The sequence below is a fragment of the Ranitomeya imitator genome, chromosome 4 (assembly GCF_032444005.1).
Source record: "Ranitomeya imitator isolate aRanImi1 chromosome 4, aRanImi1.pri, whole genome shotgun sequence".
NCBI classification, from domain to species: Eukaryota; Metazoa; Chordata; class Amphibia; order Anura; family Dendrobatidae; genus Ranitomeya; species Ranitomeya imitator.
Genome location: NC_091285.1, coordinates 705,499,945 through 705,572,033, shown reverse-complemented (window position 1 = coordinate 705,572,033; position 72,089 = coordinate 705,499,945). Strand labels below are relative to the sequence as shown.

The 72,089-nt window shown below is 45.6% G+C and overlaps 1 protein-coding gene across 1 annotated transcript; it reads right to left on the bottom strand.

Moving 5' to 3' along the window:
- Positions 1-20,811: 20,811 nt before the first annotated feature.
- LOC138674824 (olfactory receptor 5B21-like) lies at positions 20,812-44,172 on the bottom strand. Its single transcript, XM_069762640.1, has 2 exons — positions 43,992-44,172; positions 20,812-21,758 (listed from the first exon to the last, which is right to left on the bottom strand). Exons 1-2 carry the CDS (start codon positions 44,170-44,172, stop codon positions 20,812-20,814), a joined length of 1,128 nt encoding a protein of 375 aa, XP_069618741.1.
- Between the last annotated feature and the right edge of the window lie 27,917 nt (positions 44,173-72,089).

Here is a 72,089-nt window from a genome sequence, read left to right as displayed (position 1 = left end):
GCATTTTTGAAAAACACTGGTAATAATAATTGAATCCTTTATTTCAGTTCTGACATGTACCGTATATACTCGAGTATAAGCCGAGATTTTCAGCCCAAATTTTTGGGCTGAAAGTGCCCCTCTCGGCTTATACTCGAGTCAAGGTGGGTGGCAGGGTCGGCGGGTGAGGGGGAGAGGGCGCTGAGGTATACTTACCTGCTTCCAGCGATCCTGGCGCTCCCCCTGCCGTCCCACGGTCTTCGGTGCTGCAGCTCTTCCCCTGTTCAGCGGTCACGTGGGACCGCTCATTAGAGAAATGAATAGGCGGCTCCACCTCCCATAGGGGTGGAGCCGCCTATTCATTTCTCTAATCAGCGGTGTCGGTGACCGCTGATAGAGGAAGAGGCTGCGGCACCGAAGACCGTGGGACAGGCAGAGGGAGCCGGACGTCGGGACCAGGTAAATATGTCATATTTACCTGTCCCCATTCCACACGCCGGGCGCCGCTCCATCTTCCCGGCGTCTCTGCGCTCTGACTGTGCAGGTCAGAGGGCGCGATGACGCATATAGTGTGAGCGGCGCCCTCTGCCTGATCAGTCAGAGCAGAGAGACACCGGGACTGGACGCCGGCACGAGACGCCGGGAGCTGCAATCAAGAGAGGTGAGTATGGCTTTTTTTTTTTTTATTGCAGCAGCGGCACAGATTTATGTGGAGCATCTATATGGAAATATGAACGGTGCAGAGCACTGTATGGGGCAGTATCAACGGTGCAGAGCACTATATGGGGCACAGATATGGGACAGTATGAACGGTGCAGAGCACTATATGGCACAGATATGGGGCAGTATGAACGGTGCAGAGCACTATAAGGCACAGATATGGGGCAGTATGAAGGGTGCAGAGCACTATATCTGGCACAGATATGGGGCAGTATGAACGGTGCAGAGCACTATATGGGTCACAGATATGGGGCAATATGAACGGTGCACAGCACTATATGGGGCACAGATATGGGGCAGTATGAACGGTGCAGAGCACTATATGGGGCACAGATATGGGACAGTATGTTAGGTCTCGAGTTCCCGCTTCTGCACAGGGGGAATCTCGAGCCATCTCCGCTGCGGTCTCCCATTCTTATCCAGCCGCAGTGGAGCCTGCTCAGCAGGGACGTCGGTCCCAGCGTCTTGCTCAGTCTCACTCTGTACAGAGAGTTACTGCTGCTTCTTCAGCTTCTGCCATTAAAGCCAGTGCTGGTCAGCAGCGAGCGGACTTCTCTGGGACTAAGTCCTTGTCTGCACACACTGAGCATGCCCAGGGCAAGATCTCCCGTTGGAGATCGAGGGTCATGTGCTCAGGCTCTGCAGCACATTCCATTGGTCCTCTTGGCAGGTCTTGGAAGGGCAAAGTTTCTGTAGCCACTTCCTGTGCTGCAACTATATAAACTGCGCATGACCGCACGGCCATGCGCTAGTGTACATTTGCATATGTGTGTTTGTTGTGAGTGCAAGTCGTCCTTGGATACCCCTTCCCTATTGAATGTCTGTTCGCGGAAGGTGTATGTTTGCTATCTAGCGCCCGACTTATCCTACAGCACGAATCACACAGTACAGCGTCCAGTTGCTGTGACCGCCAGTACGGCGCCGTGCGCTTCCTCTGTGCTTTCCTTACCCAAGCCTGGGTGGTTAGTGGCGTTCGTCAGTGCGGCACCGCATGCACTCTTGTGCCCTAATATTGCTATTTAGCTTCCTTACACACCCAGTTGCGGTGTTGTGCCAGCAAGGGTCTAATCGGACTTCAATCCTAGTTGGGGTTGAGTTCGCTGACTACTTGCTCGCACTCTATGTGCGGTACCGCGGTCCTGTGACGCAACAGGATCGCTTCCTTCACGCTGGGTGAAGTTTAACCCACGTGTGTATACTTATGAGTACCGCCATATAGTCCGTCATTACTTGGCAGCAGGTTCCATCTCTGCACGGTGGACCCCGGGCTGCGAACGCACCATACTCTATCTGTATCATTATTTGGTGCGATCCGCTAGCCCTAACACAGTATGAACGGTGCAGAGCACTATATGGGGCACAGATATGGGACAGTATGAACGGTGCTGAGCACTATATGGCACAGATATGGGGCAATATGAATGGTGCAGAGCACTATATGGGGCACAGATATGGGGCAATATGAACGGTGCAGAGCATATATGGGGCACAGATATGGGGCAGTATGAACGGTGCAGAGCACTATATCTGGCACAGATATGGGACAGTATGAACGGTGCAGAGCACTATATGGCACAGATATGGGGCAATATGAATGGTGCAGAGCACTATATGGGGCACAGATATGGGGCAATATGAACGGTGCAGAGCATATATGGGGCACAGATATGGGGCAATATGAACGGTGCAGAGCACTATATGGCACAGATATGGGGCAATATGAACGGTGCAAAGCACTATATGGCACAGATATGGGACAGTATGAACGGTGCAGAGCACTATATGGGTCACAGATATGGGGCAGTATGAACAGTGCCGAGCACTATATGGGGCACAGATATGGGACAGTTTGAACGGTGCACAGCACTATATGGGGCACAGATATGGGACAGTATGAACAGTGCCGAGCACTATATGGGGCACAGATATGGGACAGTTTGAACGGTGCACAGCACTATATGGGTCACAGATATGGGGCAGTATGAACGGTGCCGAGCACTATATGGCAGAGCTATGGGGAAATAATGATCTATTTTTATTTTTGAAATTCACCAGTAAATGCTGCATTTCCACCCTAGGCTTATACTCGAGTCAATAGGTTTTCCCAGTTTTTTGTGGCAAAATTAGGGGGGTCGGCTTATGCTCGGGTCGGCTTATACTCGCGTATATACGGTAAGTATTCCACCAGATTATCCCTAAATTGTTCTAGAAATTCCATATTTATATTATTACAATTGATTTATTTTATGAATTCATTAAACTGTTCATCAGTACCAGAAAATACTACCAAAACATAATCGATAAATCTACTCCAATACTATACATTTGATATTGAAAGATTTTTAATGTTATAAATGTGTTCCTTGTCCTAAGCTGCAAATTTCCAAAAACATTTTTTCTAAATTTTAGGGACTCTATAGCGACGGGGTCTGTTCTGCAGGATTGGCGCATAGCAAATGTGGTGCCAATATTCAAAAAGGGCTCTAAAAGTGAACCTGGAAATTATAGGCCAGTAAGTCTAACCTCTATTGTTGGTAAAATATTTGAAGGGTTTCTGAGGGATGTTATTCTGGATTATCTCAATGAGAATAACTGTTTAACTCCATATCAGCATGGGTTTATGAGAAATCGCTCCTGTCAAACCAATCTAATCAGTTTTTATGAAGAGGTAAGCTATAGGCTGGACCACGGTGAGTCATTGGACGTGGTATATCTCGATTTTTCCAAAGCGTTTGATACCGTGCCGCACAAGAGGTTGGTACACAAAATGAGAATGCTTGGTCTGGGGGAAAATGTGTGTAAATGGGTTAGTAACTGGCTTAGTGATAGAAAGCAGAGGGTGGTTATAAATGGTATAGTCTCTAACTGGGTCGCTGTGACCAGTGGGGTACCGCAGGGGTCAGTATTGGGACCTGTTCTCTTCAACATATTCATTAATGATCTGGTAGAAGGTTTACACAGTAAAATATCGATATTTAATAATAATAATAATTTTTATTTATATAGCGCCAACATATTCCGCAGCGCTTTACAAATTATAGAGGGGACTTGTACAGACAATAGACATTACAGCATAACAGAAATACAGTTCAAACAGATACCAGGAGGAATGAGGGCCCTGCTGCTCGCAAGCTTACAAACTATGAGGAAAAGGGGAGACACGAGAGGTGGATGGTAACAATTGCTTTAGTTATTCGGACCAGCTATAGTGTAAGGCTCAGGTGTTCATGTAAAGCTGCATGAACCAGTTACCTGCCTAAGTATGTAGCAGTACTGACACAGAGGGATAATACTGCATAAAGTGTATGAGAACATGATGCGAGGAACCTGATTGTTTTTTTTTTTAATTATAAATAGGCCACACAGGGATACTTAGATTAATGCGTTGAGGCGGTAGGCCAGTCTGAACAAATGAGTTTTTAGGGCACGCTTAAAGCTGTGGGGATTGGAGATTAATCGTATTAACCTAGGTAGTGCATTCCAAAGAATCGGCGCAGCACGTGTAAAGTCTTGGAGACGGGAGTGGGAGGTTCTGATTATTGAGGATGCTAATCTGAGGTCATTAGCGGAGTGGAGGGCACGGGTAGGGTGGTAGACTGATACCAGGGAGGAGATGTAGGGTGGTGCTGAGCCATGGAGCGCTTTGTGGATGAGGGTAATAGTTTTGTACTGGATTCTGGAGTGGATGGGTAGCCAGTGTAATGACTGGCACAAGGTAGAGGCATCGGTGTAACGGTTGGTGAGGAATATGATCCTGGCAGCAGCATTCAGGACAGATTGGAGCGGGGAGAGTTTGGTAAGAGGGAGGCCGATTAGTAGAGAGTTACAATAGTCCAGACGAGAATGAATAAGTGAAACAGTAAGAGTTTTTGCAGAGTCGAAAGTAAGAAAAGGGCGAATTCTAGAAATGTTTTTGAGATGCAGGTAAGAAGAGCGAGCCAGTGATCGGATGTGGGGGGTGAATGAAAGGTCAGAATCAAGGATGACCCCAAGGCAGCGGGCATGTTGCTTTGGAGTAATGCTGGAGCCGCACACAGAGATGGCAATGTCAGGCAAAGGTAGGTTAGTAGAGGGAGAGAACACGAGGAGTTCAGTTTTTGACAGGTTAAGTTTCAGATAGAGGGAGGACATGATGTTAGAGACAGCGGTAAGACAATCACTGGTGTTTTCTAAATAGGTCGGTGTGATATCAGGAGAAGAAGTGTATAATTGGGTGTCGTCAGCATAGAGATGGTACTGGAAACCAAATCTACTGATTGTTTGTCCAATAGGGGCAGTATACAACGAAAAGAGGAGGGGGCCTAGGACTGATCCTTGAGGAACCCCAACAGTAAGGGGAAGGTGAGAGGAGGAGGAACCAGCAAAACATACAGTGAAGGATCGGTCAGAGAGATAGGAGGAGAACCAGGAGAGAACGGTGTCCTTGAGGCCGATGGAGCGGAGCATAGTGAGGAGGAGCTGATGATCCACAGTATCGAATGCTGCGGAGAGATCCAAGAGAATTAGCATGGAGTAGTGACCATTAGATTTAGCTGTTAGTAGGTTATTAGAGACTTTAGTGAGGGCAGTTTCAGTAGAGTGTAAAGAGCGGAAGCCAGATTGAAGAGGGTCGAGAAGAGAGTTATCTGAGAGATAGCGGGTAAGACGGGAGTGGACCAGGCGTTCGAGGAGTTTAGAGATGAAGGGAAGATTAGAGACAGGTCTATAATTAGCGGCACAGTTTTGATCGAGGGATGGTTTTTTAAGTAATGGATGTATGATGGCATGCATAAATGAGGAGGGAAAAATACCGGAAGTGAGGGAAAGGTTGAATATTTTTGTTAGGTGAGAGGTGACAGCCGGGGAAAGGGACTGGAGGAGATGTGACGGAATGGGGTCACTGGTGCAAGTGGTCGGGCGAGAAGATGCAAGTAGCCTGCTTACTTCTTCTTCTGTAACTGCTTCAAAGTCAGAGAGTGAACTAGATGCAGTGGGGGAGGGAGGACAGTGCATGGTATGAAGAGATTGGGAGACGATTTCCTGTCGAATGTGGTCAATTTTTTCTTTGAAGTAATTGGCCAGATCGTCAGCACGGAGATCCGTGGTTGGGGCCTGCTCTCTTGGGTTGAGTAGGGACTGGAACGTGTCAAAGAGACGTTTAGGGTTATTGGACAGGGAGGTGATGAGGGTGTTGAAGTAGGTTTGTTTGAAGAGGTGAAGGGCAGAATTGTATGTCTTTAGCATGAACTTATAATGGATGAAATCTTCGGGTAGATTAGATTTTCTCCACAGACGTTCTGCGCACCTGGAGCACCGCTGCAGGAAACGTGTTTGCAGCGTGTGCCACGGTTGTTGCCGTCTGTGCCGAGTTTTTTTATGTATAGGAGGAGCAGCTTCATCCAGAGCAATTTGCAGGGTTTCTTTGTAATGCTTCAGAGCAGAATCAGGACATGAGATGGAGAAGATTGGGGCCAATGAGGACTGCAAGTTCTTCATAAGTTTCTGGGTGTTAATGGCCTGTATGTTTCTATAAGTGTGGAAAGTGGGGGTGACCTGAGCGGGATTGCAGTTCTTGATAGAGAATGAAAGAAGGTTGTGGTCAGAGAGCGGGAGGGGGTAGTTTGTGAAATCATCCACTGAGCAAAGCCGGGAGAAGACCAAGTCGAGGGAGTTTCCATCTTCATGCGTTGGAGAGTTAGTATGCTGCCAGAGGCCGAAAGAGGAGGTTAGAGATAAAAGGTGAGAAGCAGATGGGGAGAGGGGAGAAGCAATGGGGATGTTGAAATCACCCATGATGAGGGTGGGGGTGTCACAGGAGAGAAAGTGTGGAAGCCAGGTGGCAAAGTGATCCAGGAACTGATGAGAGGGGCCAGGAGGACGATACACCACCGCCACTCGCATGGAGAAGGGGACGTAGAGTCTGACCACATGGACCTCAAAGGAAGGGAAGACAAGTGAGGGTACTTGGGGGATAACTTGGAAAGTACATTTGGGTGAAAGGAGCAGATCAACGCCTCCACCTGCTCTGTTGTCTGATCTTGGGGTATGAGAAAAGTGTAGTCCACCATATGAAAGAGCAACAGCAGCGGTGGTGTCTGACTGCTGGATCCAGGTTTCAGTAAGAGCCAGGAGATTAAGAGAATTAGAAAGGAAGAAGTCATGAATGAAGGAGAGTTTATTACACACAGAGCGAGAATTCCAAAGGGCACAATTCAAAGAGACAGAAGGCATGCAGGGAATATTAATAAGGTTAGAGGGGTTTCTGGGTGTAGCAATTGGGAGGTTTGACTGGCTATAACATGGGGGGCCGGGGTTTGGAGATATGTCTCCAGCGACTAGGAGAAGGAGGATCGAAAGAGAGAGCAGATGGTTAAGTGATTTGTTAGAGCGTCTCTTGTGTTGGATGTTGGGACTGAATGGATCTGTGCTGTTAAGCAACGTGAATAGAGCATGAGTGCTATACATAGGAGAGGGAAGGACAGAGGGGCCGATATGGATGGAGTGTAAAGAGTTAATGCGAGGGCGGTGAATGTGAGTGAATGCAGCAGCCAGGATATAGATTATGCAAATAAATATGGTATTTGTGCTGTTTCAAGTGAATATGGATTAGATTTAGATTGTCTTACCTGTCTCCTGCCCTGTCTAACTGCCATGTTATAACTGCCGAGTACGTAGAGAAAAAAAAGTACTTTGAATAAAAAAAACACGAATAATAGTGCACGAATGCATCCCCAAGCTAAGTCTACATTTATAGAAGGCTAGCCCTTAGATCTCTTTTTTTTTTTTTTTTGGGGTTAAAGCTCGTTAGTAGAGTTGAGCGACCTTGACCTTTTTAGAGTCGAGCCGGGTTTTGCGAAACCCGACTATGTCCAAAGTCGGGTCGAGTGAAATCGGCCGATTATGACGTAAAGTCGGGATCGACCGAAACACGAAACCCAATGCAAGTCAATGGGGCAGCATAGTCGGCAGTGAGTGGGGGCCAGGAAAACACCTAGAGTGGCCATTTTAATGTCAAAACCATCCATTCTTCTTAATGAAGCTTGTCAAGCGTAATTTACCTTATAATAATTGGAAGGCATTTGAAATTGGGGGTCATTTGGCTAAAGTTGTGGGGGGTAGGGCTGGTTCAAGTAATTAGTGGGCCCAGGAAATCTGGACCACGTCACGGCAGTGGAGCAGGGAGAGGTAAGTATTTCAACTTTGCAAGTGCTGTGAACCTGAGCAAGCAGGGGGGGCCCACTCGTTGGCATTGGCACTGGCACAGGGCCCCTCAAAGTACAGCGGTGTGTTTGCACGGCGGGGGCGCCTCCCACCGGCAGCAACACTTTTGCGTACTATGAGAGGCCCTGTGCCAGTGACGTCGCCAACTAGTATTCCTCCCCCCACCTGATGAAGGAACCTGCACTTTCATCTGCACCTTCCTCTTTGTCCCCGTGTAAGGTGGTATGGTATGCGGGAAGAGCAACCTGACTTTCAGCAGGGTCACAATGTTGTTGTGTAGCGTGCACGGGGAATGTTGCGTTATGGGTCAATGTACCAGCAGACTCATCTATCACTGGCTGGGCAATGGGCACGATGAAGTGGAAACACAGATATAGGCCCAAAGAAGAAAGTGGGCTAAATGCAGTTCAAAATTGGTAACACAGGAATAACCAGGGGGCATTGCAGTGGAGGACAACTGGAATGAGAGGCTGACACAGAGAGTAGGGCCAAATCAGTAAGTAGTCGAAATGCAGTTCAAAATTGGCAACCGTAGTAAACAGGCGGCACAGCTTTGTTCAGTGGAGGAGAACAGCAAGGAGTGGCAGACACCGATAGTAGGCCCCAAACCAACTAGTACGCCAAATGCAGTTGTTCCATTTAACCACAATTTAATGAGAGCCTGAAGATAGAAGCTCAGGAAAGGCAACCTGGGGAACACCTTGGAGTGTAACACACCATCTCTCTCCACCCCATACCCATTTTGTATGGCCTAATGCAGTGTACTTTTCTACAACTACTAAACGAGAGTCGGAAGACCGAAGCAATGGCAAGGAAACCTGGGGAACACCTTAGAGTGTAACACACCCTCTCTCTACACCCCATACCCAATTTGAAGGCCTAATGCAGTGTAGTTTCCAAGAACTACTAAACGAGAGCCGGAAGATCGAAGCTCAGGAAAGGCAACCTGGGGAACACCTTGGAGTGTAACACACCCTCTCGCTACACCCCATACCCAATTTGAAGGCCTAATGCAGCGTAGTTTCCAACAACTACTAAACGAGAGCCGGAAGATCGAAGCTCAGGAAAGGCAACCTGGGGAACACCTTGGAGTGTAACACACCCTCTCTCTACGCCCCGTACCCAATTTGTAGGCCTAATGCAGCGTAGTTTCCGACAACTACTAAACGAGAGCCGGAATATCGAAGCTCAGGAAAGGCAACCTGGGGAACACCTTGGAGTGTAACACACCCTCTCTCTACACCCCATACCCAATTTGAAGGCCTAATGCAGTGTAGTTTCCAAGAACTACTAAACGAGAGCCGGAAGATCGAAGCTCAGGAAAGGCAACCTGGGGAACACCTTGGAGTGTAACACACCCTCTCGCTACACCCCATACCCAATTTGAAGGCCTAATGCAGCGTAGTTTCCAACAACTACTAAACGAGAGGCGGAAGATCGAAGCTCAGGAAAGGCAACCTGGGGAACACCTTGGAGTGGAACACACCATCTCTCTACACCCCATACCCAATTTGAAGGCCTAATGCAGAGTAGTTTCCAAGAACTACTAAACGAGAGCCGGAAGATCGAAGCTCAGGAAAGGCAACCTGGGGAACACCTTGGAGTGTAACACAACGTCTCTCTACACGACGGAAGGGCTGATTCTTAGGAAGGAAGGCTGTTGGAAATAAGCATTGCGCGTCCGAGGGTGATTATATTCTTATTAGGTATATGCTCACCCTCGGACGCGCCCTGCTTCTTTATTTGGAATGAATGTTTATTTGCAATGTGGTGTTGACTTTCTCTATTATTTTGGTAATTAATGATTTTATTATTTTCATTATTTTGCATCTTCTCGGCAATAATATAAAGAAGACGCGACAGGACAACACTCGGTGGATGCCATATGTGTGTTTTCAATTTAAAAAAACTTTCAGTTAACTACTTGCAGGAGAAAGTAATTGTAGCTGGTGGCCATTTTTAGTACTGTACCAGATTAGAGTTGTGTGTTTGTTTTTAATGTTAAAATGTCTGCATTTGATATCTCACCAGTATTTTCTTTTTTATAAGCAAAATACTTATTTTTATATTTTCTGATGTTGGTTCCAGGGGTACACGGCCAGCAGTGCCCTGGTCAGTGTAGTAGTAGTTGAAAGAATGGACCGCAGACAGGCATCGAAGGCCTAAAATAATAACACATGGCTGTAGGCAATTTTAAATTGGTTCCAGGGGTACACGGACAGCAGTGGTGTGGTCAGTGGAGGCCTAGTGGAAGGAGTGACCGCAGACAGGCATCGAAGGCCTAAAATAATAACACATGGCTGTAGGCAATTTTAAATTGGTTCCAGGGGTACACGGGCAGCAGTGACCTGGTCAGTGTAGTAGTAGTTGAAAGAATGGACCGCAGACAGGCATCGAAGGCCTAAAATAAAAAAATTGGGCTGGCTGTAGGCAATTTTAAATTGGTTCCAGGGGTACACGGGCAGCAGTGGTGTGGTCAGTGGAGGCCTAGTGGAAGGAGTGACCGCAGACAGGCATCGAAGGCCTAAAATAATAACACATGGCTGTAGGCAATTTTAAATTGGTTCCAGGGGTACACGGGCAGCAGTGACCTGGTCAGTGTAGTAGTAGTTGAAAAAATGGACCGCAGACAGGCATCGAATGCCTAAAATAATAACACATGGCTGTAGGCAATTTTAAATTGGTTACAGGGGTACACGGACAGCAGTGACCTGGTCAGTGTAGTAGTAGTTGAAAGAATGGACCGCAGACAGGCATCGAAGGCCTAAAATAAAAAAATTGGGCTGGCTGTAGGCAATTTTAAATTGGTTCCAGGGGTACACGGACAGCAGTGGTGTGGTCAGTGGAGGCCTAGTGGAAGGAGTGACCGCAGACAGGCATCGAAGGCCTAAAATAATAACACATGGCTGTAGGCAATTTTAAATTGGTTCCAGGGGTACACGGACAGCAGTGGTCTGGTCAGTGGAAGTCTAGTGGAAGGAGTGACCGCAGACAGGCTTCCAAGGCCTAACATAACAAACTTGGGCTGGCTGTAGGCACTTTTAAATTGGTTCCAGGGGTACACGGGCAGCAGTGGTCTGGTCAGTGGAAGTCTAGTGGAAGGAGTGACCGCAGACAGGCTTCCAAGGCCTAACATAACAAACTTGGGCTGGCTGTAGGCACTTTTAAATTGGTTCCAGGGGTACACGGGCAGCAGTGGTCTGGTCAGTGGAAGTCTAGTGGAAGGAGTGACCGCAGACAGGCTTCCAAGGCCTAACATAACAAACTTGGGCTGGCTGTAGGCACTTTTAAATTGGTTCCAGGGGTACACGGGCAGCAGTGGTCTGGTCAGTGGAAGTCTAGTGGAAGGAGTGACCGCAGACAGGCTTCCAAGGCCTAACATAACAAACTTGGGCTGGCTGTAGGCACTTTTAAATTGGTTCCAGGGGTACACGGGCAGCAGTGGTCTGGTCAGTGGAAGTCTAGTGGAAGGAGTGACCGCAGACAGGCTTCCAAGGCCTAACATAACAAACTTGGGCTGGCTGTAGGCACTTTTAAATTGGTTCCAGGGGTACACGGGCAGCAGTGGTCTGGTCAGTGGAAGTCTAGTGGAAGGAGTGACCGCAGACAGGCTTCGAAGGCCTAACATAACAAAATTGGGCTGGCTGTAGGCACTTTAAATTGGTTCCAGGGGTACATGGGCAGCAGTGTATGGTCAGTGGAAGTCTAGTGGAAGGAGTGACGGCAGACAGTCTTCGAAGGCCTAACATAACAAAATTGGGCTGACTGTAGGCACTTTTAAATTGGTTCCAGGGTAACACGGCCAGCAGTGGCCTGGTCAGTGTAGTAGTTGTAGAAAGAAGGGACCGCAGACAGGCTTCGAAGGCCTAACATAACAAAAATGTCAAAACAATGGTATTGTCAGTGCCAGGCATTGAAGGATGTCAGCGGCTAGACTACACATTGGTGAAGCTGTGAGAGATAATTTTGCTAGTGGTAGAGCACTGTTTGAGCTGGGGGGGGGGACTGTCTTGTGGCCGGCGGTACAGGCACAGGGCCCCTCATATTACAACGGTGTGTCTGACGTTGGGTGCGCACCACCACCGCCAGAGACACTTTATTGTACTATGAGGGACCCAGTGGCAGTGCCGTCGACCAAAAGCGGCCACACCCACCTCTTCAGACAAACAGCACTCTCAAGGGTCCAAGCGCAAAGTGGCGATAGCACGGCCCCGTGTGGGGAGTTTGGCCATTTCGTGAGGTGGAAACATGTCGTATGCTGGACAATCAGGTGAAGAAAATTACGAGATTGGAAAAGTCATTCAGAATAGTCCACAGGCAAGACCTTTTCATAGGAAAGCTAGGTGTCAGCCGGGCAGGGTGGGGCAAAAGATTTTGAAATCCAGTTGTGGTTCATTTTAATGAAGGTTAGATCATCTACATTTTGGGTAGCCAGACGAGTCCTTTTTTCTGTTAGTATTGAACCTGCAGCACTGAATACTCTTTCTGATAGGACACTAGCTGCCGGGCAAGCAAGCTCCTGCAATGCATATTCTGCCAATTCTGGCCAGGTGTCTAATTTGGATGCCCAGTAATCAAATGGGAATGACGGTTGAGGGAGAACGTCGATAAGGGATGAAAAATAGTTTGTAACCATACTGGACAAATGTTGTCTCCTGTCACTTTGAATTGATGCTGCAGTACCTGTCCTGTCTGCGGTCATAGAAAAATCACTCCACAACCTGGTCAGAAAACCCCTCTGTCCAACGCCACTTCTGATTTCTGCCCCTCTAACACCTCTGGTCTGCTGGCCCCTGGAGCTCGTGTGAGAACGATCACGGGCGCTGTGTGCAGGGAATGCCAGAAGCAAACGGTCAACAAGAGTTGATTGTTTTGTTGCTAATATTAGTTCCAAGTTCTCATGGGGCATAATATTTTGCAATTTGCCTTTATAGCGAGGATCAAGGAGGCAGGCCAACCAGTAATCGTCATCGTTCATCATTTTTGTAATGCGTGTGTCCCTTTTGAGGATACGCAAGGCATAATCCGCCATGTGGGCCAAAGTTCCCGTTGTCAAATCTGCGGTTGTGCTTGGTTGAGGGGCAGTTGCAGGCAAATCTACGTCACTTGTGTCCCTCAAAAAACCAGAACCCGGCCTTGCCACGCCACCAATTTCCCGTGCCCCCGGGAAAGCTTCCTCATTAAAAATATACTCATCCCCATCATCCTCCTCATCCTCCACCTCCTCTTCGCCCGGTACCTCGTCATGTACACTGCCCTGACCAGACAATCGCTGACTGTCATCAAGGCTTTCCTCTTCCTCTGGTGCAGACGCCTGATCCTTTATGTGCGTCAAACTTTGCATCAGCAGACGCATTAGGGGGATGCTCATGCTTATTATGGCGTTGTCTGCACTAACCAGCCGTGTGCATTCCTCAAAACACTGAAGGACTTGACACATGTCTTGAATCTTCGACCACTGCACACCTGACAACTCCATGTCTGCCATCCTACTGCCTGCCCGTGTATGTGTATCCTCCCACAAAAACATAACAGCCCGCCTCTGTTCGCACAGTCTCTGAAGCATGTGCAGTGTTGAGTTCCACCTTGTTGCAACGTCTATGATTAGGCGATGCTGGGGAAGGTTCAAAGAACGCTGATAGGTCTGCATACGGCTGGAGTGTACAGGCGAACGGCGGATATGTGCGCAAAGTCCACGCACTTTGAGGAGCAGGTCGGATAACCCCGGATAACTTTTCAGGAAGCACTGCACCACCAGGTTTAAGGTGTGAGCCAGGCAAGGAATGTGTTTCAGTTGGGAAAGGGAGATGGCAGCCATGAAATTCCTTCCGTTATCACTCACTACCTTGCCTGCCTCAAGATCTACAGTGCCCAGCCACGACTGCGTTTCTTGCTGCAAGAACTCGGACAGAACTTCCGCGGTGTGTCTATTGTCGCCCAAACACTTCATAGCCAATACAGCCTGCTGACGTATGCCAGTAGCTGCCCCATAATGGGAGACCTGGTGTGCAACAGTGGCAGGTGCGGATGGAGTGTTTGTGCGACTGCGGTCTGTGGACGAGCTCTTGCTTCTTCAGGAGGACGAGGAGGAGGAGGAGGAGGGGGTGCGAACGGCTACAGACAACTGTTTACTAGACCGTGGGCTAGGCAGAACTGTCCCAAACTTGCTGTCCCCTGTGGACCCTGAATCCACCACATTTACCCAGTGTGCCGTGATGGACACGTAACGTCCCTGGCCATGCCTACTGGTCCATGCATCTGTTGTCAGGTGCACCTTTGTGCTCACAGATTGCCTGAGTGCATGGACGATGCGCTCTTTAACATGCTGGTGGAGGGCTGGGATGGCTTTTCTGGAAAAAAAGTGTCGACTGGGTAGCTCGTAGCGTGGTACAGCGTAGTCCATCAGGTCTTTGAAAGCTTCGCTTTCAACTAACCGGTAGGGCATCATCTCTAACGAGATTAGTCTAGCTATGTGGGCGTTCAAACCCTGTGTACGCGGATGCGAGGCTAAGTATTTCCTTTTTCTAACCATAGTCTCATGTAGGGTGAGCTGGACTGGAGAGCTGGAGATCGTGGAACTAGCGGGGGTGCCGGTGGACATGGCAGACTGAGAGACGGTGGGAGATGGTATTGTTGCCGCCGGTGCCCTAGATGCAGTGTTTCCTACTACGAAACTGGTGATTCCCTGACCCTGACTGCTTTGGCCTGGCAAAGATACCTGCACAGATACAGCAGGTGGTGCGCTAAATGGTGGTCCTACACTGCCGGAAGGGATGTTGCGTTGATGACTAGCTTCATTGGCCGAGGGTGCAACAACCTTAAGGGACGTTTGGTAGTTAGTCCAAGCTTTCAAATGCATGGTGGTTAAATGTCTATGCATGCAACTAGTATTGAGACTTTTCAGATTCTGACCTCTGCTTAAGGAAGTAGAACATTTTTGACAGATGACTTTGCGCTGATCAATTGGATGTTGTTTAAAAAAATGCCAGACTGCACTCTTTCTAGCATCGGATACCTTTTCAGGCATTGCAGACTGAGCTTTAACCGGATGGCCACGCTGTCCTCCACCAGGTTTTGGCTTTGCCACGCGTTTTGGGCAAGATACGGGCCCGGCAGATGGAACCTGTGGCGATGTTGATGCCTGCTGCGGCCCCTCCTCCTCCTCTGCTTCAGAACTGCTGCCGCCTGCACCCTGTTCCCCCAATGGCTGCCAATCGGGGTCAAGAACTGGGTCATCTAATAACTCTTCTTGTACCTCCTGCGCAACTTCGTCTGTGTCACCGTGTCGTTCGGTGGTATAGCGTTCGTGATGGGGCAACATAGTCTCATCAGGGTCTGATTCTTGATCAGCACCCTGCGAGGGCAATGTTGTGGTCTGAGTCAAAGGACCAGCATAGTAGTCTGGCTGTGGCTGTGCGTCAGTGCACTCCATGTCAGATTCAATTTGTAATGGGCATGGACTGTTAACTGCTTCACTTTCTAAGCCAGGGACGGTATGTGTAAAGAGCTCCATGGAGTAACCCGTTGTGTCGCCTGCTGCATTCTTCTCTGTTGTTGTTTTTGCTGAAGAGGACAAGGAAGTGACTTGTCCCTGACCGTGAACATCCACTAACGACGCGCTGCTTTTACTTTTACCAGTTTCACGAGATGAGGCAAAAGAGCTAGAGGCTGAGTCAGCAAGATAAGCCAAAACTTGCTCTTGCTGCTCCGGCTTTAAAAGCGGTTTTCCTAATCCCAGAAAAGGGAGCGTTCGAGGCCTTGTGTAGCCGGACGACGAACCTGGCTCCACAGCTCCAGACTTAGGTGCAATATTTTTTCCCCCACGACCACCTGATGCTCCACCACTACCACTACCCTCATTACCAGCTGACAATGAACGCCCCCGGCCACGACCTCTTCCACTAGACTTCCTCATTGTTTTAAAAACGTAACCAAACTAACGTTATTTGTTGCAGTCACACAACTTACACGGTGAGCTATAACTTCTGTATGATTTAGCTACCCCTTTACAGGTTGGTGAGACCACAGCGAAAATCAGGCCCAATGTTACACACTCTTTTTTTGGTGGCTGCAAATTAGAGAGATGCCCCACACGCAGGACTGTCACTGAAGCACAAATGTTAATATTAATGTCACACTATTATTTTTTTTTTATTTTTATTTTTTTCAGGAACACTTTAGAAACCCCCCAAAAAAAAAAAAATAGATTTTTGCAGGGAGAATTTAGAAAACAAATGTAACAAACTATATGCTTTCTATGGGCCACTGAGTGAGAGATGACGCACACAGGAATCAGGAGTGGCACACAAGCCCAGAGGCCAATATTTTTCTACCAATGATTGATGGAGTTATTTTCTCTGGTAGATTTTGGAACCCAAATCAAGGAAAAAAAATGTAGGCTTTCTATGGACCACAATTGGAGAGAGAGAGAGAGAGAGATGGCACACCCAGGAGTCAAGACTGGCACACAAGCAGAAAGGCCAATATTAATCTCCCACTGTTTTTTTTGGTTGTTTTTTTTTTTTTTTTTTTCAGGGAGACTTTAGAAAAAAAAATAATAAAAAAAATATGATTTTATCAGGAAGAATTTAGAAACCAAATAAAATAAAATGATTTTTTCAGGGAGAATTTAGAAAACAAATAAAACCAAAAATAGGCGTTCTATGGCCCACTGACTGAGAGATGACGCACCCAGGAGTCAAGACTGGCACACAAGCAGAAAGGCCAATATTAATCTCCCACTGTTTTTTTTGGTTGTTTTTTTTTTTTTTTTTTTCAGGGAGACTTTAGAAAAAAAAATAATAAAAAAAATATGATTTTATCAGGAAGAATTTAGAAACCAAATAAAATAAAATGATTTTTTCAGGGAGAATTTAGAAAACAAATAAAACCAAAAATAGGCGTTCTATGGCCCACTGACTGAGAGATGACGCACCCAGGAGTCAAGACTGGCACACAAGCAGAAAGGCCAATATTAATCTCCCACTGTTTTTTTTGGTTGTTTTTTTTTTTTTTTTTTCAGGGAGACTTTAGAAAAAAAAATAATAAAAAAAATATGATTTTATCAGGAAGAATTTAGAAACCAAATAAAATAAAATGATTTTTTCAGGGAGAATTTATAAAACAAATAAAACCAAAAATAGGCGTTCTATGGCCCACTGACTGAGAGATGACGCACCCAGGAGTCAAGACTGGCACACAAGCAGAAAGGCCAATATTAATCTCCCACTGTTTTTTTTGGTTGTTTTTTTTTTTTTTTTTTTCAGGGAGACTTTAGAAAAAAAAATAATAAAAAAAATATGATTTTATCAGGAAGAATTTAGAAACCAAATAAAATAAAATGATTTTTTCAGGGAGAATTTAGAAAACAAATAAAACCAAAAATAGGCGTTCTATGGCCCACTGACTGAGAGATGACGCACCCAGGAGTCAAGACTGGCACACAAGCAGAAAGGCCAATATTAATCTCCCACTGTTTTTTTTGGTTGTTTTTTTTTTTTTTTTTTCAGGGAGACTTTAGAAAAAAAAATAATAAAAAAAATATGATTTTATCAGGAAGAATTTAGAAACCAAATAAAATAAAATGATTTTTTCAGGGAGAATTTAGAAAACAAATAAAACCAAAAATATGCGTTCTATGGCCCACTGACTGAGAGAGAGAGAGAGATGGAACGCTTAGTACTGGCACACAAGCCCAAAGGGCAATATTAATCTCCCTTTTTTTTTCCAGGGAGAATTTCTGAAACCCAAAAAAAAAATAAAATAGGCTTTCTATGGCCCACTATTTGTGAGAGAGATGGGACGCTCAGGACTGGCACAGATGGCACGCTCAGGACTGGCACAGAAGCCCAGAGGCCAATATTAATCTCCCTTTTTTTCTGGGAGAATTTATAAAACCAAAAAAATATTTAAATAGGCTTTCTATGGCCCACTATTTGTGAGAGAGATGGCACGCTCAGGACTGGCACAGATGGCACGCTCACAACTGGCACAGAAGCCCAGAGGCCAATATTAATCTCCCTTTTTTTCTGGGAGAATTTATAAAACCAAAAAAATATTTAAATAGGCTTTCTATGGCCCACTATTTGTGAGAGAGATGGCACGCTCAGGACTGGCACAGATGGCACGCTCACAACTGGCACACAAGCCCAGAGGCCAATATTAATCTCCCTTTTTTCAGGGAAAATTTATAAAACCAAAAAAAAAATTAAATAGGCTTTCTATGGCCCACTATTTGTGAGAGAGATGGCACGCTCAGGACTGGCACAGATGGCACGCTCACAACTGGCACACAAGCCCAGAGGCCAATATTAATCTCCCTTTTTTCAGGGAAAATTTATAAAACCAAAAAAAAAATTAAATAGGCTTTCTATGGCCCACTATTTGTGAGAGAGATGGGACGCTCAGGACTGGCACAGATGGCACGCTCAGGACTGGCACAGAAGCCCAGAGGCCAATATTAATCTCCCTTTTTTTCAGGGAGAATTTATAAAACCCAAAAAAAAATAAAATAGGCTTTCTATGGCCCACTATTTGTGAGAGAGATGGCACACTCAGGACTGGCACACAAGCCCAAAGGCCAATATTAATCTCCCACTGTATTTTTATCAGGGAGAATTTATACACCCCACAAAAAAAAATACAGAAAAATGAAAAGGCTTTCTATGGCCCACTATGTGAGAGAGATGGCACACACAGGGATGGCACTCTAGCAGAAATGCCAAATTGCCAATCTTAATCTCCCACCAAAAAAAAAAAAAAAAAAAAAACAGGGAATGTCCTACAATTACTATCTCCCTGCCTGCAGTAATCTCAGCCAGGTATGGCAGGCAGCTACTATCTCCCTGCCTGCAGTAATCTCAGCCAGGTATGGCAGGCAGCAATAAGGAGTGGACTGATGCACAAATGAAATAAAAAGTGTGGACAAACAAAAAAGATAGCTGTGCAGAAAGGAAGGAACAAGAGGATTTGTGCTTTGAAAAAAGCAGTTGGTTTGCACAGCGGCGTACACACAGCAATGCAGCTATCAGGGAGCCTTCTAGGGCAGCCCAATGAGCTACAGCGCTGAGGGGAAAAAAAAAAAAAAAAAAAATTCCACTGTCCCTGCACACCGAGGGTGGTGTTGGACAGTGCAAATCGCTGCAGCACAAGCGGTTTTGTGGTTAATGGACCCTGCCTAACGCTATCCCTGCTTCTGACAAAGCGGCAGCAACCTCTCCCTAAGCTCAGATCAGCAGCAGTAAGATGGCGGTCGGCGGGAACGCCTCTTTATAGCCCCTGTGACGTCGCAGACAGCAAGCCAATCACTGCAATGCCCTTCTCTAAGATGGTGGGGACCAGGACCTATGTCATCACGCTGCCCACACTCTGCGTTTACCTTCATTGGCTGAGAAATGGCGCTTTTCGCGTCATTGAAACGCGACTTTGGCGCGAAAGTCGCGTACCGCATGGCCGACCCCGCACAGGGGTCGGATCGGGTTTCATGAAACCCCGACTTAGCCAAAAGTCGGCGACTTTTGAAAATGTTCGACCCGTTTCGCTCAACCCTACTCGTTAGCAATCAATCTAACTGAGTTGAGACAACAGGACACAATAAATGTAGTGATCAGATAAACAAATGTCCAGGTCTACATGGATCATAAACCACTTTGAAACAGTTATGTGATCTCTCTGAGTAAGGACATGCAAAAGTGAGTTAAATATCTATAAACACAAACAAAGGCATAATAGGATGACTAACATATATAGATACATGCAGGATTCAATGCCGAAGATCGAATGACTCAGATACCATCCAAGCTGCTTGCTGTCAGGGACTGGAGCAATAGACATGCAGGATATTTCAGCTCAGAGAATGAATGATATGTTGCAGATGATACAAAACTATGTAAAGCAGTTAATACAAGAGAAGATAGTATTCTGCTACAGATGGATCTGGATAAGTTGGAAACTTGGGCTGAAAGGTGGCAGATGAGGTTTAACAATGATAAATGTAAGGTTATACACATGGGAAGAGGGAATCAATATCACCATTACACACTGAACGGGAAACCACTGGGTAAATCTGACAGGGAGAAGGACTTGGGGATCCTAGTTAATGATAAACTTACCTGGAGCAGCCAGTGCCAGGCAGCAGCTGCCAAGGCAAACAGGATCATGGGGTGCATTAAAAGAGGTCTGGATACACATGATGAGAGCATTATACTGCCTCTGTACAAATCTCTAGTTAGACCGCACATGGAGTACTGTGTCCAGTTTTGGGCACCGGTGCTCAGGAAGGATATAATGGAACTAGAGAGAGTACAAAGGAGGGCAACAAAATTAATAAAGGGGATGGGAGAACTACAATACCCAGATAGATTAGCGAAATTAGGATTATTTAGTCTAGAAAAAAGACGACTGAGGGGCGATCTAATAACCATGTATAAGTATATAAGGGGACAATACAAATATCTCGCTGAGGATCTGTTTATACCAAGGAAGGTGACGGGCACAAGGGGGCATTCTTTGCGTCTGGAGGAGAGAAGGTTTTTCCACCAACACAGAAGAGGATTCTTTACTGTTAGGGCAGTGAGAATCTGGAATTGCTTGCCTGAGGAGGTGGTGATGGCGAACTCAGTCGAGGGGTTCAAGAGAGGCCTGGATGTCTTCCTGGAGCAGAACAATATTGTATCATACAATTATTAGGTTCTGTAGAAGGACGTAGATCTGGGGATTTATTATGATGGAATATAGGCTGAACTGGATGGACAAATGTCTTTTTCCGGCCTCACTAATTATGTTACTATGTTACTATGTAAAGTTGGAGCCATTGTCGTGCCGATCGCACTTCTTGTGCTCTGGGTTTCACAGTGATCACTTCTAAACAGACTTCAAACTTCCTTACACATTGATACGAGTTAATTTTCTTTTTTAAGAACATTTTATACACTTTGCTAACAGCTTCTGAACTGATGATATGATGGTCCTTTTCACATCTTGGTTCCTGAGACTATATATAAAGGGGTTCAGCATTGGTATCACTGCTGTGTAAAAAATAGAAGCAACCTTGTCTTGTATGGATAAGACACTGGAAGGAGAATGCAGGTAGGTGAAAAATATGGTTCCAAAGTACATCACAACACATATGAGATGTGATGAACAAGTGCTGAAGGCTTTCTTCTTGCCCTCTGCTGATGGTATACGTAAAATTGAGCGAATGACTAAGTAGTATGACAGAAAAATAGTCATCAATATACCCATTCCCAAAGCACTGACTATAATGAAAGTGACTATGTCACAGGTAGATGTTTCTGAGTAAGACAACCTGAGGATTAGAGGAGCATCACAGTAGAAGTGGTCAATTTGGTAGGACCCATAGAACTGAAGACTGAAAACACAGCTGGTTTGTATGCAGGACTGTAAGAAGCCAAAAGAGATGGAAAGTAAAACAAGACATAGACATTTCATCCTAGTCATTATGGAGACATAATGGAGAGGGTGGCAGATGGCAACATAGCGGTCATAGGACAAAGTGGAGAGAAGAAAGGCTTCTATGGTGGCCAAACCGGCTAAGAAGAAGAACTGGAGAGCACAACCTTCAAAAGAGATGGTCTTCTTCAAAGATATAAGGTCTGAAAGCATCTTAGGGGTTATGGTTGATGAATAGAAGATGTCCACCAATGAAAGGTAACTGAGAAAGTAGTACATCGGATTCTGGAGGTTAGAGGCGTTGTAAAAAATAGCCACAAGGGCAAGGTTTGAGAATATAGTGACAAGGTAGATGAAAACAAATAATATAAAGAGGACAGTTTTTAGTTTGTCATCATCAGTCAGTCCAGACAATACAAACACGGCCACTTGTGTTCTATTAGAGACATCTGTGGTGACATTAAAATTAAAGAGGGTAATACATAACTAGAGGCAAGAACCTAATCATAAGGCACAACCATACTACAACTTGAACATTTTTCTTGAAATTCAAAATAAGATTTTCAGGTTTGCAATCTTGCCTTGCACAGGCATGTACTATGGAGGACATAGAATGAACTTCAATCCAATATTGCGGCCAGCATGCAGCCAGCGGGTAAGGAAAGGGTGAATCAAACACCCAAAAACTCCGCCCATATGACCGAAAACCGGTCCCGCCAAATTCAGGTGACAGGTTCCCTTTACTAAGTGGGATTTATTGCCTTATAAATGGGGATGAGACCATCAGTTGTGTTGTGCAGAAGTCTGGTGGATACACAGCTGATAGTCCTACTGAATAGACTGTTAGAATTTGTATTATGCAAAGAAAAAAGCAGCTAAGTAAAGAAAAACGAGTGGCTATCATTACTTTAAGAAATTAAAGTCAGTCAGTGCGAAAAATTGGGAAAACTTTGAAAGTGTCCCCAAGTGCAGTGGCAAAAACCATCAAGCGCTACAAAGAAACTGGCTCACATGAGGACCGCTGCAGGAAAGGAAGACGAAGAGTCACCTCTGCTTCTGAGGATAAGTTTATCTGAGTCCCAGCCTCAGAAATCGCAGGTTAACAGCAGCTCAAATTAGAGACCAGGTCAATGTCACACAGATTTCTAGCAGCAGACACATCTCTACAACAACTGTTTAGAGGAGAATTTGTGCAGCAGGCCTTCATGGTAAAATAGCTGATAGGAAACCACTGCTAAGGACAGGCAACAAGCAGAAGAGACTTGTTTGGGCTAAAGAACACAAGGAATGGACATTAGACCAGTGGAAATCTGTGCTTTGGTCTGATGAGTCCAAATTTGAGATCTTTTGTTCCAACCACCGTGTCTTTGCGCGATGCAGAAAAGGTGAACAGATGGACTCTACATGCCTGGTTGCCACCGTGAAGCATGTCGGAGGAGGTGTGATGGTGTGGGGGTGCTTTGCTGGTGACACTGTTGGGAATTTATTCAAAATTGAAGGCATACTGAACCAGCATGGCTACCACAGCATCTTGCAGCGGCATGCTATTCCATCTGGTTTGCGTTTAGTTGGACCATCATTTATTTTTCAATAGGACATTGACCCCAAACACACCTCCAGGCTGTGTAAGGGCTATTTGACCAAGAAGGAGAGTGATGGGGTGCTACGCCAGATGACCTGGCCTCCACAGTCACCAGACCTGAACCCAATCGAGATGGTTTGGGGTGAGCTGGACCGCAGAGTGAAGGCAAAAGGGCCAACAAGTGCTAAGCATCTCTGGGAACTCCTTCAAGAGTGTTGGAAGACCATTCCCGGTGACTACCTCTTGAAGCTCATCAAGAGAATGCCAAGAGTGTGCAAAGCAGTCATCAAAGAAAAAAATGTGGCTACTTTGAAGAACCTAGAATACAAGACATAATTTCAGTTGTTTCACACTTTTTGTTAAGTATATATTTCCACATGTGTTAATTCACAGTTTTGATGCCTTCAGTGTGAATGTACAATTTTTATAGTCAGGGAAATACAGAAAAATCTTTAAATGAGAAGGTGTGTCCAAACTTTGGTCTGTACTGTATGCTATCAATATATACTGTATGCAGGCAAAATCTTTGTCTGGAGAGGACAGATTCCCTGTAAGATAGCCACTACAGATGAGTTTACCTTGAATTTTTCAAATAATTTGGATTCTCTGGAATCTGTTTTTTTTTTTGCAATCTGCCTTGCCCAGGAGGTCAGGAATTAACAAATATATACTTACCTTGCTACTGACTTGTCCTGCCATTGAAAATGACCACCATTCAATCCTCTACACTGTCCAGTCTCTTTCTTTCTCCTTTGGGCAATGTTCTCTTCTGCCTATTTATTCTGCTGTGGGACTTTTAGTGCCTAATTGACATTTGACGTTAGAAAGCCACGACGTGCTTTGCCTGAGGACCAGTGATTGCCTGAAGTGGCATACATCATGAAGTCAGGCACCAGACGATAGAAGAGGCTGGATGAAATAGAGGCCCAGAAAATACCCTGCTGTGACAGGACAGGTGAGCAAAGAGGAGGGTATTATTTTATTTTGTTTACACTTTATGGTTATTATTCTTTGGGATTTGGGAATGTAGTCTAGCTTGACAGTGAGTGGTGGTCTTCATCAGAGGTTTCACCGTAGTCTTGGTGAGAAGCCTTTCAATGTAAACCCAACTAAAAAGCCATCCTCAACTTGTAGGACAAAAAAAATCTTTACTATCCTCAGAAGACAAGGTTTCTTTACCATGAGAGTTATTAATCAGTGATCAACTGATCGACTTAGCTGGAAACAGAAAAAAACTAACCAACACATGCCTACTAGTGTGAATAGGTGCCAGATAACTTAACAATTCAAGAAAATATAAAGGGCTCTGAATTGTTTAGAATGGCACATCTGGAAAATTGGAACTGCATTACTGCCATAGAACATTGGTTAAATTTTGAAAAATTGGAAATGCAAAATTTGCTATAGGAAAATCTACAGTAAAAAGAAACTACTTAGCACATAGTTTGGCCAATGTATATGAGCCCAACTGCAACATCAATAAGTACCTGGGACTTTTCAAGACAGATGTAATAAAACATGACATTCACAACCTTACCTTTATAATCATGAGTGTTTTTCATTTAATCTTTCTTATTATACTCTCTAATTTATCTCCTGAATTATATCGTAAACTACAGACTTGAACACGTTCAATGTACGATCAAATGTTCTTTCATTACAGCCAAGTTTAATTCATTTTTTTAAATGAGTTTTTCAGGACGCAAAAAATCAGAGTCAATAAAAATCAATTTCATGATCAATTGACATTTTTTTTTTTCTGAGGCTTTCGAAAATAAATAGTCTTGGAATTTAGAGACAATATTAGAAAGATCTAGGGAATGACTGAGAAAAAGGAGACCCCGTGCGTGCTCTGTTATCTGTATGGTCTGACTTAAATATACAAAGATATAAATCCTGAGCCCTTTATATTATCTTATCTACCCCAGGAGGATGATTCTGTGCAGAGGTCCCAGTGCTGATTATTGTGGCCCAAACACAGCCCTGTGTGCTTTATTATAAATAATGGAAATATTAAATTAATTTATTAACATTACCTGAAAAGACTTCTCTCAATGGATCTTTGTGTTAGTTAAGGTCAAAGAATAATTCCATGCAGAGCCCAAATATTGGGTTCTTGACAAAGATTTCAAAGACTTTAAGCACAAACTTTCATTAACTACAGGTAATAAAAACAGTTTATCAATAAAATAAATGTCTAGTAGATAAAATGTCTTGCTAAAAACACCCCAAAAAGTATCAAAATAAATTATACTCATCCAGGAGTATCTTTTACTGGTCCTGTTCTGCTATTTACTACAACTTCACCGGTTTGTGCTTGATACCTGTAGTTCTGGCCTCAATGCTCAAGAAATGGTCACAAATGTTCCCCTAACCAATCACTTGTTAGACAATTATTGACTAAGTGGTAGGGATGAGCGAGCACTAAAGTACTTGGAAACTCATCTCACACTTTTACTCCACTTTAAGGACTGACAACAAAACATTCAAAAGTTAAAAAAAAACTGTTTTACTATATAATGACTTGTATTTATGACTAAATTTAAAAACTATTGAAAAAGTAATCATTTAAATAAACCAAAATTTACATTTTTATTAAAAAAATTGGAAATGTCGGTGTAATTTATGAAGGAAGGAAAAAGTGCCAAAAAGCATGGACTCAGAGACACAGACACAGCCCGTATTATATATACACATTCTGTTCAAATTCCTATGTAATGGTCCTCCTTGACTCATTAAAGCTATGCACTAAGTGCACAGCATTCCAAAAATTAGAAGCAGGGTCATCCATACACTCTTAATTAATGACCTACCTAAGAGGAGATGCTTTGATGTGGCTCGACCCCCTCTGGGAAACAGGGGACCCTGTTATGAACAGGTAATTCAGAACCACAATGGACCTTGAAGTTCAGAGCACACAAGGTGACCTGACATTTACCAAAAACATAGGACAAGCTCTGAGACGTGGAACCTCTGCTGACCGCAATCCCTAATCCTAACACACCACACTAGAGGTAGCCGTGGATTGCGCCTAACGCTCCCTATGCAACTCGGCACAGCCTGAGAAACTAACTAGCCCTGAAGATAGAAAAATAAGCCTACCTTGCCTCAGAGAAATTCCCCAAAGGAAAAGGCAGCCCCCCACATATAATGACTGAGAGTTAAGATGAAATACAAACACAGAGATGAAATTGATTTAGCAAAGTGTGGCCCGACTTACTGAATAGACCGAGGCTAAGAAAGATAGCTTTGCGGTCAACACAAAAACCTACAAACAACCACGCAGAGGGGCAAAAAGACCCTCCGCACCGACTAACGGTACGGAGGTGCTCCCTCTGCGTCTCAGAGCTTCCAGCAAGCAAGAAAAACCAATATAGCAAGCTGGACAGAAAATATAGCAAACAAAAATAACACAAGCAGAACTTAGCTTATGCAGGATAGAGAGGCCACAGGAACGATCCAGGAGGAAGCAAAAGCAATACTAGAACATTGACTGGAGGCCAGGATCAAAGCACCAGGTGGAGTTAAATAGAGCAGCACCTAACGACTTAACCTCATCACCTGAGGAAGGAAACTCAGAAGCCGCAGTACCACTCTCATCCACCAAAGGAAGCTTATAGACAGAACCAGCCGCAGTACCACTCATGACCACAGGAGGGAGCTTGGCCACAGAATTCACAACAGTACCCCCCCCTTGAGGAGGGGTCACCGAACCCTCACCAGAGCCCCCAGGCTGACCAGGATGAGCCACATGAAAGGCACGAACCAGATCGGCAGCATGGACATCAGAGGAAAAGACCCAGGAATTATCTTCCTGACCATAACCTTTCCACTTAACCAGATACTGGAGTTTCCGTCTCGAAACACGAGAATCCAAAATCTTCTCCACAATATACTCCAATCCCCCTTCAACCAAAATAGGAGCAGGAGGATCAATAGATGGAACCACAGGTGCCACGTATCTCCGCAACAATGACCTATGGAACACGTTATGGATGGAAAAAGAAGCCGGAAGAGTCAAACGAAAAGACACAGGATTAAGAACCTCAGAAATCCTATATGGACCAATGAAACGAGGCTTATATTTAGGAGAGGAAACCTTCATAGGAATATAACGAGATGACAACCAAACCAAATCCCCAACACGAAGTCGGGGACCCACACAGCGCCTGCGGTTAGCGAAACGTTTAGCCTTCTCCTGGAACAAAGTCAGATTGTCCACTACATGAGTCCAAATCTGCTGCAACCTATCCACCACAGTATCCACACAAGGACAGTCCGAAGACTCAACCTGCCCTGAAGAGAAATGAGGGTGGAACCCAGAATTGCAGAAAAACGACGAAACCAAAGTAGCCAAGTGTTAAGACTGGCGGAACGCACCAAGAGAGATGATATAGATGCGTTCGCAGTCCGGGGTCCACCGTGCAGGTGAAACCTGCTGCTAGGAAATGACAGACAATATGGCGGTATTCAAAAGTATACACGCGTGGGTTAAACCTCACCCAGCGTGAAGAAAGCGATCCTGTTGCGTCACAGGACCGCGGTACTGCACATAGAGCGCGAGCAAGTGGTCAGCGAACTAAACCCCAACAGGGATTGTAGTCCGATTAGACCCTTGCTGGCACTACACCACTACTGGGTGTGAAAGGAATTATATAATTAAGGCACCAAAGTGCGAACTGTGCCGTGCTGGCAGGCACCACTAAGCACCCAGACGTGGGTCAGGAAGCGCACACTGGCGCGTGGCACCGCACTGGCGGTCACAGCAGTAGACGCTGACACGTGTGTGACACGTTGAGTGATAAGTCGGGCGCTAGATAGCAGCCATACTCCATACGCGAACAATCATACAATAGGGTAGGGGTATTTAAAGAACGACTTGCACTCACAACAAACACACGTATTAAATTGAACACTAGCGCATGGCCGTGCGGTCATGCGCAGTTTATATAGTTGCAGGACATGAAGCGGCCACAGAAACTTTGCCCTTCCAAGACCTGCCAAGAGGACCAATAGAATGCGCTGCAGAGTCTGAGCACATGACCCTCGATCTCCAACGGGAGATCTTGCCCTGGGCATGCTCAGTGTGCGCAGACAAGGACTTAGTCCCAGAGAAGTCCACTCGCTGCTGACCAGTATAGGCTTTACAGGCAGAAGCTGGAGAAGCAGCAGTAACTCTTCTCACAGAGTCAGACTGAGCGAGACGCTGGGATCGACGTCCCTGCTGAGCAGGCTCCACTGCGGCTGGAGGAGAATGGGAGACCGCAGCGGAGACGGATCGAGATTCCCCCTGTGCAGCAGAGGAAACTCGACTCCTAACATTATCCCTCCTCCTAGGGCCCCCCCCTCCTTGGGCCTCGCTACGTTCGAAGGCAGCAATGAGCTGTGGGGCCCGAATGTTTTCAGCAGGCTCCCATGACCTGTTCTCTGGACCATAACCCTTCCAATCCACCAGATAGAACTTTTTGCCGCGTACCACCTTGCACCCCAAAATAGCGTTCACCTCGTAATCGTCCGTAGACGAACCCGATGTCCCGGCAGATGACTCGGAAAAACGGGACATGTATACATGTACAAGAGGGACACATGAAAGGTGTCGGTGATACCCAAGCGTGGAGGAAGAGCCAGGCGGTAGACCACAGGATTAACCTGTTCGAGAACCTTGAAGGGACCCAAGTAGCGAGGCGCAAACTTAGTGGACTCAACTCGCAGCCTTATGTTACGGGCGGAGAGTCACACCAAGTCGCCAGGAGCAAAGGTCGGAGCGGTGCGCCGATGAACATCGGCGGAGGACCTCATTCTCTCCTTGGAAGCCCGAATGGCATCCTGAGTGCGATCCCAAATGTCCCGTGCCTCCACAGCCCAGTCTGCCACCCTGGAATCGGCGGAAGACACGGGCATGGGCACAGGTACCCGCGGATGCTGACCATAGTTAAGGAGGAATGGGGTCTGTCCAGTGGAGTCAGCTACAGCATTGTTAAGAGCAAACTCCGCCCACGGTAGCAAAGATGCCCAGTCATCTTGTTTAGCAGAGACAATATGTCGCAGATATGTGACCAAGGTCTGGTTGGCCCTCTCTACCAACCCATTCGTCTCGGGATGATATGAGGAAGAGAGATTCAACTCAATGCTGAGAAGACGACAAAGCTCTCTCCAGAACCGAGACGCAAACTGGGGACCTCGGTCACTAACAATTTTGTCTGGCATACCGTGAAGACGGAAGATGTGTTTAACAAACAATGCTGCCAAGGCCCGTGCAGAAGGTAGCCGGGGAAGCGGCACCAAATGCACCATTTTAGAAAAATGGTCGGTGATAACCCAAATGACAGTACAGCCACGTGACTTGGGCAAACCCACCACAAAGTCCATCCCGACCATCTCCCAGGGCCTGTCTGCCACCGGCAGAGGGTATAACAACCCAGCTGGCCGTTGACGGAGAGACTTATTTTTGGCACAAGAGACACATGCCCGAACGTAGTCTCCAACGTCACGAACCATATGTGGCCACCAATACATTCTCGCCAACAAATCAGATGTCCTCTTTGCCCCAAAGTGTCCACCCACTCTGGACGAATGAGCCCACGAGAGAACCTCCGGACGCAAATTGATGGGGACAAAAGTCTTGCCCGGAGGCACAGACTCAATCGAAACCGGAGCTACGGTTCTCAGACTCTCTGAAGGGACAATGAGCCGAGACTCGTCCTCCTCCTCCACAGTTGACACCAGGGAGCGAGAGAGAGCGTCAGCACGAATGTTCTTCTCCCCGGCGAGATAATGTAGAGTGAAGTGGAACCGGGAGAAAAACAAGGACCATCTGGCCTGACGAGAATTCAGCCGCTGGGCTGTCTGTAAATAGACCAAATTCTTGTGGTCCGTGAAGACTTGGAATGGGAACCGAGCACCCTCCAAGAGATGTCTCCATTCCGAAAAGGCCAACTTCATTGCCAGCAACTCCCTATCCCCGATGGAGTAATTTCTCTCCGCTGGTGAGAAGGTTTTTGAGAAGAAGAAGCATGGATGCTTCCGACCTTGAGCATCCTTTTGATGGAGGACTGCTCCTGCACCAACGGAAGAGGCATCCACCTCCATTAGGAATGGCTTATCCACATCGGGACGATGTAAGATGGGAGCGCTAGCAAAGTGGGACTTAATAGAAGTGAAGGCCTTGGAGACCTCTTCGGACCACGATTTAGGATTCACTCCCTTCTTGGTGAGGGATACCAAGGGAGCTACCAGGGTTGAGAAGTGGGGGATGAACTGACGATAGTAATTTATGAACCCCATAAAGCGCTGCACCGCTTTCAGAGAATGGGGTTCCTGCCAGTCCATCACTGCCTGTAGTTTGGCAGGATCCATAGCCAATCCCTGGGCCGAGATGATGTAGCCCAGGAAAGGTAAAAACTCCTGCTCAAACATACACTTCTCCAATTTGGCATAGAGGAAGTTTGCCCGTAGGAGGTCGAAGACTTTGCAAACATCTCTCCGGTGGGAGTCAATATCTGGAGAGTAGATAAGAATATCGTCCAGATAGACTACGACCGAAATGGAAAGCATATCCCGGAAGATATCGTTCACAAAGTCTTGGAAAACGGCTGGGGCATTACAGAGCCCGAAGGGCATCACCAGATATTCATAGTGCCCATCCCTGGTGTTAAAGGCCGTCTTCCATTTGTCCCCCTCACAGATGCGAATCAGGTTGTAAGCACCCCGCAAATCTAATTTAGTAAATACCCTTGCTCCCCGAAGTCTATCGAATAACTCAGATATCAAGGGCAAAGGATACTTATTCTTAACGGTGATGGCTTTAAGGCCCCTGTAGTCTATGCATGGGCGCAATTCCCCATTCTTCGTCTGCACGAAGAAGAACCCTGCCCCTGCAGGTGACACTGACTTCCTAATGAATCCTCTTGCCAGATTTTCCTGGATGTACTGTGACATTGCCTCCGTCTCCGGGAGAGATAGCGGATAAACTCGACCCCGGGGAGGCTCAGCACCAGGCAAGAGATCAATAGGACAGTCATAGGGGCGATGAGGCGGAAGGACCTCCGCCGCCTTTTTGGAGAACACGTCTGCATAAGACCAATACTGCTTGGGGAGAGAGGATAGATCTGCGGGTACCTCAGTAGTAGCAACCTGAACGCACTCCCTCTGACACCTACCCCCACAAGATTCACCCCAACCCAGAATTCTGCCTGAGGACCACTCGATATGAGGAGAGTGGTACCGTAGCCAAGGTATTCCCAACAGGACCTCATCAATTCCTTCCGGAATGACGAGCAGAGAAATTATCTCCTGATGAGATGGCGACATGGACAGAGTAAAAGGGATGGTCTGGTGTGTTATCTGTGAGGGCAATGTCGACCCATTCACCACTCGCACCGTTACTGGTTGAGCAAGCATAACCAGGGGTATTGCGTGACGTTGGGCAAAGGCAGAAGACATATAATTGCCCTCCACCCCAGAATCCACGCAGAGCTCTACCGAGTGGGAGAATGAGCCAATAGTAATTGTCCCCTTAAAGGACAACTTAGAGGCAAACGTCGCCGTGTCTAGTGTACCTCCACCTACTACCACTAGACGCTGACGTTTCCTCGACCGCTGAGGACATCTGGTGGCTAGATGTCCTGACTGCTGGCAAACATGACAGACCCTGAGTGCACAAGCGGTCCGGGACTTAGATCCTGCTTGTGACACTTCCCTGGCCTCATGTGACTCAGGAACCAGGACCGGAAATTCCAGAGGTTTGGCGAAAGTAGGAGCCAGCCGAAACCTCTGCCTACACTGGGCTCGCTCTAACCTCCGCTCGTTAAAACGGAGGTCAATTCGAGTGGAGACAGTTATTAACTCCTCCAGTGTGGCAGGAATCTCCCTAGTGGCCAGAGCGTCCTTTACGTGGTCAGCCAAGCCCCTCCAAAATATGGGGATAAGAGCTTTATCCGACCAATCCAGCTCAGATGCTAAGGTGCGGAATTGGACGGCAAAATGACTGACCAAGGACTCACCCTGAGTTAATGCCAGCAATTGGAGTGCAGTATCATGGGTGACTTGAGGTCCTAAAAAGACCTGTTTCAGAGCGCTCAGAAACAGCGGAGCACTCTGCACCACATGATCGCCACGCTCCCACAGCGGCGTAGCCCATTCCAACGCCCTGTCCGACAATAGAGACAGAACAAATCCCACCATAGCCCGCTCTGTGGGAAAACGTGTAGCCAGGAGCTCGAGGTGAATAGAGCACTGACTCACAAATCCCCTACAAAACTTGCTATCACCAGAAAATTTTTCTGGCAGCGGGAGGCGAGATAATGTCGGAACAGGGGTGGCAATGGACATAGTAGCTGTAGCCACGCTGGTAGCCTGTACAGCAACTGCGGTAACATCCACAGCTGAGGTTGCGCTCTCAAGAGCCGCCAACCTACCCTCCAGCTGCTGGATATGCCGCAGAGATTGCTGTTTGTCTGTCATCACTAGCCAGACCCTGGCGCTAGTGTAATGTTAGGACTGGCGGAACGCACCAAGAGATATGATATAGATGCGTTCGCAGTCCGGGGTCCACCGTGCAGGTGAAACCTGCTGCTAGGAAATGACAGACAATATGGCGGTATTCAAAAGTATACACGCGTGGGTTAAACCTCACCCAGCGTGAAGAAAGCGATCCTGTTGCGTCACAGGACCGCGGTACCGCACATAGAGCGCGAGCAAGTGGTCAGCGAACTAAACCCCAACAGGGATTGTAGTCCGATTAGACCCTTGCTGGCACTACACTGCTACTGGGTGTGAAAGGAATTATATAATTAAGGCACTGAAGTGCGAACTGTGCCGTGCTGGCAGGCACCACTAAGCACCCAGACGTGGGTCAGGAAGCGCACACTGGCGCGTGGCGCCGCACTGGCGGTCACAGCAGTAGACGCTGACACGTGTGTGACACGTTGAGTGATAAGTCGGGCGCTAGATAGCAGCCATACTCCATACGCGAACAATCATACAATAGGGTAGGGGTATTTAAAGAACGACTTGCACTCACAACAAACACACGTATTAAATTGAACACTAGCGCATGGCCGTGCGGTAATGCGCAGTTTATATAGTTGCAGGACATGAAGCGGCCACAGAAACTTTGCCCTTCCAAGACCTGCCAAGAGGACCAATAGAATGCGCTGCAGAGTCTGAGCACATGACCCTCGATCTCCAACGGGAGATCTTGCCCTGGGCATGCTCAGTGTGCGCAGACAAGGACTTAGTCCCAGAGAAGTCCACTCGCTGCTGACCAGTATAGGCTTTACAGGCGGAAGCTGGAGAAGCAGCAGTAACTCTTCTCACAGAGTCAGACTGAGCGAGACGCTGGGATCGACGTCCCTGCTGAGCAGGCTCCACTGCGGCTGGAGGAGAATGGGAGACCGCAGCGGAGACGGATCGAGATTCCCCCTGTGCAGCAGAGGAAACTCGACTCCTAACACCGAGCTGGCCCGATTATTAAGGGCGAACTCAGCCAAAGGCAAAAAGGACACCCAATCATCCTGATCAGCAGAAACAAAACATCTCAGATATGTTTCCAAGGTCTGATTGGTTCGTTCAGTTTGGCCATTTGTCTGAGGATGGAAAGCCGAAGAAAAAGACAAATCAATGCCCATCCTACCACAAAAGGCTCGCCAAAACCTCGAAACAAACTTGGAACCTCTGTCAGAAACGATGTTCTCTGGAATGCCGTGTAAACGAACCACATGCTGAAAAAACAATGGCACCAAATCAGAGGAGGAAGGCAATTTAGACAAGGGCACCAAATGGACCATCTTAGAGAAGCGATCACAAACCACCCAAATGACCGACATTCTTTGAGAGACGGGGAGATCCGAAATAAAATCCATAGAGATATGCGTCCAAGGCCTCTTCGGGACCGGCAAGGGCAAAAGCAACCCACTGGCACGAGAACAGCAGGGCTTAGCCCGAGCACAAATCCCACAGGACTGCACAAAAGAACGCACATCCCGCGACAGAGACGGCCACCAAAAGGATCTAGCCACCAAATCTCTGGTACCAAAGATTCCAGGATGACCAGCCAACACCGAACAATGAACCTCAGAGATGACTTTATTCGTCCACCTATCAGGGACAAACAGTTTCTCCGCTGGGCAACGGTCAGGTTTATTAGCCTGAAATTTTTGCAGCACCCGCCGCAAATCAGGGGAGATGGCAGACAAAATTACCCCCTCTTTGAGAATACCCGCCGGCTCAGACAAACCCGGAGAATCGGGCACAAAACTCCTAGACAGGGCATCCGCCGTCACATTTTTAGAGCCCGGAAGGTACGAAACCACAAAGTCAAAACGGGAGAAAAACAACAACCAACGAGCCTGTCTAGGATTCAACCGTTTGGCAGACTCGAGATAAGTCAAGTTTTTGTGATCAGTCAAGACCACCACGCGATGCTTAGCTCTTTCAAGCCAATGACGCCACTCCTCGAATGCCCACTTCATGGCTAGCAACTCTCGATTGCCAACATCATAATTTCGCTCAGCAGGCAAAAATTTCCTGGAAAAGTAGGCGCATGGTTTCATCACCGAGCAATCAGAACTTCTCTGCGACTAAACAGCCCCTGCTCCAATTTCGGAAGCATCAACCTCGACCTGGAACGGAAGCGAAACATCTGGTTGGCACAACACAGGGGCAGAAGAAAAACGACGCTTCAACTCCTGAAAAGCTTCCACAGCAGCAGAAGACCAATTGACCACATCAGCACCCTTCTTGTTTAAATCAGTCAACGGTTTAGCAATGCTAGAAAAATTAGCGATGAAGTGACGATAAAAATTAGCAAAGCCCAGGAACTTCTGCAGACTCTTCAGAGATGTTGGCTGAGTCCAATCATAAATGGCCTGAACTTTAACAGGGTCCATCTCGATAGTAGAAGGAGAAAAAATGAACCCCAAAAATGAAATCTTCTGAACACCAAAGAGACACTTTGACCCCTTCACAAACAAAGAATTAGCACGCAGGACCTGGAACACCATTCTGACCTGCTTCACATGAGACTCCCAATCATCCGAGAAGACCAAAATATCATCCAAGTATACAATCAGGAATTTATCCAGGTACTCTCGGAAGATGTCATGCATGAAGGACTGAAACATTGATGGAGCATTAGAAAGTCCGAATGGCATAACCAGGTACTCAAAATGGCCTTCGGGCGTATTAAATGCAGTTTTCCATTCATCGCCCCATTTGATACGCACAAGATTATACGCACCACGAAGATCTATCTTGGTGAACCAACTAGCCCCCTTAATCCGAGCAAACAAATCAGACAGCAGCGGCAAGGGGTACTGAAATTTGACCGTAATTTTATTTAGAAGGCGGTAATCAATACAAGGTCTCAGCGAACCATCCTTCTTGGCCACAAAAAAGAAACCCGCTCCCAATGGCGACGATGATGGGCGAATATGACCCTTCTCCAAAGACTCCTTCACGTAACTCCGCATAGCGGCGTGCTCAGGTACAGATTAATTAAACAGTCGACCCTTAGGAAACTTACTACCAGGAATCAAATCGATAGCACAATCACAATCCCTATGCGGAGGTAGGGCATTGGACTTGGGCTCATCGAATACATCCCGGTAATCAGACAAGAACTCTGGGACCTCAGAAGGGGTGGATGATGAGATAGACAGAAATGGAACATCACCATGTACCCCCTGACAACCCCAGCTGGACAAAGACATTGATTTCCAATCTAATACTGGGTTATGGACTTGTAGCCATGGCAACCCCAACACGACCACATCATGCAGATTATGCAACACCAGAAAGCGAATATCCTCCTGGTGCGCAGGAGCCATGCAAATGGTCAGCTGGGTCCAATACTGAGGCTTATTCTTGGCCAAAGGCGTAGCATCAATTCCTCTCAATGGTACAGGACACTGCAAGGGCTCCAAGACAAACCCACAGCGCCTAGCAAACTCCAAGTCCATCAAATTCAGGGCAGCGCCTGAATCCACAAATGCCATTACAGAATAGGAAGACAAAGAGCAGATCAAAGTAACGGACAAAAGAAATTTTGACTGTACCGTACCATTGGTGGCAGACCTAGCGAACCGCTTAGTGCGCTTAGGACAATCAGAGATAGCATGAGTGGAATCACCACAGTAGAAACACAGCCCATTCTGACGTCTGTGTTCTTGCCTTTCAGCTCTGGTCAAAGTCCTATCGCACTGCATAGGCTCAGGTTTATGCTCAGATAATACCGCCAAATGGTGCACAGATTTACGCTCGCGCAAGCGTCGACCGATCTGAATGGCCAAAGACATAGACTCATTCAGACCAGCAGGCATATGAAATCCCACCATGACATCCTTAAGGGCTTCAGAGAGACCCTTTCTGAAAATAGCTGCCAGCGCACATTCATTCCATTGAGTGAGCACGGACCACTTTCTAAACTTCTGACAATAAATCTCTATCTCATCCTGACCCTGACACAGAGCCAGCAAATTTTTCTCTGCCTGATCCACTGAATTAGGTTCGTCGTACAGCAATCCGAGCGCCAGAAAAAACGCATCAATATTACATAATGCAGGATCTCCTGGCGCAAGGGAAAATGCCCAGTCTTGAGGGTCATACATAGTAACATAGTAACATAGTTAGTAAGGCTGAAAAAAGACATTTGTCCATCCAGTTCAGCCTATATTCCATCATAATAAATCCCCAGATCTACGTCCTTCTACAGAACCTAATAATTGTATGATACAATATTGTTCTGCTCCAGGAAGACATCCAGGCCTCTCTTGAACCCCTCGACTGAGTTCGCCATCACCACCTCCTCAGGCAAGCAATTCCAGATTCTCACTGCCCTAACAGTAAAGAATCCTCTTCTATGTTGGTGGAAAAACCTTCTCTCCTCCAGACGCAAAGAATGCCCCCTTGTGCCCGTCACCTTCCTTGGTATAAACAGATACTCGTGGATACGTGGGTCGCCACGTAATAAAGAAATAATGATTTTAACTTGTTGAACTGGGCCACCAGAGGAGCGGGGTTTCAAAGCCAGAAACAGTTTACAATTATTTTTAAAATTCAAAAACTTAGCTCTATCTCCAGAAAATAACTCAGGAATAGGAATTTTAGGTTCTAACATAGGATTCTGAACCACTAAATCTTGAATGTTCTGTACTCTTATAGTGAGATTATCCATCAAAGAGGACAGACCCTGAATGTCCATGTCCACACCTGTGTTCTGAACCACCCTGATGTATAGGGGAAAAGAAAGACAGAACACAGTGCAAAGAAAAAAAAATGGTCTCAGAACTATTCTTTTCCCTCTATTGAGAAGCATTAGTACTTTGGGCCTCCAGTACTGTTATGAACAGGTAATTCAGAACCACAATGGACCTTGAAGTTCAGAGCACACAAGGTGACCTGACATTTACCAAAAACATAGGACGAGCTCTGAGACGTGGAAACTCTGCTGACCGCAATCCCTAATCCTAACACACCACACTAGAGGTAGCCGTGGATTGTGCCTAACGCTCCCTATGCAACTCGGCACAGCCTGAGAAACTAACTAGCCCTGAAGATAGAAAAATAAGCCTACCTTGCCTCAGAGAAATTCCCCAAAGGAAAAGGCAGCCCCCCACATATAATGACTGAGAGTTAAGATGAAATACAAACACAGAGATGAAATAGATTTAGCAAAGTGAGGCCCGACTTACTGAATGAGTCCCTTCTCCCTCTCACAGACATAGCCTCCCTTCATGACACAGATGCTGCTGCCACTTTTTATAACACCACAATAACAACAACACTCGATTCGGCCACCCCACTCATGCATAGTAAAACTCGTGCAATTAACAGGCAGCCCTGGCTGACCAGCCTGACCAAAGAATTGAGACGGGCTTCCAGGATTGCTGAGCGGAGATGGAAGCGATCCCACTCTGCCGACCACTTCACTGCATACAAGCAGTCCCTCGCCAGCTTCAAGTCTGCGCTCACTGCCGCAAAACAAACTTACTTCTCATCCCTCATATCCTCCCTGTCCCACAACCCTAAACAGCTTTTCAACACTTTCAATTCTCTACTCCGTCCCCCCGCACCTCCTCCCTCCCCCCTCATTTCTGCTGATGACTTCGCCTCTTTCTTTAAACAGAAGATCGATACGATCAGAGAAAGCTTTGGCCCACAGCGCCCACTGCCCCTCTTAGCTGCTCAACCCTGCTCCTCCAAAACCAGCTTCTCCACCATGACAGAAGATCAGCTCTCCACCCTCCTGTCAAGATCACACCTCACCACCTGCACGCTTGACCCGCTCCCATCCCACCTCATCCCTAACCTTTCCACGGTCTTCATCCCAACCCTAACACACCTCTTCAACCTCTCACTCACAACAGGTGTCTTTCCCTCATCCTTCAAGCATGCCAAGATCACACCCATCCTCAAAAAGCCCTCCCTCGACCCATCCTCTGTGTCTAGCTATCGCCCGATATCTCTTCTCCCTTATGCCTCCAAATTGCTGGAGCAACACGTCCATCTTGAACTGTCCTCCCACTTCTCCTCCTGCTCCCTCTTTGATCGGTTACAATCAGGCTTCCGTTCCCATCACTCAACTGAAACTGCCCTAACTAAAGTCACCAATGACCTACTAACTGCCAGGAGCAAGCGACACTACTCTGTCCTCCTTCTCCTGGACTTGTCTTCTGCCTTTGACACTGTAGACCACTCCCTTTTGCTACAAATCCTCTCATCCCTTGGCATCACAGACTTGGCCCTTTCCTGGATCTCGTCATATCTGACAGACCGAACATTCAGTGTCTCCCTCCCCCACACCACCTCCTCACTTCGCCCCTTGTCAGTCGGTGTTCCTCAAGGCTCTGTTCTAGGACCCCTACTCTTCTCCATCTACACTTTCGGCCTGGAACAGCTCATAGAATCCCACGGTATGCAGTACCATCTCTATGCTGACGACACGCAGATCTACCTCTCCGGACCTGACCTCTCCTCCTTGCTTACCAAAATCCCGCACTGTCTGTCTGCCATTTCAGCCTTCTTTTCTGCTCGCTTTCTACAACTGAACATGGACAAAACAGAATTCATCATCTTTCCCCCATCTCACTCTACCCCTCCACCAGACCTATCCATCAATGTCAATGGCTGCTCACTATCCCCAGTCCCACACGCCCGGTGCCTCGGGGTGATCCTCGACTCTGCCCTCTCTTTCAAGCCACATATCCAAGCCCTTGCCTCCTCCTGTCGTCTCAAACTCAAAAATATTTCCCGGATCCGTGCTTTCCTTGACCGCAACACTGCAAAAACGCTAGTGCATGCCCTTATCATCTCCCACCTCGACTACTGCAACCTCCTACTCTCTGGACTCCCCTCTAGCACTCTGGCACCACTCCAATCCATCCTACACTCTGCTGCCCGACTAATCCACCTGTCCCCCCGCTATTCCCCAGCCTCTCCCCTGTGTCAAGCCCTTCACTGGCTTCCTATCGCCCAGAGACTCCAGTTCAAACCCCTCACACTGACATACAAAGCCATCCACAACCTGTCTCCTCCATACATCTGTGACATGGTCTCCCGGTACCTACCTACACGCGACCTCCGATCCTCCCAAGACCTCCTTCTCTACTCCCCTCTCATCTCTTCTTCCCATAACCGCATCCAAGACTTCTCCCGTGCTTCCCCCATACTCTGGAACTCTCTACCCCAACACATCAGACTTGCGCCTACCATAGAAACCTTCAAAAAGAACCTGAAGACTCATCTCTTCCAACAAGCCTACAGCCTGCAGTGATCCTCAACCTACTGAACAGCCGTACAGCCAGCTCTTCCCTCTCCTAGTGTATCCTCACCCACCCCCTGCAGACTGTGAGCCCTCGCGGGCAGGGTCCTCCCTCCTTATGTACTCGTGTGCCTTGTTATCTGCTCATGTTTAATGTATTTGTCTATATTTGCCCCGTATTCACATGTAAAGCGCCATGGAATAAATGGCGCTATAAAAATGTATAATAATAATAATAATAATAGGAAAGATAGCTTTGCGGTCAACACAAAAACCTACAAACAACCACGCAGAGGGGCAAAAAGTCCCTCCGCACCAACTAACGGTACGGAGGTGCTCCCTCTGCGTCTCAGAGCTTCCAGCAAGCAAGAAAAACCAATATAGCAAGCTGGACAGAAAATATAGCAAACAAAAATAACACAAGCAGAACTTAGCTTATGCAGGATAGAGAGGCCACAGGAACGATCCAGGAGGAAGTAAGACCAATACTAGAACATTGACTGGAGGCCAGGATCAAAGCACCAGGTGGAGTTAAATAGAGCAGCACCTAACGACTTAACCTCATCACCTGAGGAAGGAAACTCAGAAGCCGCAGTACCACTCTCATCCACCAAAGGAAGCTTATAGACAGAACCAGCCGCAGTACCACTCACGACCACAGGAGGGAGCTTGGCCACAGAATTCACAACAGGACCCCATCATCTCGAATTTTCTGGCCTTCCTGGTGACCTTCTGTAAAGTTTTCGATAAGCCTAGTACTGCATCTCCTGAGTAGTCTTCCCCTCCAAGCTCACATAGACGGTCCAGATGAAATAAACCTGTGAGTAAACCATCGTTTCCATCCATGACCGTCCAAGACTCTCCTGTTCCACAAGCTGCCGATGCAGCCACCCAAGCAAGATCCAAGAGGTCTAATAAAAGGGGGCTGGCAAATCTGCAGCCTGAATCTGGTGCTGAAATTGAAATATGGTATCCCTGTGGTTGTAAAGAACATTCAGATGGTCTCTGCCCTGTGAAGACTGTACTCCAAAACCCTGGGTCAGTAGGAGAGGCTGTCCCTGGCGAGAGTACTTCCTCTCCATCTAACTTAATGACTGTTTCTCTGCCTTCTTGGAGCTTTGGTGTGTTTAAGCCACTGTCATTCGGAGTCGGTGTATGGTCTCCATTCTACTGCTCCAGAACCTGGTGTGGGCGTTGTCTGATAATGGCCGAGCCCTGCTAAAGAGCAGTCTAATCCTGCAAGGACAACTACAGCTCCAAGTTGGAGCCTTATACATGAAGAAGTTTGTTTTCCATATGCTGTCTGTTATGCTCATGGGTCATTCTGAGCTACGGACTCTACCATCTGCTCTGGTCAAAAGTTCCAGTAAAGTGCTTCGTTTGAATCTACCCAGTCTTGAAAAGTGTCTGGTTCCCATGCGTCAAAGACAGTTAGGAGTGTCATCTTCTTCTTCAGCCGGTCTGCTAGTCATCGAGTCAAGGCGTGCTAATGTCACCGAAGATGGGGAAGCTGTGATGATGTCTCCACACATCTCCAGCGACTATACCAGTTAGCGGTTAGTCGTCGAGGCAATGTGTGCTGACATCACTGAAGATGGGGAAACGGTGACGATCTCTCCACACATCTCCAACGACTATACCTGTAATCCATTCTAAGGAACATCCCCGCCGTTTGGACAATTTCTTCTGGATAATGGGCAGAAGATGGTTCCTATGTGGATACCTTCAGCGTCCTTGTGGCCGGTTGGTGAAGATTTCAAAACAGAAGTTTGTTCACCGTAATATTTCTCTGACCCGGAGGAGGTGTTGTTTCTTAAAATAGTCGGTAGTTCTTTTTCCTTTTCTGTTAATAAATAAACTTCACTAATAAGCTTGGTTTATGGCAAAACATACAAGTACTTGTCATTTTCGTGCCACAAGCACACTTGTGTTTTTTGCCTGCGATTCTAATTATTCATTAATATTTTGCTTTTGTCTTTGGTACTAGGTCTTTTTCTTTTTTTTGTAATTAATTTTTTTATTTCATATTTGTTGCTGTAATGTTCAATGTTCATAATATTTAGTTATTAATAACTGTATACATAATTGTTCAATTCATAATAATAATTTTTATCTACGTATAATTTATCTTTTATATATTTTTCATTGTATAAATCTTTTTAATCTGTATAATCATTGGCAATATTTTGGCTTTGTTGTATATGCATGTTGTTCAAATAGATTACGGTGTTATGGAACTTTTATATCTGTTTATCTTCCGCCCACTTTACAAATTGCTTATGTCAATCATTTACCCCACCGGTGTGTTTTCCGGTTTAGGGCTATTTAAGTGGGATACATGGGTCTTTTGGAATGTCATGATTAAGGGAGCATAGTCTCCAGAAACGCATTGAGATTCTTACCCATATGGTTCGTGCTGAAATCTGTATCCTCTATGCTTAAAGGGAACCTGTCACCCCGAAAATCGTGGGTGAGGTAAGCCCACCGGCATCAGGGGCTTATCTACAGCATTCTGTAATGCTGTAGATAAGCCCCCGATGTTACCTGAAAGAGGAGAAAAAGACGTTATATTATACTCACCCAGGGGCGTTCCCGCTGCTGGTCAGGTCGGATGGGCGTCTCCGGTCCGCTGCTGCGCCTCCCATCTTCATTACAAGACGTCCTCTTCTGATCTTCAGCCACGGCTCCGGCGCAGGCGTACTTTGCTCTGCCCTGTTGAGGCAGACAAAGTACTGCAGTGCGCAGGCGTCGGGCCTCTGACCTTTCCAGCGCCTGCGCACTGCAGTACTATCCTCTGCCCTCAAGAGGGCAGAGCAAAGTACGCCTGCGCCGGAGCCGTGGCTGAAGATCAGAAGAGGACGTCTTGTAATGAAGATGGGAGGCGCCGTAGCGGACCGGAGACGCCCATCCGACCTGACCAGCAGCGGGACCGCCCCTGGGTGAGTATAATATAACGTCTTTTTCTCCTCTTTCAGGTAACATTGGGGGCTTATCTACAGCATTACAGAATGCTGTAGATAAGCCCCTGATGCCGGTGGGCTTACCTCACCCGCGATTTCCGGGGTGACAGGTTCCCTTTAAAGTTTGTGAATAAAGAAAACTCGTTTTTACGGATTTGGTGAAGCTGTATATTCTCTTCCTTTTTTTGTTGTTCTCCACACTCATCTATAATGACTTTTCCTGTGTTCAGTATCCAAGAACTTCTCTGCTACCTGTCAGGCAAAATTTGAACCCTATGAGAATGTTTCCAGTTTCCATGTGTCCGGCTGGTGAAGATGTTAAGACAGCAGCATTCAAGTCCCTGTTACCTATGTACCTGGAGGAGGTGGTCCAGCTCATTGTGGAAGCTAACCCTGTTGAGCACCAAGAGACTTTGTTTTCTGAGATTCCTGGTGACCCTCCTGCTTTTTTCTACCCTGAAGATGGCATGTTGGCCTGGAATGTGTGTGGACCTATTCTTCTTATGCAAATTATCCTGGCGAGCTTGAAGAAGAGGGGCCGTAAAGGGGGGGTACTGTAACAACCCTACTGGTAACACTGCATGGCCTTCCATCCCCCACCTGCATTACACTCAAACTCACTTATCTGGGCCTTATTGTGACTTCTCTCTGCTGCCAGCTCCATGCTGTGCGCCTCATGTCTGCTGTTTGCTCTGTGCATGCTCTGTCTGTGAGCATAGGGGGGCAACGATGGCAACTCCTGTGTCTTATTGAGTCTGTGTGCACCTTGCTAAGCTGTCTCCAGCCAATTTCCATGATGCTGTCTGTATTTAGGAGATCCCCACCCATTGGTGGGGGCCTCTGCAACTTACTCCCTCAGTCAGTTCTTGCTGCTGAGGTGCCAGGCCCTGTCTCTCTGACTCTTGTGTCAGCCACCCAGGGTGGCATTGTACCCTGGTCTTTGTCCTGTGTTAGCCACCCAGTGGGGCATAGTACCCTGGCTTGTGTACTTGTGTAGCCACCCAGTTGGGCATTGTACCCTGGCTTGTGTCCGTGTCTCTGTGCCTTCTCTCATTCCTGACTCTGTCTTAGTCTAGTCCTGCTCCTGTGTTCATTTATATCCCTGTCTTGGTTTGCTTTCTCTGCTATGCGTACACTGGGTCTTGCTTTGCTCTGCTCTGCACTCTGTATCTAGCTTTGCTCTGCTCTGCATTTTGTGCCTTGCTTTGCTCTGCCTTTGGCTCTGCTCTCTGAGAACTTGCTTTGCTCCTAGTTCTGCAATTTGTGGCTTTGCTCTGCTTTCAGCTCTGCACTCTGTGTCTTTCTTTGATCTGCTTTTGGCTCTGCTCTCTGTGACCTTGCTCTGCACTCTGTGGTTTTGCACTCAGCTCTGCACTCTGACTTTGCTTTTCTCTCAGCTCTGCATCTGTGGCTTTGCTCTGTGGCTCTGCTCCTTTCGGTTCTGCTTTGCTCCGATTCTTGCGGTTCTTCCTTGCTCTGCCTCCTGCATCTCTGCACTTGGCTCCGCTTCCCGCTTTTCGGCTCTTTGCTCCACCTCCTGCTCTTGGCTCCACCTCCTGCATGTCCGCACTTGGCTCCGCCTCCTGCCCTTGGATCTGCCTCCTGCGTTTCCACACTTGTCTCCGCCTCCTGCAATTCTATTCTTGGCTCTAGCTCCTGTGCTTCCGCTTTGCATCCGCTCTTGCGGTCTTTCTCTACCTAATCATAAGTCCTCCAGTCTGAACAGGTTCTTACCTGTTTAACATACCTGCCTGCAGACAGGTCCCTACCGGTTCTTCCAGTGTACTAGCCTTGTCCACCAGTCCTGCTAGAGCCAGCCGTATCTGCCTGCCAACCAGAGAGCCAGCCATGCCCGCCTGCCTGCTAGTGACTCTGTTGTACGCATCCGCCTGCCTGTGTCTCAGTCAAGCCCGCCTGTCTGCCAGAGTGCCAACCGTGCCCGCTTGCCTTTCTATGTTCCTTTTCCCAGTGGGATCAGCAGTCACAGCCAGACACCACCCTGGAGTTGTTCCTAGTAGCTTCCTGTTGCACAAGTCTGACCTCACCATCAGAGGCTCCAGCGAATACCAAGGAAGCTACTTAGTTACACCCCTTCCAGGGTAGTATGATCTGTGGCACAGTGGGGCCACACCCCCGCATGCACGCGCCAACCAGTCTGGACGCAAGTGTGACACTATCGCAACTAACATCCGGCACCATGTGCCAGGAGCGCAAAGTTGATCGCAGCATTCCCGCGGCATAGGGAAGCATCGAGCAGGAAGGGGCTCCCTGTGTGCTTCCCTGAGACCCTCGGAGCAATGTGATGTGATTGTATTGCTCCGAGGGTCTCCTACCTCCTCCTCCCTGCAGGCCCCGGATCCAAAATTGCCGCGGGGGGCCTTCCGGGTCCTGCAGGGAGGTGGTTTTCAAGCGCCTGCTCAGAGCAGGCGCCAGGAAGCCTCTCTGCAGTGCCTGTCAGATCGCTGATCTGACACAGTGCACTGCAAAGTGTCAGATCAGCGATCTGTCAATATAATGTGATGCCCCCCCCTGGGGCTATGTAAAAAAGTAAAAAAAAAACATTTACATGAGTAAAAAAAATCCTAACTAAAGAAAAAATATGTATATTGTTCCAATAAATACATTTCTTTATCTAAATAAAAAACAATAAAAGTATACATATTTAGTATCACCGCATCCGTAACGACCCGACTTATAAAACTGTCTCACTAGTTAACCCCTTAAGTGAACACCGTAGAAAACAAAATAAAAAGTGAGGCAAAAAACTACGCTTTATTATAATTCTGCCAAACAAAAAGTGGAATAACACGCGATCAAAAGGCGGATATAAATAGCCATGGTACCGCTGAAAACATTAGCTTGTCCCGCAAAAAACGAACCACCATACAGCGTCAACAAAAAAATAAAAAAGTTATAATCCTCAGAATAAAGCGATGCAAAAATAATTATTTTTTATATAAAATAGTTTTGATTGTATAAAAGCGCCAACACATTAAAAAAAAGATATAAATGAGGTATCGCTGTAATCGTACTGACCCGAAGAATAAAACTGCTTTATCAATTTATTACTGTGGAACAGTGTGAACGACCCCCCAAAAGAAATTCAGGAATAGCTGGTTTTTGTTCATTATACCTAACAAAAATCAGAAAAAAAAGCGATCAAAAAATGTCATGTGCCTGAAAATTCTATAAATAAAAAGGTCAATTTGTCCCGCAAAAAACAAGACCTCACATGACTCTGTGGACCAAAATATGGAAAAATTATAGCTCTCAAATTGTGAAGACGCAAAAGTATTTTTTTCAATAAAAAGCGCATTTCAGAGTGTGGTGGCCAATCATAAAAATCCGCTAAAAACCCGCTGTAGAAGTAAATCAAACCCCTGTCAGCAACCCCTTAGTTAGGGAAAAATAATAAAATTTAAAAAAATGTATTCATTTCCTTTTTCACATTAGGGTTGTGGTTAGGGTTGGGACTAAAGTTAGGGTTAGGGTTGGGGCTAAAGTTAGGATTAGGGTTGGGGCTAAAGTTAGGCTTAGGATTGGGGCTAAAGTTAGGGTTACGGCCAAAGTTAGGGTTGGTGTTAGGATTGGGGTTAGGGTTGAAGCTAAAATTAGGGTTAGGGCTGGGGCTAAAGTTAGGGATAGGTTTGGGGCTAAAGTTTGGGTTTGGAATACATTTACGGTTGGGATTAGGGTTGGGATTAAGGTTAGGGGTGTGGTTAGGGTTAGGGTTTCAGTTAGAATTGGGGGGTTTCCACTTTTTAGGCACATCAGGTGCTCTCCAAACACGACATGGTGTCCGATCTCAATACCAGTCAATTCTGCGTTGAAAAAGGAAAACAATGCTCCTTCCCTTCTGAGCTTTCCAGTGCGCCCAAACAGGGGTTTACCCCAGCATATGGGTTATCAGCGTACTCACGACCAATTGGACAACAAGATTTGGGGTCCAATTTCTCCTGTTACCCTTGGGAAAATAAAAAAACAGGGGCTAAAATTAATTTGTGTGGGAAAAAAAAGGTTTTTTATTTTCTTGGCTCTTTGTTATAAACTGCAGTGAAACACGTGGGGGTTCAAAGTTCTCACAACACATCTAGATAAGTTCCTTGGGGGGTCTAGTTTCCAATATATTGTCACTTGTGTGGGGTTTCTACTGTTTAGTTACATCAGGGGCTCTGCAAATGCAACATGACGCCTGCATACCATTCCATTTAAGTCTGCATTCCTAACAGCGCTCCTTCTCTTCAGAGCTCTGCCATGCGCCAAAACGGTAGTTCCCCCCACATATGGGGTATCAGCGTACTAGGGACAAATTGGAAAACAACTTTTGTGGTCCAATTTCTCCTGTTACCCTTTGGAAAACACAAAACTGGGGGCTAAAAATAATTTGTGTGGAAAAAAAATGATTTTTTATTTTCTCGGCTCTGCATTATAAACTGTAGTGAAACACTTGGGGTTCTAAGTTCTCACAACATATCTAGATACGTTCCTTGGAGAGTCTAGTTTCCAATATGGGGTCACTTCTGGGGATTTCTACTGTTTAGGTACATCAGGGGCTCTGCAAATGCAATGTGACACCTGCAGACCATTCCATCTATGTCTGCATTCCAAACGGAGCTTCTTCCCTTCTGAGCTATGCCATGCGCCCAAACAGTCTTTCCCCCCCCACATATGGGGTATCAGCATACTCTAGACAAATTGGACAACTTTTAGGGTCCAATTTCTCCTGTTAGCCTTTGGAAAATATAACGCTGGGGCTAAAAAATATTTTTTTTGTAAAAAAAAGAATTTTTATTTTCATGGCTCTCCATTATAAACTGTAGTGAAACACTTAGGGGTTCAAAGTGCTCAACACACATCTAAATAAGGTCCTTATGGGGTCTACTTTCCTAAATTGTGTCACTTGTGGGGGATTTCGATGATTAGGCACGTCAGGTGCTCTCCAAACGTGACATGACGTCCCCTCTCAATTCCAGTCCATTTTGCATTGGAAAGTCAAATGGCACTCCTTCCCTTCTGAGCTCTGCCATGCACCAAAAAAGTGTTTTTCCCACACATATGGGGTATCAGCATACTCAGGACAAATTTCTCAACAACATTTGTGGTCCAATTTCTTCAGTTACCATTGGGAAAATAAAAAAATTGGGGGGCAAAAATATCATTTTTGTGAAAAAATATGATTTTTTATTTTTACGGCTCTACATTATAAACTTCTGTGAAGCACTTGGTGGGTCAAAGAGCTCACCACACATCTAGATAAGTTCCTTAGGGGGTCTACTTTCCAAAATGGTGTCACTTGTGGGGGGTTTCAATGTTTAGGCATATCAGGGTCTCTCCAAACGCAACATGGCATCCCATCTCAATTCCAGTCAATTTTGCATTGAAAAGTCAAATGGCGCTCTGTGACAAAAATAGAGATGCTACAGAAGGTATGAAAGGGCGGATCCACTGGACCGTGACAACGATCCTCCCACGGGTGAGCTGACTAGATGGACCACCCCTATACAGGGAGCGTTAGGGGCAGAACCGGGGGAGACTATCATCATGGCAGCTGGAAGGCAGAGTGAAAGGGCTTGAAGTAGGACCCAGAAAGGTATACAAGACAAAGAGGACTAAGACAGGACAGAGGGGTGGTACAAGAGGACAGCACGAACCGGTAGGTAGCTGAGGTGAGACAAGCGACTAGAACAAGGACGGTGCAGTGGACATGGACAAGCAGGCAGGACAAAGTGGGAGCCGACAGGATGAGTAACTGGGACTGGACCTAGAGGGATAATGAAAGAAGCACAAGGTCAGGTATACGAAACGCTGGACAATAGTGCGGCTTAAATCACTGGCAGGCACAAATGAAAACAAGGCAAGGTTTGGAGGAAGAGGCGGGATAATAAGGCCAGCACTGTGAGAACTTCCGGGTTGGAGTTCTCCAGAAGATAGAGAGGAAAGGACGGAGAGGCAGGGACACGGTCAGAGGTGTGTGCATGCAGCGCTAAACCGAGCGTGCGCGTGCAGCCGATGGGAGGCAGAGACCGGGAGCGCGCGCAGAGGAAAGGATGCCAGGCGGCAAGCCGCAGCAGTGGAGGCAGGTGAGTACAACAGGGGGCAGGGAGCCGTGGTGGAAGCAAGGGTGTGACACACTCCTTCCCTTCTGAGCTCTTCCATGCACCCAAACCGTGGTTTAACCCCACATGGGGTATCATCGTACTCAGGACAAAGTGCACAACAACTTTTGGGGTCCAATTTCTTCTGTTACCCTTGGGAAAATAAAAAATTGGGGGCGAAAATATCATTTTGTTAAAAAATGATTTTTTATTTTTACAGCTATACATTATCAAATACTGTGAAGCACTTGGTGAATCAAAGTGCTCACCACACATCTAGATAAGTTCCTTAGGGTGTCTACTTTCCAAACTGGTGTCACTTATGGGGGTTTCAATGTTTAGGCACATCAGGGGCTCTCCAAATGCAACATGGCATCCTATCTAAATAACAGTCAATTTTGCACTGAAAAGTCAAATGGCGCTACTTCCCTTCTGAGCTCTGCCATGCGCCCAAACAGTGGTTTACCCCCACATATGGGGTATCAGCATACTCAGAACAATTTGTACAACAATCCATGGGGTCCAATTTCTCCTGTCACTCTTTGTAAAATAAATACAAATTGGAGCTAAAGCAATTTTTTTGTGAAAAAAAGTTAAATGTTCATTTTAAAAAAAAAATCCAAAAATTCCTGTGAAACACCTGAAGAGTTAGTAAACTTCTTGAATGTTGATATGAGCACTTTGGGGGGTTCAGTTTTTAGAATGGTGTCACACTTGGGTATTTTCTATCATATAGACCCCTCAAAGTGACTTCAAATGTGATGTGGTCCCTAAAAAAATGGTGTTGTAAAAATGAGAAAGTGATGGTCAACTTTTAACCCTTTATAACTCCCTAACAAAAAAAAATTTGGTTCCAAAATTGTGCTGATGTATCGTGGACCTGTGGGAAATGTTACATATTAAGTATTTTGTGTGACATATCTCTGTGATTGAAGGGCATAAAAATTCAAAGTTGTAAAATTGCGAAATGTTCAAAATTTTCACCAAATTTACATTTTTTTTCACAAATAAATGCAGGTAATATCAAAGAATTTTTACCACTAATATGAAGTACAATATGCCATGAGAAAACAGTGTCAAAATCACTGAGATCCCTTGAAGCGTTCCAGAGTTATAACCTCACAAAGGGACAGTGGTCAGAAATGTAAAAATTGGCCCGGTCATTAACGTGCAAACCACCCTTGGGGGTAAAGGGGTTAAATAACATTCCTTGTCCATTGCTTAAATACTTATTTATAATATTTTCTAGCAATTGTGCAACTGGCGCAAAACTTGTTGAACTAAGGAAACCTCAATATATACCATTAATTTCCCTGAGTCTGCTGTTAGCATGTCTCATAAAGGCGATGTAAAAAAATCCCTCCAAAATCCTATTTGTTAAAAAAATAGCGCATCATTAATTAGCAGTTGCGCGATTGCTGCAATCCATGCAGAGATAATTAAACGTCACAATTTAGCAGTGGAAATAATTTGGAGTGTTGTCAGAAAGAAGATATAAAAAAATCATAATTTTCTATTGGTTTAATAAATAGCGGATCTTTGTCTAGCAGTTGTGCAACTGGCGCAATCCGGATACAGATAATCAAGCGTGGCAATTTAACAGTCTCATTAATTTCCCTTACTCCGCTGTTGGATTTTGTCAGCAAGGTAATCTGGATAAAAATCTACATTTTCTTTTGGTTTAAAAAATAGCATATTTTTATCCAGCAGTTATACAACTGGCGCAATCCCTGTACACATAATAAAACAAGACAATTTAGCAGTGGCAATAATTTTCATTACTCCGCTGTTGGAGTTGGTCAGCAAGGCGATTTTAAAAAAAAAAATAATTTTATATTGGCTTAATAAATAATGTATCTTTATCTAGCAGTTGTGCACCTGGAACAATTCGAAGAGAGATAATCATACGTGACAATTAAAAGCAACACTAATCTTCATTACTCCGCATTTGAGTGTGTCAGCAAGGCAATCTAAAAAAGTCTTACTTTTCTATTGGTTTAAAAAATAGCGTATCTTTATCTAGCTGTTGTCCGAGTGGTGCAATCCGGGTAGAGATAATCAAATGTGACAATTTAACAGTGGCAATAAATTTCATAACTCTGCGGTTGGAGTGTGTCAGCAAGGCGATCTAAAAAAAATCATAATTTTTTATTGGTTTAATAAATAGCGTATCTTTATCTAGCTGTTGTGCAAGTGGCTCAATCCGGGCATAGAAAATCAAAAGTGACAATTTTGCATTGGCAAAAATTTCATTATTCCGCTGTTTTAGTGTGTCAGCAAGGCAATCGATAGGGAGTACAAGTTTCACCATTGCACAATGTGCCAAGTTTCCACAAAGTACTAAACATTGAACACGTGGGATATACATACATGACCACTAAGTACTTGTTGCAGAAGAAGGAGGAGGGGGTGATTTCCTGAACAAAATGGGTTTGAATGGTAAGTGATGGACGTTAAGACAACTTCCAAAAACCCATTTGGGCTGCTCTAACATTGCGTTGCTGTCATAAGTAGGGCTTACAAAGTCGGAGGAAATCCAGCCTTTGGCCCATTTTAGAAGAGTCAGACTGGTGTGCATGTCTTCCACAACGGCCCTCGGGCATGCATGCACTGAAAATAGTACCTCTCCCTCCCACATGAGAGAAGCAAATTTCTCCTTGCTCCATGGGTCAAGAAAGGTGCAAAATGAAAGGTGCACAATCTGTATTTCATGTTGGGCAAAATGTATTTCATGTGAGGGTCTTGGGCATGGCATCTGGACATTAACTCTGCCATGTGTGGCAGACAACAAAGAGTCAAAAGTTTGTTGTCCTCACCAGGAAGAACACTAACCATCCTCTCCTGCTCACGATGCATAGCCTCCTCCTCCTCTATCTCCTCCTCTTCAAACCATCCATGCTGGACAGGCCCCAAGCTGGCATTGGGAGTCCCCTCTGTAGTGCAGACCAACAACTCTAGTTTCTCCTCATCCTTCTCCTCCATTCATTCGCTGGGTTTTTACAGGCAGGGGCGGCTGCATTAGCAGGCTTCTGCTTGTAAAATTAGTTAACCCTTTCAGATGGATTTACAGCGTGGGTCGAGACTGATCATCGGAAGGTATGGGATATTGTTGTTTGTTTTGTTTACATTTGTTTCAGGTGACAAGGGTCTTCAGGTGGATTACCAGTATAATAAAATATTACAACAACCTGTGTATTTATTTCATTAAAAGACATTGCAATAATGTGTGTTTTTTATAACCATTTCATACTATTGGATTAATAATGGATAGGTGTCATAATTGACGCCTCTCCATTATTAATCTGGCTTAAAGGGAACCTGTCACCTGAATTTGGCGGGACTGGTTTTGGGTCATATGGGCCGAATTTTCGGGGGTTTGATTCACCCTTACGCAAACGTGTATTAAAGAGGACAGAGAATGAACTTCAATCCAATATTTTGGCCAGCGTGCAGCCAGCGGGTAAGGAAAGGGTGAATCAAACACCCAAAAACTCCACCCATATGACCCAAAACCGGTCACGCCAAATTCAGGTGACAGGTTCCCTTTAATGTCACCTTACAATAGCAAGGTGACATTAACCCTTCATTAACCCATATCCCACCGCTGCACAGGACTGTGAAGAGAAAGGCTAAGTGCCAGAATAGGGGCATCATCCATTTGTGCCTTTTCTGGGGTGGCTGGGGGCAGATGTTTTTAGCCAGGGGGGGCCAATAACCGTGGACCCTCTCCAGGCTATTAATATCTGCCCTCAGTCACTGGCTTTACTACTCTGGTGGAGAAAATTGGCCGGGGGCCCACGCCAATTTTTTCCGCGATTTAACCCTTTATTTTAATAGCTACAGCCACCAAATTTTAGATACAGACACTTTGTCCATTACTAAAGAGAAATGTGTAATAAAAGAAGGGATATGAGATGGTTTACTATATGTAAACCATGTCTCACATCATGTCGGGTTTCAGAAGGAGATAGGAAAAGCCGGCAATTGAATTACCGGCTTTTATGCTATCCAGCGCTGTATTATATATTAATATATATATATATATATATATATATATATGTCTCACTGACATACATGTATATATATATATATATATATATATATATACAGTATATATGTTTTTACGATTATTGGAGCTCATGGATCCATTGTATGTCCGTATTGCAAGCCTGCGAGAAAATCTCGCAGTACGGATGCCATACGGATTACATACGGAGGATGCCATGCGCAAAATACGCTGACACACCCTGCCTACGGATGACATACGGATCACTATTTTGGGGCTTTTCTGCGTATTACGTCCGTAAATAATGGACCGTATTTTCATACACTGAGTGTGATGCCGCCTTACTCTGATGGGCATTGAGAAGCTGGAATTCAGACATTGCTGCTCACTAAGCCTTGTGAAGATACGAATCGCCTACCGCCTCAACACATTTATCTAACTATCCCTTTTCTTCATAACCAGGATTATTGTATAATGTTCTCACATGCTTTATGCATTTAATAGCCCTCTGTGTCTGTACTTTAAAGGGTACCTGTCACCCCCAAAATTGAAGGTGAGGTAATCCCACCGGTATCAGGGGCTTATCTACAGCATTCTGTAATGCTTTAGATAAGCCCCCGATGTATCTGAAAGATGAGAAAAAGAGTTTAGATTTTACTCACCCAGGGGCGGTCCCACTGCGGTCCGGTCCGATGGGTGTCACGGTCCAGTCCAGGGCCTCCCATCTTCTTACGATGACGTCCCATTCTTGTCTTCACGCTGTGGCTCCGGCACAGGCGTACTTGGTCTGCCCTGTTGAGGGCAGAGCAAAGTACTGCAGTGCAAAGGCCCAACGCCTGCACACTGCAGTACTTTTCTCTGCCCTCAACAGGACAGACAAAGTACGCCTGTGCCGGAGCCACAGCGTAAAGACAAGAAGAGGACGTCATCGTAAGAAGATGGGAGGCGCCGGACCGGACCACGACGCCCATCGGACCGGACCCTAGTGGGAACGCCCCTGGGTGAGTATAATCAAACCTCTTTTTCTCATCTTTCAGATACATCGGGGGCACTCTACAGGATTACAGAATGCTGTAGATAGGCCCCTGATGCCGGTGTGCTTAGCTCACCTTCGATTTTGGGGGTGACCGGTTCTCTTTAAGACATACTGGTTGGTAACTAGTTCATGCAGCATTACATGAATGCCAGATTTATTACATTATGGCTGATCAAAGCAATGAAAGCAATTGATACCTTCCACCTTTGTGCTTCCCTTAAAGATAGACCTTAAAGATGAATGAATGACGACAAGGTCCCTTCCTCACGGAACGTCAATGCTCTCAAGAAGAGTGTCTGGGAGACTGTGGTTATTGGACCCAAAGAAATGATTGTCAAACTCACAAACTGCATGGATCAAGCTTATGAAGACTTATTGAAGAAAGATTAGCTGTATTTGTCACTGATGTATTTTGAATTGCCAGAAATGTATATTTATGCATTTTGTTTAAAATTCTCACTCTATAACAGGCGAAAATTAATAATTAGGATGAGAAAATGTATGCTTTTCATTTAGTTGCATACTAAATCTGCACGATAATAGTTGCCCAATAATTCTGCATACATATATATTCTCCTAATATAGACAAAACTACACATTTACTTTCCCAAATATTCAGGTTTGAAGTTTATCAACCGTTTAGATTGACCAACAGCACTGAAGATATTTAATAACAAAATGATAAAATATTCAAATTGACTAATCATTCTGCACAGTGTATAACTGAAACCAATGATAGACCCACTCTGCAGTAAATCACATTTAAAGAAAACATATAAAAATACAAAAACATATACAGTAAGTGTTTGCCACTTTCTGATTTCCTATTATTTTGCATGTTTGTCACAATTAAATTTTTCAGATCACCAAAATTTAAAAAGTTAACTAAATTAATCACAAAATGCATTTTTTAAATTAAGGTCTATATGATTAAAGGAAAAAGAAATCTAAACCTACAGACACTTTGTGGAAAAAAGTGATTGCCCACCCCTGCCACCCGTAAAACATAAATAAGCTGTGGTTTATCACATCTTTGGGATGCTGAGTTCAATTTCCCATCATTGCCACACTGATCTCAATCAATAACTTAGCGTCACAAATTTTGACGCTACTTCATCTGGGGGTCAGAAGTGGAGGCGTATGTGGTGACACATTCTATTCGAATTTTTGAGAATGTTTAATTATAATGCACCTTTATATTTTTTGCCATTGATGTTTTTGTGGATTACTTTACACCAAATCTCTGTATTCGTGGCCGATATTTATGGGAGTATACATACCTGTTATCCTCACTCCTTGGAACTATTTTGTCTTCTCTTTGAATTGTTTTTTTTTTACTTTTTGTGTCTCCCATCAGCCTCCCCTAGTTTTCATTGATTCTTGCTGTTGCTAACGTAGACATTTTAATTTTTATTGTGTAGTTGTGAATCTCAATACAATATTTATTGCATTTAAACTTTTGTCTGATTCTAGTTTAATTGGAGTAATATTTTTAGGATATTTTAGGTTTTTTTGTTCCGTGTGCTCTAATATTTGAATTACTTTTTTGGATTATATATTTTTTCATACATATGAAAATGTCTTATCTATTGCTACATTTTTCACAACTTTGGTTGCCATGTGTTAGGAGTCGAGTTTCCTCTGCTGCACAGGAGGAATCTCGATCCGTGTCTGCTGCGGTCTCCCATTCTGCTTCGGCCGCAGTGGGCTCTGCTCAGCGGAGGCGTCGCTCCCAGCGTCTTGCTGGGACTGATTCTGTGCAGAGGGTTACTACTGCCTTTTCTGGCTCTCCTGTTGTACCCTGCACTGATCTGCGGCGAGCGAGCTTCTCTGGGACTAAGTCCTTATTTTCACACACTGAGCATGCCCAGGGCAAGATCTCCCGTTGGAGATCGAGGGTCACATGCTCAGGTGCTGCAGCACATCCCATTGGTCCTCCAGGAAGGTCCTGAAAGGGCAAAACTTCGGTAGTAGCTTCCTGTGCTGCAACTATATAAGCTGCGCATGACCGCACGGCCATGCGCTAGTATTGTCTTGTAATTATGTGTGTTGTGAGTGAAAGTCGCTCTTTAAATAACCCTCCCTATTGGATGTCTGTTCGCGGAAGGTGTATGTTTGCTATCTAGCGCCCAACTTATCCAACAGCACGTAACACACATTACAGCTACCAGTTGCTGTGTCCGCCAGTACGGCGCCGTGCGCTTGCTCTGCGCTTTCCTGACCCAAGCCTGGGTGGTTAGTGGCGTCCATCAGTGCGGCACCGCACGCACTCTTGTGCCTTTATATTATTATTTATGTTCCTCTGACACCCCAGTTGCGGTGTCGAGCGCATGGGGTCTTCTGAACTCAAATCCTCAGTCTCAGGTTTGAGATTAGTGACTCCTTGCTTGCGCTCTATGTGCGGTACCGCGGTCCTGTGACGCAACAGGATCGCTTCCTTCACGCAGGGTGAAGTTAACCCTTGTATGTATACTTATAGTACCGCCATATAGTCCGTCTTTACTAGCAGCAGGGTTTTTACCTGCACGGTGGACCTCGGACTGCGAACGCACCTAGTTCCATTTCATCTTGTACTTGGTGCATTCCGCCAGTCCTTAACACCATGTACCTAAGGCAGAAGAGAAAATAAGCAAACTGTATTCAGAATCGATACAAATGCAAACACTGCATGACAAGTATATACCGTACATTGCACACTGCACAAGCAGTTCACATATTATATATTACATACAAGCATGCACACCCTCACATTTCCACAAATTTTGATCCAAACTTTTACATATACTAAAAGTCTAGCTAAATCTTTGAAGGTTATATTACAACTACCGGAGGCCGCACATGCAAAGACACATAGATCATAGACATCTTTTGAGAGAGTATCACAAAATGTTGTGTTTTTTTATGATAGTCATATGCCTCCACTTATCGGGACATACGTCATACCAAGAGCAAAGGTAAGGAAGAAAATGTCTGTACACTTCATACTCATTACAACCACCCCATGCACTATATACAAAGCGCCCATACTATATGCTCTACACAGTCAATACCCAACATATATACTGTACATGCTACATACATAATAAAAAATATACGTATATAGATTTATATAGAGAAACAGTATATATTTACCGTATATATTTATCTCTCACTCTCTCTCTTTATATGGATTATATTATATTTATATATTTTTTTAACACCTCATCCAGGAAAAGAGTCCTAGATGCTCTACTGAAGAATAATTATAAAACTTTTCAGGTTTTAATATCATAGAATGTTATAGTTGAAAGGTACATTTTGTCCAACCCCCGACTCAATACAGGAGTCACTAAACTATCTCAGACAGATTTCTGTCCAGCCTCTGTGTGAAGACTTCCATTGAAGGAGAACTCACCACCTCTCGTGGCCACCTGTTCCACTCATTGATCAACCTCACTGTAAAAAAAAAAAGTTTTTTTTCTAATATCTAATCTGTATCTTCTCCGTTTCAGTTTCATTCCATTGCTTCTCGTGTTTCCATGTGCAAATGCGAATAAAGCTGATCCCTCTAAACTATGGCAGCCCTTATCAATTTAGTCTCAACGTCTTGCTCAGACTCAGTCTTACCAGGTTACCGCTGCCTCTGCAGGTTCAGCTATGGTAACTAATATTAGACAGCAGCGAGCGATCACTCCTGAGACTAAGTCCAGGTTTCACTCTACTGAGCATGCTCATGGGATGACTTCTCTTTGGTGGTCACCTGTTGTGAATTCTGTTGTCAAGCTCCCTCCTGTGATCATGAATGGTACTTCGGCTAGCTCTGTCCATGGACTTCCTTTGGTGGCTGTGAGTGGAGCTGCTGCTTCTGAGTTTCCTTTCACAGGTGACGAGGTTAATTCGTTGGCTGGCTGCTCTATTTAACTCCACTTAGATCATTGCTCCAGGCCACCTGTCAATGTTCTAGTATTGGTCTAGTTCGCTCCTGGATCGTTTTGGTGACCTGTCTACTCCAGCAGAAGCTAAGTTCCTGCTTACTATTTTCTTGTTTGCTATTTTTCTGTCCAGCTTGCTATTTTGATTCTGTCTTGCTTGCTGGAAGCTCTGGGATGCAGAGTGGCGCCTCCGCACCGTGAGTCGGTGCGGAGGGTCTTTTTTGCACACTCTGCGTGTTTTTTTTGTAGGTTTTTGTGCTGACCGCAAAGTTACCTTTCCTATCCTCTGTCTGTTCAGTAAGTCGGGCCTCTCTTTGCTAAAATCTATTTCATCTCTGTGTTTGTGATTTTCATCTTATCTCACAGTCAATATATGTGGGGGGCTGCCTTTTCCTTTGGGGAATTTCTCTGAGGCAAGGTAGGCTTATTTTCCTCCTTTAGGGCTAGCTAGTTCTGAGGCTGTGACGAGTTGCATAGGGAGCGTTAGGAGCAATCCACGGCTATTTCTAGTGTGTGTGATAGGATTAGGGATTGCGGTCAGCAGAGTTCCCACTTCACAGAGCTTGTCCTGCGTTATTGTAACTATCAGGTCTTTCCGTGTGCTCTTAACCACCAGGTCCATTGTTGTCCTAACCACCAGGTCATAACAGTACAGGTGGCCCAAAGTATTAATTCATCTCAATAGAGGGATAAGAGAAGTTCTGAGACCATTTTTTTTTCTTTGCAGTGTCTTTTGTCTCTCTTTTCCTCTTTACCTCTGGGTGGTTCAGGACACAGGGGTAGATATGGACATTCAAGGTCTGTCCTCTTGTGTGGATCATCTCATTGCAAGGGTACAAAACATTCCAGATTTTTTGGTTCAGAATCCGATGTCAGAGCCTAGGATTCCAATTCCTGATTTGTTTTTTGGGGACAGATCTAAGTTTCTGAATTTTAGAAATAATTGTAAATTGTTTCTTGCTTTGAAACCTCGCTCCTCAGGTGACCCTGTTTAACAAGTGAAAATCATTATTTCTTTGTTACGTGGTGACCCTCAAGACTGGGCATTTACCCTTGTGCCAGGAGATCCGGCATTGCGTGATGTTGATGCATTTTTTCTGGCGCTTGGATTGCTTTACGATGAACCAAATTCAGTGGATCAGGCAGAGAAAATCTTGCTGGCTCTGTGTCAGGGTCAGGATGAAGCGGAGATATATTGTCAGAGGTTTAGAAAGTGGTCTGTGCTTACTCAGTGGAATGAGTGTGCCCTGGCAGCAATTTTCAGAAAGGGTCTCTCTGAAGCCCTTAAGGATGTCATGGTGGGATTTCCCGTGCCTGCTGGTCGGAATGAGTCTATGTCTTTGGCCATTCAGATCGATCGACGCTTGCATGAGCGCAAAGCTTTGCACCATTTGGCAATATTATCTGAGCATAGTCCTGAGCCTATGCAATGTGATAGGACTTTGACCAGAGCTGAACGGCAAGAACACAGACGTCGGAATGGGCTGTGTTTTTACTGTGGTGATTCCACTCATGCTATCTCTGATTGTCCTAAACGCACTAAACGGTTCGCTAGGTCTGCCACCATTGGTACGGTACAGTCGAAATTTCTTTTGTCCGTTACTCTGATTTGCTCTTTGTCATCCTATTCTGTTATGGCATTTGTGGATTCAGGCACTGCCCTGAATTTGATGGACTTGGAGTTTGCTAGGCGCTGTGGTTTTTTCTTGGAGCCCTTGCAGTATCCTATTCCATTGAGAGGAATTGATGCTACGCCTTTGGCTAAGAATAAGCCTCAGTACTGGACCCAATTGACCATGTGTATGGCTCCTGCACATCAGGAGGATATTCGCTTTTTGGTGTTGCATACTCTGTATGATGTGGTCGTTTTGGGGTTACCATGGCTACAGGTCCATAATCCAGTATTGGATTGGAAATCTATGTCTGTGTCCAGCAGGGGTTGTCAGGGGGTACATGGTGATGTTCCATTTTTGTCAATTTCGTCTTCCACTCCTTCTGAAGTTCCGGAGTTTTTGTCGGATTACCGGGATGTATTTGATGAGCCCAAGTCCAGTGCTCTACCTCCTCATAGGGATTGCGATTGTGCAATTAATTTGATTCCTGGTAGTAAGTTTCCTAAGGGCCGATTGTTCAGTTTATCTGTGCCAGAACACGCCGCTAAGCGGGGTTATATAAAGGAATCCTTAGAGAAAGGTCATATTCGCCCGTCGTCATCACCGTTAGGAGCAGGGTTCTTTTTTGTGGCCAAGAAGGATGGTTCTTTGAGACCTTGTATTGATTACCACCTTCTTAATAAAATTACAGTCAAATTTCAGTACCCTTTGCCGCTGCTGTCTGATCTGTTTGCTCGTATTAAGGGGGCTAGTTGGTTCACCAAGATAGATCTTCGAGGGGCGTATAATCTTGTGCGTATTAAACAGGGCGATGAATGGAAAACAGCATTTAATACGCCCGAGGGCCATTTTGAGTACCTGGTTATGCCATTCGGGCTTTCCAATGCTCCATCAGTATTTCAGTCCTTTATGCATGACATCTTCCGAGAGTACCTTGATAGATTCCTGATTGTATATTTGGATGATATTTTGGTCTTTTCGGATGATTGGGAGTCTCATGTGAAGCAGGTCAGAATGGTGTTCCAGGTCCTTCGTGCTAATTCCTTGTTTGTGAAGGGGTCAAAGTGTCTCTTTGGAGTTCAGAAGGTTTCATTTTTGGGTTTCATTTTTTCCCCTTCTACTATCGAGATGGACCCTATTAAAGTCCAGGCCATTTATGATTGGACTCAGCCGACATCTGTGAAGAGCCTGCAAAAGTTCCTGGGCTTTGCTAATTTTTATGGTCGCTTCATCGCTAATTTTTTTAGTGTTGCTAAACCGTTGACTGATTTGACCAAGAAGGGTGCTGATGTGGTCAATTGGTCTTCTGCGGCTGTGGAAGCTTTTCAAGAGTTGAAGCGGCGTTTTTCGTCTGTCCCTGGGTTGTGCCAGCCAGATGTTTCGCTCCCGTTTCAGGTTGAGGTTAATGCTTCTGAGATTGGAGCAGGGGCTGTTTTGTCGCAAAGAAGTTCTGATGGCTCGGTGATGAAACCATGTGCTTTCTTTTCTAGAAAGTTTTCGCCTGCTGAGCGCAATTATGATGTTGGCAATCATGAGTTATTGGCCATGAAGTGGGCATTCGAGGAGTGGCGACATTGGCTTGAAGGAGCCAAGCATCGCGTGGTGGTCTTGACGGATCACAAGAATTTGACTTATCTTGAGTCTGCCAAATGGTTGAATCCTAGACAGGCTCGTTGGTCGCTATTTTTCTCCCGTTTTGATTTTGTGGTTTCGTACCTTCCGGGCTCTAAGAATGTGAAGGCTGATGCCCTGTCAAGGAGTTTTGTAGCTGACTCTCCGGGTGTTCCTGAGCCGGCGGGTATTCTCAAAGAGGGGGTAATTTTGTCTGCCATCTCACCTGATTTGCGGCGTGTGCTGCAAAAGTTTCAGGCTGATAGACCTGACCGTTGCCCAGCGGAGAAACTGTTTGTCCCTGATAAATGGACTAGTAGAGTTATCTCTGAGGTTCATTGTTCGGTGTTGGCTGGTCATCCTGGAATCTTTGGTACCAGAGATTTGGTGGCTAGATCCTTATGGTGGCCATCTTTGTCACGAGATGTGCGTTCTTTTGTGCAGTCCTCTGGGACTTATGCTCGGGCTAAGCCCTGCTGTTCTCGTGCCAGTGGGTTGCTTTTGCCCTTGCCGGTCCCGAAGAGGCCCTGGACGCATATTTCTATGGATTTTATTTCAGATCTCCCTGTCTCTCAAAAGATGTCAGTCATTTGGGTGGTTTGTGATCGCTTCTCTAAGATGGTCCATTTGGTACCCTTGTCTAAATTGCCTTCCTCCTCTGATTTGGTGCCATTGTTTTTCCAGCATGTGGTTCGTTTGCATGGCATTCCGGAGAAGATCGTTTCGGACAGAGGTTCCCAGTTTGTTTCGAGGTTTTGGCGTTCCTTTTGTGCTAGGATGGGCATTGATTTGTCTTTTTCCTCGGCTTTCCATCCTCAGACAAATGGCCAAACCGAACGAACTAATCAGACTTTGGAAACATATCTGAGATGTTTTGTTTCTGCTGATCAGGATGATTGGGTGTCTTTTTTGCCTTTGGCTGAGTTCGCCCTTAATAATCGGGCCAGCTCGGCTACTTTGGTTTCGCCGTTTTTCTGCAATTCTGGTTTCCATCCTCGTTTCTCTTCAGGGCAGGTTGAGTCTTCGGACTGTCCTGGTGTGGATACTGTGGTGGATAGGTTGCAGCAGATTTGGACTCATGTGGTGGACAATTTGACATTGTCCCAGGAGAAGGCTCAGCGTTTCGCTAACCGCCGGCGCTATGTGGGTCCCCGACTTCGTGTTGGGGATTTGGTTTGGTTGTCGTCTTGTTATGTTCCTATGAAAGTTTCCTCTCCTAAGTTTAAGCCTCGTTTCATTGGTCCATATAAGATTTCTGAGGTTCTTAATCCTGTGTCATTTCGTTTGGCCCTTCCAGCTTCTTTTGCCATCCATAATGTGTTCCATAGGTCGTTACTGCGGAGATACGTGGTGCCTATGGTTCCATCCGTTGATCCTCCTGCCCCGGTGTTGGTTGAGGGGGAGTTGGAGTATGTGGTGGAGAAGATTTTGGATTCTCGTATTTCGAGACGGAAACTCCAGTACTTGGTCAAGTGGAAGGGTTATGGTCAGGAAGATAATTCCTGGGTTTTTGCCTCTGATGTTCATGCTGCCGATCTGGTTCATGCCTTTAATTTGGCTCATCCTGGTCGGCCTGGGGGCTCTGGTGAGGGTTCGGTGACCCCTCCTCAAGGGGTGGGTACTTTTGTGAATTCTATTGTCAAGCTCCCTCCTGTGGTCATGAATGGTACTTCGGCTAGTTCTGTCCATGGACTTCCTTTGGTGGCTGTGAGTGGAGCTGCTGCTTCTGAGTTTCCTTTCACAGGTGACGAGGTTAATTCATTGGCTGGCTGCTCTATTTAACTCCACTTAGATCATTGCTCCAGGCCACTTGTCAATGTTCTAGTATTGGTCTACAGTCATGGCCAAAAGTTTTGAGAATGAGACAAATATTAATTTTTCCTAAGTCTACTGCTTCATTTTTTCTAATGGCAATTTGCATATACTCCTGAATGTCAGAGTGATCAGCTTAACAGCAATTACTGTACTTGCAAAGTCAATATTTGCCCAGAAAATGAACTTTAACCCCCAAAACGCATTTCAACATCATTGCAGTCCTGCCTTAAAAGGAGCACCTAACATCGTTTTAGTGATTGATCCATTAACACAGGTGTGGGTGTTGATGAGGACAGGGCTGGCCATCAATCAGTCATGATTAAGTAAGAATGACATCACTGGACACTTTAAAAGGAGGCTGGTACTTGGTATCATTGTTTCTCTTCAGTTAACCATGGTTATCTCTAAAGAAACACGTGCAGCCATCATTGCACTGCACAAAAATGGCCTAACAGGGAAGAGTATCGCAGCTACAAAGATTGCACCTCAGTCAACAATCTATCGCATCATCAAGAACTTCAAGGAGAGAGCTTCCATTGTTGTCAAAAAGGCTCCATGGCGCCCAAGAAAGACCAGCAAGCGCCAGGACCGTATCTTAAAACTGTTTCAGCTGCGGGATGGGACTACCAGCAGTGCCGAGCTTGCTCAGGAATGGCAGCAGGCTGGTGTGAGTGCTTCTGCACGCACTGTGAGGCGGAGACTCTTTGAGCAAGGCCTGGTTTCAAGGAGGGCAGCAAAGAAGCCACTTCTGTCCAGAAAAAACATCAGGGACCGACTGATATTCTGCAAAAGGTACTGGGAGTGGACTGCTGAGGACTGGGGCAAAGTCATTTTCTCTGATGAATCCCCTTTTCAATTGTTTGGGGCATCTGGAAAACAGCTTATTGGGAGAAGAAGAGGTGAGCGCTACCACCAGTCTTGTCTCATGCCAACTGTAAAGCATCCTGAAACCATTCATGTGTGGGGTTGCTTCTCAGCCAAGGTAATCGGCTCACTCACAGTCTTGCCTAAAAACACAGCCATGAATAAAGAATAGTACCAGAATGTCCTCCAAGAGCAACTTCTCCCAACCATCCAAGAGCAGTTTGGCGCCCAACAATGCCTTTTCCAACATGATGGAGCACCTTGCCATAAAGCAAAGATGATAACTAAATGGCTCATGGAACAAAACAGAGATTTTGGGTCCATGGCCTGGAAACTCCCCAGATCTTAATCCCATTGAGAACTTGTGGTCAATCATCAAGAGACAGGTGGACAAACAAAAACCAACAAATTCTGGCAAAATGCAAGCATTGATTATGCAAGAATGGACTGCTATCAGTCAGGATTTGGTCCAGAAGTTGATTGAGAGCATGCCAGGGAGAATTGCAGAGGTCTTGAAGAAGAAGGGTCAACACTGCAAATATTGACTTGCTGCATTAACTCATTCTAACTGTCAATATAACCTATTGGTACTCATAATATGATTGCAATTATATTTCTGTATGTGATATAAACATCAGACAAACACTAAAAAAAAACCAGAGGGCAGCAGATCATGTGAAAATATAATTTTGGTGTCATTCTCAAAACTTCTGGCCATGACTGTAGTTCGCTCCTGGATCGTTCTGGTGACCTGTCTACTCCAGCAGAAGCGAAGTTCCTGCTTACTATTTTCTTGTTTGCTATTTTTCTGTCCAGCTTGCTATTTTGATTCTGCCTTGCTTGCTGGAAGCTCTGGGATGCAGAGTGGCGCATCCGCACCGTGAGTCGGTGCGGAGGGTCTTTTTTGCACACTCTGCGTTTGTTTTTTGTAGGTTTTTGTGCTGACCGCAAAGTTACCTTTCCTATCCTCTGTCTGTTCAGTAAGTCGGGCCTCTCTATGCTAAAATCTATTTCATCTCTGTGTTTGTGATTTTCATCTTATCTCACAGTCAATATATGTGGGGGGCTGCCTTTTCCTTTGGGGAATTTCTCTGAGGCAAGGTAGGCTTATTTTCCTCCTTTAGGGCTAGCTAGTTCTGAGGCTGTGACGAGTTGCATAGGGAGCGTTAGGAGCAATCCACGGCTATTTCTAGTGTGTGTGATAGGATTAGGGATTGCGGTCAGCAGAGTTCCCACTTCCCAGAGCTTGTCCTGGGTTATTGTAACTATCAGGTCTTTCCGTGTGCTCTTAACCACCAGGTCCATTGTTGTCCTAACCACCAGGTCATAACAGTCACTTGTCACATGCTCAGGTCCTGGTCCGGCTCCGGATTCGCCAGTGAGCAAGGTCCTGTCTGATTGGCAAAACTTATAAAAGAATATTTTGCAGTCCCATTGGTGCGCAAAGATCATTTGTGTTCTGTCTGTTTGAGGAACCTAAAGGTAGTTGTATATGTTCAGGGCAGGCCTAGAATTCCGGCTCCTCTGGAGAGGAGTTAAGTGAGTGCTCGCACTGTGTTGGAGTCCACTACTGGTTTCCCTTGCCCCAGAGGGGCCTGCGTAAATCTGTGAAGCTAATAGGGTTCAAATTTAGCGCCCTATTCACCCTGCAGCTGTTTGCGGATAAACACAGTACTGTTGCAGAGTTTATTTTCCGTCGCTGTGTGCAGACATATGCTTCACTGCTGAGTGACGTTTAACTCAGTGTGAGTCAGTTACGCCCGCTGCTAGTTTCACCATAGTCCACTTATCTGCGGTTTGCCATCTCTGCACGGTGGACCCCAGGTGGCGAACGTGCTTTATTATTATATTTTATTTAGTGCGTTCCGCCAACCCTAACACTCGTATTCTGTATATTCTAAAATGTCACCAACAAAAACTGCAGTTCATTATGCAACAATAACAAAAAAAAATCACACAGCTCTGAATATAGAAAAATTACAGAGCTGTGGTTCTAAGAATTTGACTGCCAGAAAAAAATACTTTAAATACTGATGTTTTTGTGCAATAATAATCAAATGTGCAAATAAAAATCAATGTGAATTATGCATTATCTTAATCATATTCACCTTTACTATAAAACAATATAATTACCGTATATACTCAAGTATAAGTCGAGATTTTCAGCCCACTTTTTGGGCTGAAAGTCCCCCTCTCGGCTTATACTCGAGTCATAACCAGGGGATGGCAGGGGAGGGGGAGCAGGGGGCTGTCTAATTATACTTACCTGCTCCTGGCGCGGTCCCTGCAGGTCCCTGGCTCCCCGGTGCCCAAGATTCTTCCTGTACTGAACGGTCACATGGTACTGCTCTTTACAGTAATGAATATGTGGCTCCACCTCCCATAGAAGCTGCACTGCACAGCGCCAGGAGCAGGTGAGTATAATGTTGAGGGGAGAGCTGCGCTGTGCAATATTCACCTGCTCCTTATTCCGGGCACCGCTCCATCTTCAGAGTCTTCTGCAGTGACGCTCAGGTCAGAGGGCGTGGTGACGAGGTTAGTGCGCGCCCTCTGCCTGAACGTCAGTGCAGAAGACGCTGAAGATGGAGAGGCGCCGGAACGAGGAACAGGTAAATATTAAAAGTACCGGGGACCTGAGCGACAGAGAGGTGACTATGTGATTTTTTTTTTATCGCAGCAACAGCAAATGGGCAAGTGTCTGTATGGAGCATCTATTGGGCCATAACGTTTGTGCAGTATTATATGGGGTAAGCATCTGTATGGGGCCATAATCAACATTTGTGCCGCACTATATGGGGCAAATATCTTTATGGAGCCTCTTATGGGCCATAATCAACATTTGTGCAGCATTATATTGGGCAAAAATGACTATGGAACATCTTATGGGGCCATTATTAACCTTTATGCAGGATTATATAGGGCATATTTTAATATGGAGCATCTTATGGGGCCAATCATAAACTTTATGGAGCATTATACGGGGCTCTTGATTCAATATGGATATTCAAAAACACTTAACCTACTGATGTCTCAATTAATTTTACTTTTATTGGTATCTATTTTTACTTTTGACATTTACCCATAGCTGCTGCATTTCCCACCCTAGGCTTATACTCGAGTCATTAAGTTTTCCCAGTTTTTTGTGGCAAAATTAGGGGGGTCAGCTTATACTCGGGTCTGCTTATACTCGAGTATATACGGTATTTGTCCCGTACGGTGAACACTGTAAAAATGAAAGACCTGCCAGATGCTTCCTGAAACCTGCACGTGTTCCCTGACAAAATAAAATCGTCACCATAACATCTTGTGTAGGAGTGTGAGCCCACCACCCCCATATGTTAAAACTCTTTTATCATCCAGCGTTGATATAACGTTTTTGGATGAGTTCCCAGGATCTGCTGTTAACACCTGCACTCCAAGTATCAGGTACACCATGTGTCCGCACTATCATGTTCCGCCATAACGTTGCTTCTTTGGATTTGCTAATCCCCAGATGTTGAGGATAACAAAGGGAACCATCATATCCGTTACACCTGCCATCACCATTGCTCCAGATTCACAGGTCTATCAGATTTTAGGATGAGGAGAGGATCAGCATTGTAGGGTCATGTTAGGATAACATACCGTACCCACAAGTCTTAGCATTCAGGTTCTTTAGTCTGTGTGATTTCGACTTTTGGTCAGACAGGTAATAGACATACTACATGACTTTCCCCTGTTCCTAAGTCTGTCATGGTTATTCACAATTTTACCCACTGGCTTTATATTTATATCCTATGTTGGGTCTTATATGACAGCAGAAATGTTGATGCTCCTATATCCGTCATCTAAGATTGTTATATCCCCTCTGACTCCTACCATTTTTCAAGAAAGACTAAACCAATGTGCTCTATAAATGTTGGACAGAAGATCACCCCGTGTGCCTGTGTGACTATGGGACATTGGAGTGGCCATTTGGACAGTTGAAATCTCCCTGTCAACCTTTAAAATGTGTTAATGAGAGTTTCTCTGCTGTCAGGCAAATACATGAACTTTCTATTTTCTAAAAACACTTTATTATTATATCTTATTTAGTGTATTCCGCCCACCCTAACGCCTTGTAGTGAGAATAGCCTCCACGTGTGTTCTGCTCTCTCTGAAGGCATGGCCAAGACTAACGAGAATTCTAGACTTGTCTGGACAAGCCTGGAAAACAGCTCCTCCTACTGACCATGTGACTTGAAGCTTGCCAGTAGGACACTAAAATCACATCTCAGATCCTTACAAAACACAATAATTATAAGCCATTGCACACTTTCACCATTAGATGGTGCCAGAACATAACAAATATAAAATACTACTGAGGAACACCTTGAACTAAAACATGCATGAGAAATCCATTGAATCTAAAGTTGACGTGACTAGAAATGGATAATTACAGCTCACAAATGCAGGAAGTAAGAGTAGATGGGCAGCTAGATAGTGAGCTGTAGTGTACAGAAGCTACTCACAGTCCATAGTTATTTAAAGGGATCTGGACCGGGTCACTACATACTGTACTTCCCCTCTGAAGATAAGCTGTCCTCGGCAACTGCACGAGTGGGGGACTACTAAAGAAGGAAATATACAGGTGTTGTAAAGTAAAACCAAGGCCAGCATATTCAGATATATGGGAGAACAGTATGCAATAAACAGCTGCAAAACATGAAGGTAGTAGTGCCAGTGTGGAATAGAGTCTCTTTACACAATATACTTTCGTCCATATGAAAGGCTCTGGAAAGGCAAATTAGTGGCAACAAATAGTATTGAGTGATACCATCCGATACTTGAAAGTATCGGTATCGGATAGCATCGGCCGATACCCGAAAAGTATCAGATGTCGCCGATACCGATATCCGATACCAATACAAGTCAATGGGACACCAAGTATCGGAAGGTATCCTGATGGTTCCCAGGGTCTGAAGGAGAGGAAACTCTCCTTCAGGCCCTGGGATCCATATTAATGTGTAAAATAAAGAATTAAAATAAAAAATATTGATATATTCACCTCTCCGGAGGCCCCTGGACATCACCGCGGGTAACCGGCAGGCTTCTTTGTTTAAAATGAGCGCATTTAGGACCTGAGAATGACGTCGCGGCTTCTGATTGGTCGCGTGCCGCTCATGTGACCGCCACGTGACCAATCAGAAGCCGCGACGTCATTCTCAGGTCCTAAATTCCTAGAATGAGGAGTTTAGGGCCTGAGAATGACGTTGCGGCTTGTGATTGGTCGCGTGGCGGTCACATGAGCGGCACGCGACCAACCAGAAGCCGCGAAGTCATTCTCAGGTACTAAACGCGCTCATTTTAAACAAAGAAGCCTGCCGGTTACCTGCGGTGATGTCCAGGGGCCTCCGGAGAGGTGAATATATCAATATTTTTTAATTTAATTCTTTATTTTACACATTAATATGGATCCGATACCGATTCCCGATACCACAAAAGTATCGGAACTCGGTATCGGAATTCCGATACCGCAAGAATCTGCCGATACCCGATACTTGCGGTATCGGAATGCTCAACACTAGCAACAAACAGTTCATAATAAGTCAATGACAACATATGAAAATAATGCAAATAATAAGCAAGGTGTATGGTATTACCCAGGTGCAGAGGCGTACACGTTGCTAAGCTGACTAGCTACCTAAATATACGCATGAAAAAATAATATGGCTTTTTAGTCTCTGTAGCAGGCTGGAATTGTTCCATTTGTGCTTCTCTCTGAAAGCCTCAACACTTCATTTTCCTCTTGAGCAGGAATGAAACAGTCTGCTGGTTCAGGAGGAATTGGTGGAGTAGAAGCAACTGGAGCACGAATCGAGATGGGGACATACTGTATTGATAGCACGGGAGAATAAATTGATAGTTGAAAGGAAACTCTTTCGCCGTGAGTTGTCTGGGTGGTGGCTCCAAGGCAGAAATTGGTGTGTAGCCCGGCATGACTTGGGGAGGAGGTGAGGACATCACCAGTAGATCATCTTTGGTACATAAATTCATGCGGTTTCTGTGCACTATCTCTGGGGCCATTCTGGGTTTATTTACTTCATATACATTTGATTTAGGATATATGATAGCTGTAAGTGTAGGGCTTTGCTTCCCAGAGTTAATCGAGTTTTCTTGTATGGTGGCAATTTTTTAGCCATACATTTTCTCCAATTTGAAGTGGGGAGGCGTTAGCTCTTTGATTGTAGCTCTCGTCTTGTCGATGGTGAGCCTGACCCATGCAGTGATTGACAATCTGCTGGGCTTCATGTATCCTTCACTGATACTCTGAGACTCAATCAGTTTTAGGCAGGGGATTGATCACATCAGGCACCTGGATTTCAAAAGGACAATCTTTTGAGAGTTGATCTTGTCTCCCAAAAATCAAGTAATATGGAGAGTAGCCTGCAGAACAGTGGACAGTACTATTGTAGGTTTCCACTAACACATCAAGTAGTTGAGGCCTTTCAGCTTGTTTGGAAACATGCTGTTTGCAGCATATTGATGAAGGTTTGATTGACTGTCTCACAAAGGCCAATCCCTTGTGGATGATAGACGGTGATTCTTAGCTTCTTGCACCCAAGGAATTGGCAGAGTTCTTGACATAGTTGGGACTCAAAGGCAGGTCCAGGGACTGTGAGGACTACTTCTGGGCAACCTTAATGTCTCACATATTCATGGTAGAAGGTGATAGCTGTAGTTTGAGCTGTAAGGTCTTTCACTGGTATAGAGGCAACCGATTTAGTACAGTAATCCACCATGGTGAGGGCATACGTGTAGCCCGAACGAGTTGGAGCTAGCTTCATGTGATCAAGAGCAACTAGTTCATTTGGTTTTTGAGAATGGATTGAAGAGGAGCTCTGGCATCTTTCTTACCAGCTTTGGTAAGGTTGCAAGCTGAACCGGCACTACAACAATTGTCTATGTCTGAATGCATCCCAATCCAATAGAAGCATTGTCGTATGGTAGCCTCAGTTTCTTGTATGCCAAAGTGCCCAGGCTGGTCATGGTAGACATCGCGAACTCTGCTATTGGCGTGGAATTAGAATCTGATGTAATATTTCACCTGAGAAAGGGTCCAAGCAATTGCACAGGATCAAGCCCTTATGAATAGAAGAGTCTTTTGTGCTGTCTCCATAGACGATTAGGCTCACCATCAGGACATTGTCTGTGTCATGCAGGTATTCTACCATTAGGTATTCATAGATCTCCCTTAGGACACAAGACTCATTTTGAAGAATTTGCCATCTCGATGGATCTGGGGACAAGTCAGGTTTCGGTTGAAAGACTTCATGAGTTTGTTTTGCAGCAATTGCATTCCGCGTAGCAAATCTTTGATAGAAGGGTGGCATCTCAACATCTTCCCACAGATCTTCATTAGGAATCTCTTCTCCTATGGGCAAATGAGATTACACATCTGCATTGATGTTGATCTTGCCACTGTGATATTTAAAGGGAACCTGTCACCTGAATTTGGCGGGACTGATTTTGGGTCATATGGGCGGAGTTTTCGGGTGTTTGATTCACCCTTTCCTTACCCGCTGGCTGCATGCTGGCTGCAATATTGGATTGAAGTTCATTCTCTGTCCTCTGTAGTATATGCCTGCGCAAGGTTATATAAAAGTTTAAGGCCATGTTCACACAGTGCGTTTTTTACTGCGGAACCGCAGCGTTTTTGCCGCTGCGGTTCCGCAGCTGTTTTCCATGCAGGGTACAGTACAATGTACCCTATGGAAAACGGGAACCACTGTGCACATGGTCCTGAATTTTAAAAAAAAAGCCGCGCTGAATAGCTGCGGGAAAAAAGAAGTACCATGTCACTTCTTTTTTCGGAGCCGCAGCGGTTCTGCACCCATAGACCTCCATTGTGAGGTCAAACCCGCAGTAAAACCCGCAGATCAAAAATATATCTGCGAGTTTTACTGCGGTTCGTGGTGCAGAACCGCTGCAGCAGGAAGTGCGGGGAAGCGGGCGGAAGTGCGTGGGTGGAGTGTGGCTGCCCCGATCCCACCCCCCCATGCTCCGAAGCCCACCCCCGTGCTCCGATGTCCCCCCCCCGTGCTCCGATGCCCCCCCCGTGCTCCGATGCCCCCCCGTGGCCTCATCTCCCCCCCTTATACTTACCCGGCCTCCCGGTGTCCGTCCGGCCGTCTTCTCCCTGGGCGCCGCCATCTTGCAAAATGGCGGGCGCATGCGCAGTGCGCCCTCCGAATCTGCCGGCCGGCAGATTCGTTCCAAAGTGCATTTTGATCACTGAGATATAAGCTATCTCAGTGATCAAAATAAAAAAATAGTAAATGACCCCCCCCCCCCCCTTGTCACCCCCATAGGTAGGGACAATAAAAAAATAAGAATTTTTTTTTTCCACTAAGGTTAGAATAGGGTTAGGGTTAGGGGTAGGGTTAGGGGTAGGGGTAGGGTTAGGGGTAGGGTTAGGGGTAGGGGTAGGGTTAGGGGTAGGGGTAGGGGTAGGGTTAGGGCTAGGGGTAGGGTTAGGGTTAGGGCTAGGGGTAGGGTTAGGGTTAGGG

Bases quoted from the DNA above. Each gene is read 5' to 3' on its own strand.
- LOC138674824 (XM_069762640.1), bottom strand. From the start codon at position 44,172: ATGCAGGAGGTGGAGCCAAGAGCAGGAGGTGGAGCAAAGAGCCGAAAA. The intron at 21,759-43,991 runs GTCAGAGTGCAG...ATGTCACCACAG, and splicing joins AGAGCTGAGAGAAAAGCAAA to ATGTCTCTAATAGAACACAA.